The sequence below is a fragment of the Alosa sapidissima genome, chromosome 10, assembly GCF_018492685.1.
Source record: "Alosa sapidissima isolate fAloSap1 chromosome 10, fAloSap1.pri, whole genome shotgun sequence".
Classification (NCBI taxonomy): Eukaryota; Metazoa; Chordata; class Actinopteri; order Clupeiformes; family Clupeidae; genus Alosa; species Alosa sapidissima.
The window spans coordinates 16,111,771-16,183,859 of record NC_055966.1 but is presented as its reverse complement, the minus strand read 5'-3'; the positions used below and the strand labels follow the sequence as shown (position 1 = coordinate 16,183,859).

The 72,089-nt window shown below is 41.5% G+C and overlaps 2 protein-coding genes and 1 long non-coding RNA gene across 5 annotated transcripts; 1 reads left to right on the top strand and 2 right to left on the bottom strand.

Moving 5' to 3' along the window:
• The first annotated feature begins 30,025 nt into the window (after window positions 1-30,025).
• On the top strand, window positions 30,026-33,023 carry LOC121721408. Of its 2 annotated transcripts, none has more exons than XR_006034822.1 (4): window positions 30,026-30,353; window positions 30,521-31,261; window positions 32,174-32,361; window positions 32,754-33,023. It is a non-coding gene; the product is annotated as an uncharacterized LOC121721408 (long non-coding RNA). The 2 variants fall into 2 exon arrangements; XR_006034821.1 differs by having other exon boundaries at window positions 30,028-30,305.
• Window positions 33,024-52,072: 19,049 nt separating this feature from the next.
• Window positions 52,073-57,273, bottom strand: paqr7b (progestin and adipoQ receptor family member VII, b). Of its 2 annotated transcripts, none has more exons than XM_042108222.1 (2): window positions 57,108-57,273; window positions 52,073-56,244 (listed from the first exon to the last, which is right to left on the bottom strand). In XM_042108222.1, exon 2 carries the CDS (start codon window positions 56,199-56,201, stop codon window positions 55,140-55,142), a length of 1,062 nt encoding a protein of 353 aa, XP_041964156.1. In that variant the 5' UTR covers window positions 56,202-56,244; window positions 57,108-57,273; the 3' UTR covers window positions 52,073-55,139. The 2 variants fall into 2 exon arrangements, with proteins under 2 accessions (XP_041964156.1, XP_041964157.1); XM_042108223.1 differs by having other exon boundaries at window positions 52,073-56,238.
• Window positions 57,274-61,662: 4,389 nt separating this feature from the next.
• Window positions 61,663-65,048, bottom strand: stmn1b (stathmin 1b). Its single transcript, XM_042108265.1, has 5 exons — window positions 64,911-65,048; window positions 63,112-63,155; window positions 62,835-63,007; window positions 62,426-62,617; window positions 61,663-62,153 (listed from the first exon to the last, which is right to left on the bottom strand). Exons 2-5 carry the CDS (start codon window positions 63,125-63,127, stop codon window positions 62,097-62,099), a joined length of 438 nt encoding a protein of 145 aa, XP_041964199.1. The 5' UTR covers window positions 63,128-63,155; window positions 64,911-65,048; the 3' UTR covers window positions 61,663-62,096.
• Window positions 65,049-72,089: the final 7,041 nt, after the last annotated feature.

The window sequence follows — 72,089 nt, the reverse complement described above, 5'->3', positions numbered from 1 at the left end:
GAGTAGGCCTATAGTGTAGACTAATTATAGGCTACTGTTGAAGTAGGTCTAATCTTTTTTTTTTTTAGCTAGGGTTAGTTAAGTGGTCCTGAAACTGAAAAAGTTTGAGAAACACTGTCGTAGACCAAAGTATTAATGTTTTACTCCGCCTTGCTAGATGGCGATATACGCCCAAACACAACACATTCCCCAAACAGACTCTTCATCTTAGCCATAGCTAACATGCTAGCGAACTTTCCATATTAGCTTACTTGCTAGCAAACTTTGCATCATCAGTCTAACTAGTTAAATAGTTGACATTACATGATGAACATTTTCGTATGGACATTCTGGGGGATGTTAATTTGTATGAGAGAAGCTTCAACTTCTGGGTATGTAGCATTGTGGCATAAAGCTTAGGTAGTTAGCTTGCTAACTCTGGCAAAAATCTCCAGTGTTCTTGTTCCATGTAGTTTCGTGTTGCAGCCACAGGGTTTCAGCAACAGCACGTAGACTAGCCTACAGGAAAGCTGTTACGTATGAACTTATTCGGAATATTTTGAAAACGTAACAGCTAGATATTCTGTCTTCTCATTTTGTAGATGAAAATGAAGAGAGATTTTATCTTAGTTTTTATTTCATGCAAAACATTTTAGTCTCGTCTTTTTTCGTCAACAATAATGCATCTTAAGATAGTCTTAGTCAGTGTTTCAGGACATTACTGCCGTCTCGTCATCATCTCGTCTTAGTCATGAAAAAAAAGGTTGTTGACGAACATATTTCCTCTCGTCTCGTCTGACGAAATTAACACTACACTGTTTTAAGTGAGTTTTAAAAGTGTTATATGTAGGACACTCTCTTACTGGGAGGGGCAAGCTATCCCATAGTTTACTTCCTACTACTGACAATACGTTTTGGCCAAAAGCGGTGCGTCTGAATGGTATTACACAGTCCCCTTTCACAGAGGCCCGTGTGCTACCTCCACTTCTAAGTCTTTGGAAAAAGCCATGCAGCGGAGGGGGGCAAGATTATGCAGCACTTTGGATACCAAACAAGCATACTTGAAATGTTTAAAATGGTCAAAGCTTACAAATGTGTGTCTCTCTAAGATATCACAATGGTGAAATAAAATTGCCTTTTTATTAAAAGTTTTTATGGCTTTCTTAAATAGAGATGCAATGATTTTAAGAGTAGTTATGCTGGTAAATGACCTTTGAAATTAATTTGAATATGCACAGCTGCATATTCAGCTGCATGAATTTGAATATGCATGAGCTCCACACTTATTGAATATGTAACAATTTGCATAGACAGAAACACCATTCATATGTATGACAAATACATTGGCCCAATCTTCATCCAATCATCCTACTGCCAATGGGTAATGGCAATGCTGCTTTTAGACTGGTCTCTAACCTGAAAACTGCCTGGCTTGGTAGTACCTGCCAGGGGTATAACCCCCACCGGTATAGTCTTCAGGGTCACAGAGGCATACAGTACACGCCTCCCCATACACGCCTCCCCACGACAAGATAGCAACAATAGGGGAGGGGTTTTTTGTGTGTTTTATTTGTTTTATTTTTATTTTTACATTATTTTTACGTATTTTTACTGTGTCTGTTTCCAGTGTCTGAGGCCAACCTTCTCCACGTAAAAATAATATATAGAATTGTATAAGAATGCAGCCCAGAAGTGGTGCCAATCATTTGTAAATCTACCAGCTCAAAATGTAATCTCACCACATAACTAATGACTAAGATGGGATGGCTATTCTTACTTTCTTCTGATGTTATCTGTGGGGGAATGTCATTAGGTAAGACTTTTTAGAAAGCAACTGGAGGCAAGATTGTGCAATCAATTCTTAAAGGAACACGCCACCCAATGTCAGTAGTAATATATGTTCTTACCTTAACTTTCACGAGTTGAGTCATACCTCTCCCGTGTCGGTACGTGCACTCAAACGCTCTGGTGTGCGGCGCGAATGTGTTAGCATGTTGCTATGCTAGCGAGCTCAGACTTAGCCAGACGTAGAAGTAATCAAAAACATCCACATTTTCCAGACTTAAATACAGTTGCACGAGTAGTTGATAAAAATGTCTACGGTCACACAACATGAAACGTGGCGATTTTCCAAGCGAATAAACAGGACAACTACAATGTGTGGCGCAATAGCACTTGGGAGTACTTTGACCTAGCGTAGTAATATTAATTAACACCTAATTGTAGATCCTATCCACTACAGAGTTTAGAATCCATGCTTGATCGAACCCTCAGCCTCCCCCTCCCCTCTGAGCGAGAGAGAGGCACACACACTAGAGATGCGCTGATGGGCTATTATTTCAACCGTAACTGCATAGCAAAACTTATCATCCATCAGCACCAAAGTTTTTTGACCAATTTTCAAAACCGCACCCGCCCACCATCCGCTGGTTGTTTTAATGTATATGGGTGATGGAGCGCTGCTGACGTGAGGCTAGAAAGCTCTTGCCTGTTCTAGAAAGACTGATCCAATGCAGCAAATATATTAAAAGGCTAAAGTCCTACATTGGCTATGTTGTAGCTTATCCCCAGAATATCAGCAGCAAACTCAGTCTCTGTCTCGCAAAACAGTCTCCAAATAAAACGCACATCGGCATGTTGCCTATTCTGCCAGCTTGTGCCAATATATCGTCCAAAATGTAACGTCCAATGATTGCATTGCATTCTCCACATTTTTAGCTAAATTTTCATGTACCACATCAGCATTTTTGTTCAGTGAATCTTTTGTAAATTGCTTTACAATAGGTCTTTACAATAAGTCTTTTTGTGGCAAGTGACCCAGGTAAGTGTGGCAAGAGACTTCAAATGTATCGTGTTTATGCATAGGTTAACTTATTGAATGGACATGAATGTGTTAGTTATTTGGCCCCTGTTTTTACAGTGCATGAGAATGTTCTGTTATTCCTAAGCTGTTCTGTTCTTTCTAGGCTTCTTCTTCTTTCACTGATCACTTTTGGTTTTTGCTATTCAACTTGAACCGTTTCACGTAGAAACTTTATTCAAACTTTGTAACATATTCTATAGGACAAAGCTGCTATGTTATGTATGTATTTTTCATCCTTGTAACTTTTTTTCTACTTGTGTTTTTTCTACTTGCCATAAGGCAATTAGGCCTAGTGTTGAGCTCATTTGCATATTTTAAAATTGATTTTTCCAAGAAATTTGCACAACAAAAATGTTACTTTTCATGTATACTTTCACTGTGTGAGATTTGATTGTGATAGGAGTAAAGGAAAAAATAAGCCCATTAGGGTGTTGCAATTGATTTCTCCCTGTCCTTCCTTAATTTGCTGTTCATTCAATCAGAGGCCTCCCTATTGCTATTTAAGCTCAGCCTGTTTTGTGACCTACATGTATGTCAAATCGTAGACTTGAAGCCTGATGTTAAGTTCTGTGCCTAGCCTGTCTGTGTTTACCAGTGCTTTTGTCTGTTTTTGGAACCTTTTCCCTAGATCTTCTGTGAGTTGCCTTTGGACTTTATTTGACTGGATCTTTTGTGCTTTTTGTCTGTTTCTGGAACCTTTTTCCTAGATCTTCTGTGAGTTGCCTTTGAACTTTAATGTTCACCTGTTATTCACCTGTTAACCCAACCATCATTTGTGGTTTTTGCTACTGACTCTGCATCTTCGATAAAACCTGCTTGATTGCATTTGGTCTGCGTTTGGGTCTTGGTCTGCGTTTGGGTCTTGGTCGGCAATCCGTAACAACAACAACAGTGTTGTGATGTTGTACAATCAATAGCAAATATCAGAGCTATTGGAATGTTATATTATGATTTGGGATTGGATGACATCTGCATCAGATAATACTGACATTCTACCCAAACACCATGACTGTCTTCATGTTGATTGTAGGACATTTACATATTTTTGGACGTGTCGATGACAATACATTGACAGCACATCTTAAATGTACAGAAATCCTCCATGAGAGTGTCCGCTATGAGGTGCACTCCAGCTGAAGCATTACTGAAGTAGTCCCACAGCTGCTCTCTCTATCACCTACCTCAGGTTCCTCAGAGTCATTTTTTCTCATCTGTCTAAAAAGGTAGACTTCGTAATAGCGGTGAACTCCCACACATGCTAGTGGGCTGCAGCAATAGTCAAAAAGAAGACTGCAATCGACCAAAAACAACTGACTCTCTGACTGCCCACGTATGGCTTAATGATTTAAGGGACAGCAGCACGCAACACATCACACTCCCACCAACTTCTCCACCAGTGTTACGCAATCAGAGTCTGGCCAGTGCCAATACCCAGATCGTTCATCACAAAGCAGGGTTTGGCGGCCCAGCCAATCTTAGCCCTGAAGATATTGGCTTACAGGGCACGGCTGCTGGCTATGACTATTTCTGCAGGAGAATAGATCCGTTGAGCCAGAGTTAGCCATCCATCTCTCCAACCCCACCCTCCCACACACATACACCCACCCACCCAGACACACACACACACACACACACACACATACTCTACAACCACCCCTCTCCCTCCGTGGTCAATTCAGGATTTTTGCTGGATGACCTGGCATGACAAACCAGGGCTGGTAATGAGAGATAGGAGATAAATAACACTGATACATTAGTCATCACCAGCCTGATATGTGGATGTGACCTGCAGTCAGAGAAAGCATTCATCTGGAGGCACTTAGAGAACTGGGAGCAATGAGGGGAGAGAGAGAGAGAGTGAGAGAGAGAGAGTGTGTGTGTGTGAGAGAGAGAGAGAAAGAGACTGACACAATACCATTGGAAAGAAAAGAAAGAAGAGGTGAAAGAGAAAGAAAGAGGGACAGATTAATGGAGAGATGCTCATACAGAGAGAGAGAGAGGGGGGGAGGGAAACATAGAGCAGATAAAAGGAAAAAGGAGCAAAAGAAAATATGTGGAGAGAGGCAAATAAAATAGCGAGCAGACAGATAACAGAGAGAGAGAGAGAGAGAGAGAGAGGGAGGGAGAGAGAGAAGGGGGGAACTCAGGGAAACACTAGAGAAAAAAGAAGGCTCTCTTTCTTGGCATTCTACTCTCTTATCTCATCTTAAAAATTGCTTTGTGTTGCTGCTGCCACTAATAAGATAAATGCCTGAGCGAGGCCTGGTCTTGCGCGGCTCCCACTGATGCTGGATGGATATGCTAATGTCCCATTGTTTTAAGCTTGCCGCTCCTTGTAAATTACTGCACGGGATTTGTGCACAGACTCTCTGTGAGTGCACACTGGCACTGGATCGATTTGTCATAATGAAAGCCTCTGATAGGAGGAATTTATGGTGTTTCTTTATTTATTTAAAAGAAAGCAAAGGCTCTGAGGAATTGGAATTTGATTGAATGGCTCGGCATGGCACTTCGCCTGCGTGGCATAGTTTTTCCTCTAAATTAAGTTTTCCTTTGAAAAATGAATGCTTTTAAGCACAGAACAGTTTATTTTGTTGTATTTTATTTCATTTTCTTTGTTTTCCCACAACCTACTCCCCCTCCCTTTGTTGACATGGAAAACAGCACCTTCCAGGTATTGACCAAACCAGTTTTGCTCAAAGTTATCTTAAAAGCAGTGTACATGCTATGTAGCAAACTGCATTGTCCATGTCACCACTTTATTAGACAATAGAACGGATTAATACGAGCAGCACCACTTCCTTAAGTCTGGAGGATTCGGTAGGCTCCGGAGAGGTTAACCTTGAGACAGCTGCAGGTGAGCAAAACCCCACAGTCCTTTTTATTATGGGCCACAGCCATGCCTTTAACCCCAGCAACACCTGTAAACCTCATGGTCAGTTAGAATTTATTGACCCGGCCGGATCAGCTGACCTTTTTTTTATATATTGTAACCACCACTGGGGGAGCTTTCTAACATAAATCTGAGACCAGTGGGAACCAGGAAAGTATGGAGGCCTTCTAATACATTGTCTTAATGAGTTATTATTTTGTCACTATATGTCACATATTCAGACAGTGAATTAGGAGTCTATAAAAGAAAGTATGGAGGCCAATGAGGCATTTTTCTTTGTTTGAGTCGACCCCAATCCCCATACCCATTTATGGGAATCAAAGAGAGAACAAAAGAAAACTAATAATGCAATGGGATGGTATGAATGTTCTGGAAAATATTTCAGCGTTTTCTCATAAAAAAAATATGTAGGTGCCTTTGGGAGTCCGATGCTAGAAAAAGCAGTAGCCATTGTATGGAACACCTTGCAAGGTAAAAGGGAATTCAGATTCTATTATGGTCTTATAAAATGTGATGTGAAATTTCACCTTCTTATCTCAAAACAACAGAACTAGCTATCTGGAATACACCTGCATTGTGGAATCCACCAACATGAATTGGGACCGTGGGATTGCAGACATTGAAGTGCCTAGACAGACGTTAATGTCATTTTCACAGAGAGCCACATGTTATTTTTCCATTTCTCTACCTTTGTGAAACACAAATCTGTGTCCCTCTCCCCAAGCTGTCTGGAGTTCTGCGTCTAATCTGTTGTCTGTGGCCCAGCCAGGCACATCTGCGGAAAACAGACCATGTATCATATTCATCAACACATCATATATTTTTCTACCTCTATCTTGTTGATACTTTGTACTACAAATGTGTAACAGAAGCAGCACAATTCCAAAAAACCCTCTCCCTGGAGGTCCCTAATTTTGGGCTAATCACCTTTAATGAGCTTTGCTGGGCAATGTGTAGAAGCGAGTCCTGGGAGAGGGCAGATAATGAGAGCTGACAGAAACGCTGAGCCCAGGCATGTCGTACACAGCCATTAAAGACGGCTCAGTGTTGGCTGGGGGGGTGGGGGGGGGGCATTGAAAATGTGAACAGGAATTTGGAGCTGCTATTTGATCAGCAGGATGATGTTTCTGAACATTTCCCTCTAATGATGTTATTATTATAGAAAGCACAGCTCCTTAAACCACTCACGTAGGCAGCCCTGTGTGGTTCAACGAATGGTCTTTAATGTAAAGAAACTGCTTTCAATGTCTGAAACTGTGTGTGTGTGTGTGTGTGTGTGTGTGTGTGTGTGTGTGTGTGTGTGTGAGAGAGAGAGAGAGAGAGAGAGAGGCAGGGGGCCCCAGTCCAAATGAAACCAGCCCCCAACTGTCAAACTGCTGTGTGATATGATAAGTATCATAAGGCAACATTTACACTGAGAACATGTCTACCACCATTTTTTGCAGTCACCTAGTTCACACCCCCACCATTGTTGACAGCTGAAAAATCTCACTACGGTAAAAAGAAAAGCTATTTTTCATCCCCAGCAACTGTGGACTGAGATAACTGTGTACTTTCAGTTGACGATAAAAAAGTAAGACATTCTCATTAAGTCTTCTCATTAAGTGTTTGTTGTGTTTGAGTGGTCACTGCCTAGAAAGCTGGCAGCTCGCAGGTGTTACACCCCCTTGCTTTTCATAATTGCTCCTTACAGTCCTCTGATTGTTCAGTGTGTTCGTTGAGAAGTTAAGAAAAAGGTATGTTTCATACAGAGTCCTGCCCCTGGCATTACAGAATCGTGGACTGTGCCTCTAAAGGAAACAGTCAGTCTGATGTTGCTCAGTCAGGATGGTACTCTTACTTCACAGGAATGTGTATTGGTATATCAGGTATTGATATGCGTCTGTAAAGGGACTGAGCAGTAGGCTTTCTGAGTGTGCTCTGAGTTTATTCAGGTTTTCTGGAGAAGAATTCCGAATGCTTCTGCGCAAAGTGATGTATACTCTCTCTCTGCTTGAGAGGGAGCTTTTGGTCTGTGTGTGTGTGTGTGTGTGTGTGTGTGAGTGTGTGTGTGTGTGTGTGTGTGTGTGTGTGTGTGTGTGTGTGTGTGTTACCAACTACTGCTGAAGTAGCAGAGGGACTGATTTAAGTGTTTAAAAGACAGATGGTAATCTCGGTGCTTCTCTTTGTCACACAAACACACACAGAAAGACATACTGTACACACACGTACACACACACGCACACGCACACAGAACCACACTCACACACACACACACACAGAACCACACTAACACACATAGAACCACACTAACACACACACACACACACAGAACCACACTCACACACACACACACACACACACACACAGAACCACACTCACACACACACACACACAGAACCACACTCACACACACAGACAAGTAAACACTCACACTCCTCCTCACTCTCTTCTCTCTCTTCTTCCCGACCACTCCCTACCTGCTCTCTAGGCAGTTTAAGATAAGTAGCATGCTAGCGATTTGTCTCTGTCCCGCTAGCTGCCTCATTATTTCTGCCTGGATATTAGAAAACAGCTAAACCAATGCTGCCTGTCAAGAGGTGCATTTATCAACAGTTAATGGCATCTTCCTCTGACATGCCAAAATAAGAGCCTGGAGAGGAATGTTAGGAGCTTGCCACAGAGAAGAGCAGGCAGGAAATGTCAAGGGCATTTTTAAATCCATAAAGCAACCGCATCAGTCAGGGAAAACGACAATTTAGTCCAAAATTCATTTAAGTTAACCTCAAGAAGAAAATAATAGTTGCCTCTGCCAAGAAACCTGTCAGGGTCTAGGAGCCAAAGGATAGATAAATGGTGCTTGTGTCAGTGGAATTCCTGTGTTTTTAAAGAAAAAATCCACTGTCTGGTATGTGAAAAGCATATGTTGTCTCTTTTCAGATGGTCATATGGTGCTCCATTTATTGCTCATGTCGTCAATGTTCCATTGTCCTAAATCTCTGGATCCTTTGGACCGATCCAAACCAGGTCACCCCGTTTGGATAAACAGCTCTTGGCCGCAGTATTTTCCGGAACAAATCCAATCTGGAACCAAAAAGAGGCCGGGGCCGAGGAGCATAAAATGATGCCATTTGTAAGACATGTTGGATGAGCCTCCTTTCCAAAACTGCCACTTTAGCTTCCTCAGGGTCTAAGTCTGTGACATGACTCTCTTTCTTAGATTTCACCAGATATAAACGTAACAACAACTTGAATAGTATTTTATCAAGGTACCCAAAGTGCTTTACAGTGAAGGAGGAACCTCACTAACCACAACCAATGTGTAGCACCCACCTGGGTGATGCACAGCAGCCATTACTCGCCAGAACACTCACCACACACCAGCCAATTACACTGGGGGATGATAAGGGGGCCAGATTGGATGAGCCAGGTTGGGACAGTCTCTGAGCCCTAATTTAAATAATGGGCAAAGTACAAAGTCTAAAGTCTAACTTAAGCTAATTTAATAACGAGGCATAATCTATTTACTAATTGCACATGCACAAGATCGCACAAACATTAATGGGCCAGCTTAGTGCTCCCACACACCATACAACTGCTTTAGTTGAAGACACTGTGCTCTTTAAATGAACTTGCACTTTGCCCATTTTTTAAATGAGGGCCTTTTACAGTCTTTATGTAGTGTCTTGTTTTTGAATGTCTTGTTTAATATATCCCATAGGTTGGGTGATATTAAAGGTGTATTATTATTATTATTCATTATTATTATACGGCTCTTCACAATGCAAGTAGAATGCTCCATTGACTTGAATGGGATTTCCGAAAGTTCTAGCGGTCATTATTTCTTGGGAAAGGACCTCTGAAAACAAGAATGACCGCTGTCAATGGCAACGGAGTTTGTGCTTGGAACTTCATTTAAAAGTGAAAGCAGACGGTTGATCAGCTGTGTTCTAAAGAATGTTTGATTCAAGTTCAGCGTGTGTTGCGAACTATTTGTTTCTCAGCAAAAGCCACGACGAAACGGCAACAAATAAGTGTAAAGAGACATATCATGGAGTTTATTTTTTCGTTTTGGCAAGTAGCCGTATAATAAGCGGGATAATGTATAGAACGCCGGGCATTATGGGAAAATAAGTCCCTTCAGGGCGAAACAAGACCCGCGTCGGGGTCCGGTTCGCCCTGTCGGGACTTATTTTCCCTATAATGACCGGCGTTCTATACATTATCCCTTACTTATTATACGCCTCTTAAGGCAAGTAGAACGCTTCATTGACTTGAATGGGATTTCCAAAAGTTCTAGCGGTCATTATTTCTTGGGAAAGGACCTCTGAAAAAAATAATGACCGCTATCAATGGCAACGGAATTTGTGCTTCTAATTCAGGTATTTCATATCACTACGCAAAGACTGGAACTTCATTCAAAAGTGAAAGCAGACGGTTGATCAGACGGTTGAAAGCAGACGGTTGATTCAAGTTCAGCGTGTGTTGTTGCAAACTATTTGTTTCAGCAAATGCCACGATGAACGGTAACTAGGCTATGTAGGCTAAAGTCATATTGTGGGGAGTTTATTATTTCGTTTTGGCAAGTAGCCGTGTAATAAGCGGGATAATCGGGCGGAACAAGACCCCTTTGCTGCGCGTCGGGGTCTGGTTCGCCCTGTCGGGACTTATTTTCCCTATAATGAGCGTTCTATACATTATCCCTTACTTAATTCGGGTCAGTGGTGGGTTGTTGTTCCCTCCATAAGCATATACTCATATATGACACATCAGTCACATCATATCCAGCCAGAAGGAGGACAGTGTGACAGTGGTTTCAGAACAGCTTCATTTAAACCATGACACTTTAAGCAGATTAGGATACCACAGGCGTCTTCCTGAAGCTGAGAGGTATAAGCTAGCTATGTGATTATCCTACCCCATCCTTATGCAGGCAAACTATGACTGCATTTTGTATGATGTTCAGAGTGTGGGCTTTGCAGAGGGGAGGGGGAGGGGTCTCTGGTGATGGATTTGCCTGTCTGGGAATGTTTTTATTTATTTATTTATTTCCTTGTCAAAATCTGTAAGCCACAAAACACAAATGCAGAGAATATGTGTGATAGGGTATTTCTGCTTCAGAGCTGAACTTGCACAAGGGGGAAGAGAAAGAGAGTGAGATAGAGAGAGAGACAGAGAGAGAAAAAGAGAGAGAGACCCACTTCTCTCCCTGAGGCAGTGTTGGACTAATTGCTTTCCTTTTGAAGACCCACACAGACCCCTTTGCACATTTCACTGACATACTTTGTGGTGTAGTATGTTTTTGAGTTTCATCTGTGCCATCGAAGTCTGTGTGCATGTCTGCTGGGCTTTGGAGAGCAGCCCTATAGAGCCTGCTCTCACTGCCAGTCAGCATGCTCTAATGAGATAGTGCTTGCCTTTCAGTCCTCGGTTGGAAAATAACATAGACAAGTTTGGAAAGGCCTCCTACTGGAGAGCTAAATGAGAGGAGTGCAGCCGTAGAGGAAGTACGCAGGTCCTATCCATTTGTTAGTGTTCATGGGATATTACTGTAATGAATGAAGTAATGCATACATCTTGATTGCACGTGAATGCATGTACCCTCACCATAAAGGGTTGCCAACATTTTGAATAGAAGATTCTTGAATGTTGAATACTTTTTTGGTGGCGCCACACTAGTTGCTAGACACCTGCTCCATTAGTGGCATACCAAAGAAGAAGCGCCTGCCACTTTACACAAATGAAAATGAGAATGCAAATGCGAAATTACCACATTCCATCAAAATGAATGAAGGTGATGCCAAAAGTAGTTGCCTGATAAAAAACATCCTTTAAAAAAAAATGTTTTTTTGTTTGTTGTTAATTTGTAAATTGTTGCCTATTGTTGTTTTATGTCAAGGTTAGGATGACCTTAGCAAGGAAGAGGAAGAACTGTTCGAGAGAGTTTATTTTACTACATAGTTCAGTTCAGAAGGTCAGCAGGGAACACTGAACTACAAGAGGAGGTGAAGAAGGGAAAAGACTGGAGTTGTGATGAAGCAAACACTTTATCCTGAATGTCACGCTGTGGAGGGAAACTGCGTTTCGGTCCCAGTGGAGCACAGGGCTGAACCAGGCTCTAAGCTCTTTAGCAGTTCTGTTTTTCGGTATACTGCTGAGCACTATACTGTATAACACAAAAAGCACCAGAGCGCCACACTACCCCACAATCTCACCAGCTCAGGAACAAGAAACGCTCAGCAATGGTCTGACATTACTCTTCACAAATATCTCAAATAGATACAGTAGTTAGTAGTTAGTGAGTTACAGTAGTTACAAAGTGAGTTTGTACTTGATTTAAAGGTTTAGCTCTCCTTCAATGGAAGATCTCTTAATGGAAAGCCCACTCTGCCATTGTATGTATATTAAGAGTACTACTTAAGACTACATTTTTAGTTACTCCAGTGTTAGTAAAGTGATTCGTAGTGCAAAATGACCCGTTGCCAATTTCATTGGAGGAAATAGCACTAAAATCTGGATAGATAATTCACAATTCACAATGCTAAAACGCATTTTTTGAAATCTTCCACCCTTTTTTGAAAATTGTAAACACAAAACACAATTCTCAAACTACATTCACAAAACCTCTGAGAGTTATTGCAAAATCAAACAATTGCCTCAAAACAGTGTTACCTGTGCTCAAAATCGAACCATCTTGCAACCGTAAACTCATTTCTAAAGCATTTCTATTTTTGAGTCTCACATAAGATTACAATAAGATAATAAAGAACACAGTTCCTGACTTGAAAGAGTAATTCAAATGGTGCATGTACGTACCAATTTTTGCAAGACTGACATTTTGAAAAATGATTTACCTGACCGTACACTAATCAATGTGTTTGCTGACTGGTACACAAGGTGGTTTTGTATGTAAAAGGATGTAGTGGCACACTAATCAATGTGTTTGCTGACTGGTACACAAGGTGGTTTTGTATTTAAAAGGATGCAGTGGCACACTAATCAATGTGTTTGTTGACTGGTACAGGAGGTGTTAATTATGTAAAAGGATGCAGCGCATCATTATCAGCTGAGAGTGTAGCCATCTCTTTGGCAACAACCAAGTCTCAACCCTCAGTCTCAGCACAGGCTCGATACGCTTCCCAGGCAGCTGGAGCATGCTGCCTCGTCACCTAGCTTCTGATTAGGCCACCCACAAGGCCAGCAGCAAGATATGTGCAGTACTGGAGCCAACTCCGCTCAGCTCAGACGGCGATTAGCCATGAGGAAGTGCGGGAGTGTGGCACGCGGAGAGAGAAGAAAAAATGGAAAACGTGAGCGCTGGGGTTTCTTGCGCTCTTCTTTTGTTTGGTAAAAAAAAAGGGAGAAAAGGATGTGCCTGTTGAAGCGTGCCATGAAAAATACTTCCATATTCCTCACCCACTCCCTCTTCCTCTCAGTTATATGCCGAGCACCACGCCACCTTTCTACTCCACCACCATCACCTCCTCTCTGCTGCTCCACTTGCCAAAGCCATTTGCTAGAGACGCACCGGACCCCTCTACTCCCACCCTACCTCCCCAAGAAGCTCCTGTCAGGGGTTTGAGGACCTCTGCCATGAGACACCTCTCTCCTTTTCAGATGGAGAAATTACACTAATACAAACACTCACACAGATATACAGATATATACACATGCACAGGAATGTGATATATACACACAAGCACAGACACCTGCTGCGAGACACTTCTTTGCTTTTCAGCCTAAACAACACCCCCACCCCCACCGTATCCATATGCCTGGTGTGTGTGTGTGTGTGTGTGTATGTGTGTGTGTGTGGTAGAGGAGCGTCTGTCTGGCCTGGCAGGCATAAATGGTGCTGTGAGCCGCCGTTGGAGACTGAGCAGTGGGATGAGGAACAGATGTTCATTCTGCCACTCACTCCAAGGAAGGAAGTCTCTGCTTCTCTGCTTCTTCATCAGGTTTGATTTGTTGTTGGAGCAAGTATTTGATATCAAAGCATTAGTGAGATGAATTTGCTGATTGACTGTTTTTGTTTGGTTTGCCTGGTGTGTGTGTGTGTGTGTCTGTGTGTGTGTGTGTGTGTGTGCTACTGGCTGATAGTAAAAAATATCAATAGCAAACAGATCTAACAGTGGACACAGCCATTACATTTCAAATAACATGCTTGTGATATAGACTCCAGGGTCATCAAGCAGAGTCAAACAGCTGAGAACTGACATTGATCCCTTTCATCCTCACATCTGACTTCATACTTTCTATTCTCTTTTTTATCTGTTCAGTGCCTAAATGTTGCACTTCTTCAGAGGGAGGCCAATGTAGCAAAACATTATTCACAGTACTTTTTTTCAGAAGTGCATTTAAGCCAGGCTGACACATGGATAATTGGTACTGTTATCCCTCTCCCAAGCATGATAAAATTAAAATAAAAAAACCTTTGCCATTGCAATATCAATGTGAGCAAAGAAGCAAAGTTTCAGGTAAGAGTGTTGTTTTGTAAGGTGTTTTGGTTGGTCAGGTACAATGATGCTTTTCGGTTGGGGCCAAAAATGTGTGCTTTGGTTGGTTTGTTTGTTTTTCAATCAATCTGTTGTGACCTTTAGCAGCATGCTTAAAGGTATAGCCCCAGAGCATTTAAAACTATTATTGCCCCAACCATATAAACTGCACTTAATTATAAATTCAGTTTGAATTCCCAGGTGTTATCATCAGTGGACCCTAACTCCTTATCACTCCCTAGCAGTCTTCTCCATAAATATTTACCAGGGAAACTCGCTCAGGCTGAGGAATACAAATTCAAAGAGACCTCTAAGCAGCAGAGAGGAGAGTGTGTGTGTGTGTGTGTGTGTGTGTGTGTGTGTCTTGCCACTGAGTTTAGGATTAACACGAATCAAATTAACACCATAGGCAAGTTTCCACTTGTTCTGCAATCAGACTCCCCGTGTTTCAGTTGAATGTACAAACAGCTATGGGACTGCACACATTATTTTATTGGGTTTTGTTTTGCTGTATCATTTTTTATTATTTTGAGAGATGTAGACACAAATAGTTTCGTTTTTTTTTAAGTGACTACTTTTAAGTAAAATAGTTTTCGCACACAATGGTGATGAAAGAAAAAAAGGGCATGGAGAAGAAAAATAAACTACTTCAAAAAGAACTGGCATGACATCAGTACAGTAAAGTGCAGTACAAGGTTGTAGTGTTGCTGGGGTTTTTTATTTTTATTTTATTTATTTTTTTGTTTAAAACACCCACACATGGATCTCGAATAAAGAACCTTTCCTATTGTGTGGACATTTCAGTAGAGACAACTTACAGAGTGAGGAAGAGGATGAAGGCACTGAGTGAGGGTGATGATGAAGACTGTCAGTGCACAAGTACTGAAATGAACTCCGATGTTATCAGTTTGCCTAGGCTTCCCATGATTACTGTAATATTGAAACATTGTTGTAATCGTGACAGAAAATGGAGGGTTCAATGACATTATAACTAGCATAAAGCTATTGATATAGCTACCTGCTCTCCATCAGGCCAAATCACATCCCTGTGTGACGTCATATGAAAACAAGCTATGGACTCCAGAGATTCACTGCTCATTGAACAAAAAATGAATCGATGTTTCATTCCATTTCAAAAACATTTTTAGTATTAGTCACCTGAAACATTTGACACCTGTCATAAACCTAACAGTTTTTCAACATAAATTCTGTTTCCCTGTCAGGAGTTCTGTTACCCTTCAATTATCTTGTTTTGCATAGTGGTGATATTTGTTTTTCTAATTTTTATGAACCCCACTTTCACCAACATGACTATGGATCTCCACCTCTGCCAATAAGCAGAATAAAATATCAAACATGAGCCGCATTAGATGGGCAGATGAGACCAACACCCAAGACCTCACTCCCATCCAGGTTTTGGCACCAATGTAACCTGCAAGACTGCTTCACTGAAATGACAGCAGAGTAATCCTGCCACACCTGCATTAATATTGATATAATATCAGTCTATTATATCCAGGACCAATAAAATACCCTCATTTTAGAGGAAGTCTCTGTCCCAACTAATGCTTAGTTGCTTGGCATACCTGAGCAACCACAGTTTCCTCCTACTGATCAATATGCTCTCCCATAAATACGAGCCGGGGAAGAACGAAGGCCCAAATCTGAGGTCTGAAGACAGTGGGCCGATCCTTATCAGCGATTGGCCATGATTTAAAAGTGAATGACAACGCCTCACCCCGAGACCTATCCATCAGGCTGTGTCCATGCACTGAGCCTCTGGCAATTGCTTCTGTCTATTCCGTGTTTTCCTACAGACAATTCCATTTAGATGTTGTCAAGATAGCCTCACCTTACATCTCCTGTTTTGTTTCCAGAAGGTAGGGAGAGAAAGGCCATCCTCTTCTTTTTATGGAAATCACATGCTTTGACACACAAGTTCAAGACAGAAGTGAAGACGAATATAGATCTCTCTCTATCTCACTACTTTTCTTAATGTTTATGTGTATTAAGTATATGCACAATATATACTTTGTGTGTGTGTGTGTGTGTGTGTGTGTGGTGGGGTTGTTACCGTAATAATGTAGCTGATATTGCTTTAATGCTTGTGTTGTGGTGTTTTTGTATGTTTGTGTTTGAATGAGTGTGTGTGTGTGTGTGTGTTTTGTGTGTTTGTCTCAGTGAGTTTGTGTGTGTGTTGGGTTAGTTAATAATGTATCTGATTGTTTTAATAGTGTTTAAGGAGTAAGACGGTGAGGAGGTCAGGCTGAGTGCTTCAAGGGAATGACTATAATCACCCAATTTGCATGCAATCAGGCTGGTAATTGAGGCAGCCATACCTTACCTGCAAAATGGTAATGGCAGCGCTAAATAATGAAGAATATCGTTCCGCTTGTCACACTGTTCATTTGCTTAGGTTTGTGAATAATGTTGTGGGGAAAGCCTCTTGGCAAGCACTGCACATGTGGGACAAAGTCAACTGTGCTGGGATCAAACTCTCTGTATTCGGAGTAGAGCATCTGTGCAGCCAGTGGAGTAATCTCTTGAAATCAGAAAAGAAATGCCACTGAACTGTTACATCACACTTTTTTTAACCTGTACATCATCTTTTCCATTTCAGTAGATCTTTCAATCATCAAAGATCTTCAGTATAGTTTGCTTGCCTGCAGTCATGGCTTAAATGTCTGGCCTTTTGGCACTCTACTTTATTAGAGAACTAAAGGACTATTATCACATAAATAAGAAATTATTACATAAATAAAAAGATTCTGTGGACTTTACTGTGGACTTTTACTTTGTTGAGAAAAAACTCAAAATGGCTTCCAGACATCTCCAGAATGATTCCAGAATAAAATGTTATTCTGCCACATTACAGAATACTTGCTTTGGAATCTGGAACACACCTTTATACTTTCAGTAGTAAGGTCATTTGATTTCATACAGTTAACTGTATACCCGAGTCATCATCAATTGCTTAAACAAAACATTTATTTGATATTAGGGCTGCAATTTTGAGATACAATTGCATTTGCTATTGCTCGCCCTATAATGAACTAGTTTCAGGCAGTCCAACAGCATCTTGGCAAAAGGTACTACAGTATCATCTTGATAGGTATAATATATATAGGTATAATATGCATATTTTGGGGACTCTAGAGCTCCCCATAGAGTCACGATTTATATTTTACTGTGCCCTTGTAAATAGCCTACTTCTCATGGCTTGCCCCCCCATACACAATTAAAATGCTTTTGCTGTGGATGCAAATAATTAACAACAGGCAAAGAGCTATATCGACAAGGTAATGTTTCAGGTCGGCAATTCTTGAAGTTGCATTGTGCTTTCTCTCGGTAGCGACCCGCTCTGGCTATGTTCTATGGCTATGCTAGGTGAATGATTCCCCTATTACAAGTTTGTTTACCATCAAATTGGCTTCGTAGAGGTTGTATTAATGTAAAAATCTTGCATAGTGTACCTTTACAGGTATCCAGCATAGTTTCAGGTATTTTGGTGACTCCAGACCTCCTCCTAGAATTGTAAAATATTTATATTTTACCTTGCCATTGTAAATACTTATTAGGACTTGGTTCCTATCCCCTGGACACTGTTCATGTTCATTTGTTTTGGATCTAGCAACAGGCAAAGACAATATCCAAAGAGCTATCTACTTAAGTAATGTTTCACGGTTTTCATTAGATGTCTCCGGCTTGCCGTCAGCCAAATTGCAAGGCTGGTTTTCTGCCTGCGGGACACTGCCAGCTATGTATGCTAGGTGCATGACCTATTACACGTTCGTTTACCATCAAAATGGCTTCAAAGCTGTTAAGGTAAAAGACTTGCATAGTGCTGCTTTGATTTAAATCATGTCTCGAGTACAGCATTACAGCTTGAAAACAAATTAGTCTGTTCCTTTTTCCTCCATCGCACATTTATTGTTTCAGTATTGACCCACTCCGTCTCAAACTAATCAGCTTCAATGAAGTAGACTAATGAATGATTATCAGAATAATTGCACTATAAGTGATCAGGCAAAGCACGCCTCAATATTTTCATCAGGCCTTTTATATGCAGATGCCTTGACATACTAAACTATAGAGCCAGATCCTGTTGAAAATATGACGAAGGCATGATATTGACTGCCAAAATGCAAAATGCAAGTCATTTCTCAGTAATTAACTAAGCAGAGCCTATTGGTTGCAGTACTGATACTCATCATATCTTCTTGTCAAAGTCGACTCTGTCATGTCCCAGAGAGACAGGTTTTTGGTGGAGTCTCTCCATGACCATGTCCCCCATGGTTTTGTATCAGAGAGGGAGGGATAACCCAGCCAATATGTACATGGGTTCTACATGGGCTACATGGGTACCAGGTGGGCATGGGCTAGAGGTGGGCATTTTTCAAGGGGCTTACCTTGGGTTTCTTACCAGGTGATGAAACTTGCAGCAGTACAGACAAGGTAGACCAGTCTCCGTGCCATCACTTCCACTAGCCATTTTTTTTTAATTGCAGCGTTTTCTCTCACTCTCCTCATTGGTCTGTCTCTCTCTCGCTCCTCCAGCCCTCAGCACTCTCGTCGTTGCCTGCTACGCGGTGTTGCTATGCCTACCCCGCTCTGCTGCAATTCATCACGGGTAACGTTGTGCGGAAGCCAGTATGCTATTCAACTATTCTCAGCCGGACACTACGTTGCCCGCAATGCATTGCGCACACAATGTCAAAACCATTTCTGTCTGGTGATACATGATTTAAGCGGCACCAGCGAGAATACAGGAGGGAGGAACTTTCTCTCGTTGCGTTTCAAAAGAGAAAACAGATGTCACTCAGTTTTCAATGGAAAACAAATTCCAACGTTCATTTACAGTGATGTCTGCCGTTCATGACACATAATGTGAACTAATTCACGTTCAAGTTCTTTATTAAAAAATGTGTTGCGTTCAGTTCAACGTTCACGAAAAAATGAGCGTGTTCAATGAACGCGTTCTTTTGAACTCGTTCACGCACAACACTGTCGGGTTGGATATGCTGTGTTGGACGTCGTGCCAGGCTGAGTTGCGGACCGAAACTCCGTGGAACCTGTTGCAGATATCAAACCTGCTACTCCGACAGAGAGTGACTTTTTCCCCTTTTTGAGGACTTACTTCTTTCCTTATATTCTCTTTTTCTCCGTTTGTGGATTTACCATTTTTATTGTAATCTCTTCTCCATTTGTGGATTTACTATTTTCCTATTTTGTGGATTTACTCTTTTTCCATTTTCTACAACATTGTAACCTGCAAGTGGATATTACGCCGCATTTTGTTAACATCACCAAAGTGCTGAAAAGTAAAGAACTCATTTAACCTTGGCATCCAATTCTTCAAGCAGTATTTTTGCCTTTTCTTGGTTTTCCTATGAATTCCAGCAGGAGGGTAAGATAACTTGACTCTTCTGTGGTTATTCATCTGCTCTGTCTAAGACTTGGGTTAGTTGGACTTTAGTACTGCTGGATGGTAACAAAATCTCCATCCTTATAAAACCTGAGCAAGAAGTAGCCTATAACCTGTGTCTCTAGAAAAACTCTAGGGTCAAACATCTTTGCACGTTAGCCAACTGTTCGAGACCTAGGCGTAGTCGCTCCTTACTGTATTTCATAAACACCTCAATAAATCCACCACGGAAGCCCGATCAACTTCCAAGGGGGATATTTAAAAATAGGAGTAATAGGTTATCTGCGCCGCAGAGGGAAGACGTGCTACTTCGCTCGACAGTAGGTCCCTGCTACCTACAATAACCTCTAGGGAGTATCGTGGGTCTTAACTGCCTAGGCCTGGGGTTACGTCTGACAAACGGCTGACGTTGACTAGGTTCTGGGGGTTACCTGCAGGGGGCAACACAACCCACGTGGGCAATAAATATGGGTCCTAGATGGGTAATTCATGTGAACCCAATATATGGTCTCAGAATGGGCAACACAAATGGGGCCCAGTCGTATTTGATGTTTGGGTTAGACATGGGCAAACTGGGATAAACCCATGTGGGCTCCCTAGGTTGGTGTCATGTGAGTCATTAATGGGAAATCAACAATTGGGTTCAGACTGGGAAACACATATGGGGCCAATTAGGGTTAGCCACTCGGGTTGGATATGGGCAAACGTGGACAATATCACTTGGGCAGTTCATTTGGGCCCTACATGGGTAATTAATGTGAAACCAATATATGGGCTAAGTATGGGCATCACATATGGGCCCAGTGGTATGTTATGTTTGGGTAAAACATGGGCAAACTGGGATAAACCTATGTGGGCTCCCCATGTTGGTGCCATGCGGGTCATTAATGGGAAATCAACAATTGGGTTCAGACTGGGCAACACATATGGGGCCCATTAGGGTTCACGGCTCAGGTTCGATATGGGCAAAACCGGACAATATCACATGGGCAGTCCATTTGGGCCCTACATGGGTAATTAATGTGAAACCAATATGTGGGCTCAGAATCGGCAACACATACGGAGTCCATTAGGGTTAACTACTCGGGTTGGATATGAGAGAACCTCGACAAACCCACGTGGGCAATAAATATGGGTCCTAGATGGGTAATTCATGTGATCCTAATATATGGTCTCAGAATGGGCAACACAAATGGGGCCCAGTTGTATTTAATGTTTGGGTTAGACATGGGCAAACTGGGATAAATCCATGTGGGCTCCCAATATGAGTCCTACTATGGTCTGTAATGGGAATCACATATATGGGCTCAGAATGGGCAACACATATGGGCCCCATCGGTATTTAATGTTTAGGTTAGATATGGGCAAACCGGGATGAACCCATGTGGGCTCCCAATGTTGGTGCCAGGTGGGTCATTATTGAGAAATCAACAATTGGGTTCCGGCTGGGCAACAAATATGGGCCCCATTAGGGTTAGCCACTCTGGTTGGATATGGGCAAACCTGAACAATATCACGTGGGCAATTAATTTGGGCCCTACATGGAAAATTAATGTGAAACCAATATATGGGCTCAGAATGGGCAAAACATACGGATCCCATATGGGTTAACCACTCCGGTTGGATATGGGAAACCTGGACAAACCCACGTGGTTAATCCATATAGGTCCTAAATGGGTAATTAATATGAAACCAATATATGGGCTCAGAATGTGGAACACAAATGGGGCCCATTTGTGTTTAATGTTTGCTTCCGACATGGGCAAACTTGGACAAACCCTTGTGGGCTTCCCACGCCGGTGCCATGTGGGTCATTAATGAGAAATCAACAATTGGGTTCAGGCTGGGCAACACATATGATGCCCATTAGGGTTAGCTACTTGGGTTGGATATGGGCAAACCTGGATAAACCCATGTGGGCAATCCATATGGGTCTCAAATGGGTAATTAATGTGAAACCAATATATGGGCTCAGAATGGGCAACACATATGGGGCCCATTTCTATTTAATGTTTGGGTTAGACATGGGCAAACTGGGATAAACCCATGTGGGCTTCCGATGTTGGTGCCATGTGGGTCATTAATGGGAAATCAGCAATTGGGTTCAGACTGGGCAACACATATGGCCCATTAGGGTTAGCCACTCGGGTTGGATATGGGCAAACCTGAACAAACCCACGTGGGCAATCCATATAGGTCCTAAACGGGTAATTAATGTGAAATGCATAGGCTCAGAATGGGCAACACTTATGAGGCCAATTTGAATTTACCACCCAGGTCGGACATGGGCAAACCCATACAATGTTTTCTTTGGCTTCAATTTCTGCTTGGTTGAGCCTCAGATAGAAAAAAGAAAACAAGCATGGAGTATATGGGCAGAGTGATTTGGACTACAGGAAATAATTATATGAAGTTCTATTGATTTGAATAGGATTTTCCAGCCTTTTATGGTGAAATATTCTTTAAATAATGAAGGCTGAAATCCGTTTTGTGTTGGGATCCATTTCGCCCTTTCAGGACATATTTTCTGGATAATGACCGGAATTATGTCATTATCCCTTACTCAATACATGTGGTCAACACAATAGGCCCATGTAGGTGTACCATTGCAGTTTAAAATGGGCATATACCCAGGCAAATTCATATGGATTGACTACAAGGGTGTTAAGTAGGTCACAAATGGACAATAGTTCTGGCAATGAGCAATGTGCAATGTTTAGCGTCATTGGGACAGGGTCTTTAAAAGAATTGCACAAAGTGCAATGTATACAAAATCTGAAGTGCGGAAAGTTTACATCGAGGTTGGTTATCTGATTTTACTGGCCAATGCAGATTTTTACCTGCATTTGGCCAGTTGTGGGTGCTAATTTTAATACTTTTTTTAACCCTGCATAGTGCACACTCTACAAGCCAGGGCTGACTTGGTGAACTGATGGTGCTGTACACCCACTGCACTCTTTTCATGCTGGTCTATAAACATTCAATTCATTTCATGAACAATCTGTTGTTCAGAGAGCAATTGCCTTTCCTACTTGTGAAATGGCCTTCCATTACATGTAAGGGAAAGCAGGCTCTGTAGAGATATTTTTAATCTAGAAAACATTGTGCAGTTCAGAGATTGGGGGTGCTTCAAAGGGTCTCACAGCAAGCCACACAATATTTGACACCAGGTAGGCCTTGTGCACCTCTCCATTTCCCTCTTCAACCTTGGTCTACAGAGCACCAATACAGTGTGACCATAAATACAGACGAGTTAGACTTAAAATGGTTATATCATTGAATCGAACATTCAACTGTAGTAACAGCACCTAACGCTGGAGCAATTTGAACTGCTCATTATAGCACTGCCCTGGTCTAAAACAGAGGTTCTCAACCTTTTTTTGCTCTGTGACCCAAATTTAAACATAGCCTACCACTTGTGAACCGTTTCAGAACTTCACGCAACACAAATTTGAGTTCCGACCCAGAGGTTGAGAAACACTGGTCTAAAAAATGCTAATCAAAGAGGTCACATCACAGTTCACACGCGGCCAACATCAAGACCTCTTAGCCTACCTGGACCAAGCCCACCCTGTTAAAGGCCTGTCTTCCTACCATCTGTTCAACATCATCTACTGGAAGTTGATGTGGCTGCCCAACTCCAGGACTACATGTCCAACCATGAGCTCTTTGAACCTGTCCAATCTAGTTTCAGAGCCCAGTATCACCATCTATCCCCTCATTGCTGATGACAAACACCGTCCTCATCCTGTAGGTTTTAACAGTTTCCTATTTCTCAGTCACAGTCTCTGTAAATCGCGGACCCATGGAGACAGGGCCTTCCAAAACAACCTATGTCACAACTGCCTCTCCATACCCGCTGTGTCCCCAAAGACCACTTAAACACAGCCTATTATTATTATTATTTTTATTATTATTATTATTATTATCAAACTACTACAACTAGCATATCTAAAAATTTAGTTGACCACTGATTCCATACTACATGCAGAATGCACAGAGTTCTAGCACATAGGCCTACATGTATAAACCTAGATTTTAGAAAATCTAGATTTATAGTGTAATTAGCTTTATTTTTATTTATTTTTCATTGACAAATGTGCAGGCTGTTCACCTGTGAACTATCATAGTTATTTTATTCAATCATGTTTCGGGGTGGGCTCTGCTTTGAATGTCGACGTCAACCAACGTATCAGTTGACGTTATCAACCTTATCATAGTGATATGCACGGGAGATTGACTTGTTCCATAGATATATATACTGACAGTACTTGGACTTGTTCTACCTGCTTACTTCTCCTAACGTTCATCGTCGAAAGTTTCTATATGTAAGTACAATTGTGATTTATTAATACGTTGTGTAAAAAGTATTAGCTTATGTAGGCCTACAACATTTTCGACTGTGTTCTGATAATTTAAATTACACAATTTGCTATTATGAACTCTTGCTAGCCTTACTAGGTCTACTTCATGAGCTATTATCATCAGATTAGATAGATTGAGCTTAGGCTACTTGCTGCAACATTCTTCTTCTAAGTAACAATTGTATGTGTGGCAGAATACACTCAAGAGCCTTCTAAATTACATTTCGTTTCATGAGCAAGATTTAATTGAACTATGCATGCCCGTCCAAGTGTGCCGGTAGCGTGTGGATGCACGTAGTATGTGCATGCCCAGCAAGGGTGCAACACCAGAGAATGTCTAATAGGAAGAGAATTGGCACTGTCTGGTTACTTCCGGTTTCTGGACTGGTTGCAGTTCCTCCTCAGATTCCACTTGAGGGCGCTCGCAGGCGAGTGCAGAATGCATGGAGGTCTATGGAGCTTTACCCCTCAATATCCACTTTTCTCTGGATATCATTTTTTGAGTAGTAATTTGAATGTTGCATTCGCTAGGAGAGGCAAAGAAAATACACACTGTTGATTGTTATATTTTTTGAAGTCACATTAGTCTTCTAAAAAGCCTTTCAAATATGTCAATGACGTCATTCATTAGCACAATGCTAGCGTGATATGGGCAACAACGACCCAACCTGTAAGAAATGAAAAGGACATAAGTACTCGTTCATTCAACTTTAGATCTAAAACCTATATTGAACTTGCATAAACTACAATAAAATCTAAGATTCTTCCACGACAAGCAGGTGAAAGAGATACATTTAGCTGTCTAGCTCCATAGACCCCCATTCAACCTGCACTCGCCCGCGATCACCCCCAGTGGAATTCTAATGGAACTGCAACCAATGTCGATACAATGAGGCTTAATAGGAAGTGCCAAGGCTCTCCGTAGACGGGCTCTGGCCACACATACTTTTTGACACACGCTGATTGTAATATTAGGCTACTAATATTACAATCTTAGGCTTCCGTAACAGTCGACGAGCCTATCCCACGCCGCACTAGTTGGGGAAAAGAACTAGGCTATAACTTCATGGAGAAACGCCTCAGAAAACAACTCGAATTTGAATAAGTTATTTTAAATTGCTTTGATAGTGTTATTGCTAAAGAATGTGTTGAAAGTAGGCTAGTGGAAGGCTAGCCAGAGAAATGGAGGTAACGAATGTTGTACTCTTATCTGGCCCCCTTACGTTTTGATAGAGTTGGCGGATCTAGCAGTAACCTTTAGGCAAGGCAGGCAGACAAGATGCATTAGTCATGTACATGGAAATATTTGTACACACTTATGCACATTCCCTCACAGCGCATTCAAGACTAAAATCAAACGAAACTACACGATTTCAGCTTTCCAATGGCGCCTCTTGCTCGTCACTCTGAACGGTTCGCGATAAAATTTACTTTGAATTTACATGCAATTTAATCATTCACTATATCAGCCTACATTGCAGCTCTGCATCCATCTGCACGCCAACAAATTCTGTTGGACTAAACAGCAGACCTTTAGCCTGACGAGCCAGACCCACATTAAAATGTAGGGTCTGGAAACTCACCGTTCGCAGTGCTCAGTCCGAGGGGCGGGATAATCAGTTGTCTTTCAAATTCCCTCTGCATGCAATAGGACATCGGCAGCGCTATGAGTCCCATGCGTTTCCCACCAGCAGAGCTAGTTGGCTAGTTCAAACGTTTGCCAACTTAATAAAAGCTTAACTCGTGTCACACTGTTTGCTAGCAGCAACATCCATGTTATTTGTTTTCAAGTAGCAGGGAATTCAAGCCAAACTGTTGCAACTCTGCCATCAATCATTATGTTAAGCCCACCTAAAGACTATACACGATTTCATTGGCCTAATTAAGTTTCGATTTCTGGAGCTCACAAGCCAACGGAGAGTTGCTAGACTAGCCCTGGCAGCAAATGTAATTTGCTTCCGCTAGAGGCGCGTCTAGATTTCTAGGCTAGCAGACCTTATCAAATGCACATAAAAAAACTTGCTCTGTAGGCTACAATAGTGTTCTTGAACAAAGCTGTAGCCTAACATATATAGGCTACATTCTTCATGCAATGGTCCAGTTAAATTTATGAACTACTCATTATAATGAATATTAAACATATTTGCTAGGTTAGTTATCCCATCATTTTATAGGCCTATATATTATGATCCACGACTTTAGCCTATTGCTAAATTCCAGATATTGACCATATCAAAATATTATATTATTAGGGTATTATTAAATTAATTCAATTAAATCTTGCACTTCAAATGAAATGCAATTAAGAAAGCTCTTGAGTCTATTCTGCCACACTAGAATATCTATGTATTAACACCTTAATTATTTTAAGCCCCCGATGTAAATTTTTGGGTTACTGTCACTCAAAGCTAACAATAATTAGGTTGACATGATTGTGTATACACTTGAAATATCTGAGGTAGCCTTATCAGTTTCATCAAATATTTTGGTGGGGTTCCCATTGCAGTGAAATAGTTCCTGTTGTTGATGAGTACATATTGTGAATGTGGATAATGAATGCCTAGTGATATTTTGTAATGTTAATAGTTGCATTTGGTGCTTAAAGTCTATTAGGAGGTGCATATGCTCAATTGAGAGGTGGATGAACTCTTTTCCTGAAATTCCAGAGATAGGCCTAGGTGAACTGCATTTACTTGTGTTTAGCCTCGACTACAGCCCTGGCTTTTCTGGCTCGTCTGATATAATTTCAAACTGCCCACTTCAAACTGGTTGCCTAGAACCCAAAAACACAAACTCTCTTTTATTTCTGGTGGAGTTAATTTATACTTTAATTTTACTACACTTGTCTCTTTCGATAATTTTAAACTGTTTCATCATTGGTCTTTGATTATGGCTTTTATTTTTGTTGTTTGACCAAATTCGGGATCAACTGTCCAAAGATTTTGTATGCTTTTCCTACCATGTCAGACTAATAAATTAAATCTGATATTTGATAAAAAATGAAAACCCTAACCTAAATGTAATCTAAACACATCTTGTCTGCATTTGGCCCAGACATAAAAAATAACTTGTATTGTAGTTGCATTTGAACTTGTATTGTAGTTAAAACTGCTATTTTTATTCAAACCAAAAATCTTAAATACTTTCCCTACTATTGCCCAGTACACAATTATTCCTGAAAGTGTACTTCTTAATTGAAAAATAAATAATGATTTTCTAGTTGATGATATAGCATGCAGTATTTGTTGAAAGAAAATGAATGTGCTGCCGAACTTCCATCTTTTGTTTCTTCTCCCCTTTCCTATAGGCTACTGTTTAATCTCCAGATCATACTGGTAAGCGTTTGTGTCCCTCCCAAGTAAGTAAGTGTCAATTTCATTTAAGTAGTTATCTAGGATTGTCAGAGAATGTTCACATTCAAAACATTGGCAAGTGTTCCTTTTAATCGCTAGACAAGCCTCTCGTTGGTTGCCAGATTGAGATTTCAATGTGATAAGTCACCCTCAATACAGTATCTGATCTACATACAGTGCATACGGAAAGTATTCACAGCGCTACACTTTTTCCACATTTTGTTATGTTTCAGACTCATCTTAAAATTGATTAAATTATTTATTTTTTCTCATCAATCTACACACAATACTCCAACACCCCATCAAAAAGCTAGTGTTTTAGTGTTTTGTAAATGTATAAAAAAAATGAAAGACTGAAATATACCACTCACATAAGTATTCAACCCTTTTGTTATGACACTTTCCATTAAGCTCTGGTGCATCCTACTTCTATCAGTGGTCCTTGAGATGCTTCTACAACTTGATTTGAGTCCACCTATGCCTACATGAATTCACTGGACATTATTAGGAGAGGCACACATGTCTTTATATACTGTAAAGTCTCACAGTTGATGGTGAGAATCCTGCCGACGTATCCTCCCCTGCTGGCTGCCGCTCACATTTAACAATTTAACAATAAGTAGCCTAAAACTAGTCAGAGGTTATTATGGCCCATCCAGTTTCACTTCACGTGTTATATATTGTATTGATGTAGCCTATTTAAAACATTAACTTTCTTCTCAGTGTTTCCTCTTCATTTAGCGGTGCCACTGCTTCAGAATTAGGGTAGACGCTAAATATTGTCCGGAAGCATAGTAGGCTAAATGCCCTCTGCTGGCTGCTGAAAATTGCAGTTTAACAATAAACAGCAATTCTAATCCGAGGTACCTGTCTAGTTTTATTCCATAAATATATTGTTTTTTTATAGACGTTAGTGGCATGCGCCATCAAGAGCTTCCATGTGCTACGCATGTTTGTCAACATCGCAAAAACTAAAATTTTCACACAACTTGGTGGAAAGGTGTAGCACAGGCTAAGCAAAACCCATTCATTTCTGAAGCTGATTGTATTGAAAGTATTTCCCATATCGTAGCCTATTAGCTCGCTCGCAACAACAGCAAAATGAAACTGGAGAGTGGATGTGTCCGTGAAGACACCGCTGTTACATTAGATGCACACTTAATCGCGAATCGACAGTAAAAATGCAACGACTGGTAGTAACAAAGGTAAATGGCAAAACTTCAAAAACATTTTGTATGCACTCGCGGTGATGGCCTAGGCTTCATGTGAATTGCGGACTATAAAGTAAAGGAGATTTGCACCAAATGTTTCTACAACATGTTGGCACAAAGCTTCATTTCTGTCATAAACGAAGTAAGCTAAGCGTTTCTCTATTGTCAATGTGAACTACAAGTATGTTCAAGCGTTGGGTCAATGATGTGACGTATAGTCTTGTCCAAGTATTAGAATTTATTTGAAGCTATTTCAATCCACATGTGTAATGCCTCAATTTAATCTACAAAACCTGTGTAATTTAAACATATTTTCAGTACATTAAAGGAAAATTCCGGTTTTTAGCACATAAGGCCCTTTTCTGGTTTGTTTTGGATGAACTAGAGTGGTGGACACCGAAATTTTGACGATTGGTCCTGTCTCGACTTTTCTGACTCGTTTTGAATCGCCTTTGACTTCTCAGGATGGCAATGGGCATACTGTAGTAGACTACTCAAACATGTCCTAAAACAACCCTTAACGTTCGTTTTCAAAACTGTGCACCTCACCGAGTGGTTAGTGGTGTTCCTTGATGTTCCAAAACAACACTGTAAAAAATGAATCCTGGTGCCACGGAAATTACACCAAAAAAATGAAGTATGACTTAATTTCTTGAAGCAGTCGCCTTAAAAAAATAACTATTATGTGTTTCCCCAAATAAATCAACTACATTTGCGAGAAAAAAAATCAGAGAAAATGCTCCCTAAAAGAATTGTGGGAAGTTGCACAATTTCTCGCTGATAAATGTGCAGCCTTTTCCTCAAATATTTTAAACATCTGAAAAACATCCTTCAGTTGAGATTTTGAAAAGAATGCCTCGAAGACGGACGCCATTGAAGTTCAGCATGGAATAGTAAAAGGTAAAGTAATTTGTTCCTGCTACTTGTGAAAGCTAGGATGAAAACTACTACAAATATACAATTAAGTAATGTCACATCACAGGTATATATTTTCATACCAACGTGTTTGACCTACTAGGAAATATTGGTGAAGTTAGCTTAACAGTAGCAAGGTTGCTAGCTGTACCTAGATGGTTGGTAAACTAACCAGCAAGCTAACCTTAACTTCGGTAGGTTATATTATAACCTTATTAATTTGAAATGGCCAAGTTTATAATCATTTGTAATACTTGGGACACTCTAAACTATGGCGTTCCATTAGTGCCAAAAATAATGCCTATGTCGACTAAATATTGCTTTTGTCAACTACTTATGTCCACTGAAGATGTCTATGCAACATTCACTTTACGACAGACGTGACAAAACGGCCTTGTTCATGTCATTGCTCACCTTACAAAACGACACCCCCTAGTGTTGACTGTGATATTGTGCCATGACTCTGTTGTTGCACATGTCGTCAAGTATGTCGAAACAAAACAATAGGTGCACACAAATGGCATACAAAAGGGCATACAAACTAGGCCGTGCCATGTTCTGTTACATGCATTTTGTCCTGTGTTCAACGAATTAAATTCCATGTTTTTACAGGTTTAGTAATCAGAGATGAGAGTAATGGGGCACTAATGCCATCTAAAGGTGAAAGTGGGTAGCGCTTCGGATACTTACGTCTTTGTCTGATGATGTCATATGCCTTGGACTCAACGAACGTTATCGTTACACACTGGATCGGAAAGTTATGGTGATCTGCACTGGTTTCAAACCTCTTTAAGTTAAGCTTCAAGTTGGCTTTTGAAAGCATCGTTGGTACGTGTGAATGAAATGCTATGTTTACGAGATTATTAGAAATATAATGTAATTAATGTCACTTATTTAATGTTAACTTGTAAACGAATTAGCACACCGCCGAAGGGTATTTAGTCACGTTAGTGCTAGCCTTCTGGCGAACCTAACTAGCAGCTAGGGTAATTTTCTGTAGCCAGCTTATTTAATAGGATAAATGTTGTGTTTTCATTTCTCAGTTTTAGCCTACTTCATCAACACCATGAAAAGTGTACTTGAACTTGTGGTCTGCGTGATTTGTTGAACTAGAAGACCATGGAAAAATGGCGGAGATATTCCCAAGTCACTTCTGATTGTGCTGAGAGCTCAACAGTGCCAAACTTTGACAAATTGACATTCGCCAGTTGGCCTCATTCAATTCCATTGCTGTCTGCCTAATAATGTCAGTGGTAAGTACAGTACCACGACGGGAGTGGTAAGTACAGTAAGTACGACGTTGTTTAATTAGATTGGTTATCAATGGGATTTTAAGTTTATAATGATATTTGCCGAAGCGTTACCTAACGTTAGCGAGACAGCTCACTGACATTAGTGTTAACGTTAAACATGCTATGAGCTAGGACACCAACGTGATTTTGATCAAATACGTTTCATTCAGCATGGTAACTATATTCAGATGTGCTGGTTATCAACGAGTTTGCTATTACTGTTATGCAGATGAACAGTGGAGTAAATTAATGTGCTACATTTGCTTTGAACCTGATATAGCTAGATAGGAGTTTTTGCTCCAACTGCTTTCAGATAATTTATTTCCCTGTAAATTTGCACTTCTAAAGTCTCACCAGTGCAGGTTTGTGTTCTTGATGTAATGTTGATGGAATAATTTGTATTGCTGTATCTGCCAAATAATTTCTTAAATGCATATGAGCTTTGCAGATGCCGAGAGAGGCTGAAGTGACGAGGACATTGCCTATCATTAGGTCAGTAATCTTTATAAGAAGGATAAAATGTCCTTTTTACCTTTTGTGGATATATGTCCTTTTTACCTTGTATGGTTCTGTAGCACCAGTGCTAACAACGAAAGAGTTAACGTACAGCCCTGCCACCCATTACAAAATGAGGTATATTTAAATGATAATGGCATGGTAAATCTGCGGCTGTTATTGAATCATTACGTAGCAAGCAAAGCCCCATTTCAGGCAGGGAGCTACAGTGATATTCCAGGGACTTTGTCCTTAACAGGATGTGCCATTGACAGTCACAGAGGGGAACTCACAGGTTTGCTAACACCTACCTCATTAGTATTATAAATGTTACGCTGAAGTTCTAATTGTTAGTAGTGAAATCACCTAACATTTTTCAATATTTCCATCACCATGTGTAGCTAACACCCATGGCTATGATATTCAGAGCTCACATCAGACTTAATTTGGTGATAATTTCATCAAGACATTGAGAAAACACCACATGTAAAGCAGATACCTCACCGGGTTGATGGATGGTTATTGGAGTGATGTAGTGGTGGTTGGCATGAAGATTAGGCTGCTGGGGGCTCCCTGAAGCTGGAACGGACAGGCCAAGTACATCTTCCCTGCCTCACTGCTTTGAACCTTGCTCCCAAGGTGCCAATCGTCCGTTCTCTTTTCCTTCCTTGGTGCCTTATTTGATTTTGCTTCTAATGTATGTGCTGAAAATGTCTTTTTTAGGTCATAGCATGAAAGAAGTGTGTCGTCATTGCCATTTCCTGTTACAGCATGCTGGCATTACTCACAAAGTCAATTGCTGTTGACCCTCTTAACAATGTATCCAATCTTCAGGCCACGAAAAAGATGGAAGGTGTCCCAATACAAGTTTATGGCTTTCTCTAACTCATTCTCTTTCAATCTGCTTAGGGCAATTACGACAAGGTCGAACCGGTGGTCTACTTCCTCAAGGAACCATGATGTTTTCAGGGAGGACTGTGGCCGTTTCTCCTCCTCAACCAGGTTTTTCAGGAGAGCACTGGTCACTCTACTAAAGACGTGCATGGCAGGTTGGACACTGAAATGGGAGTGGGTTGGCGGTCATGAAGGATAAATGGGTATGTACGGTTGTTCCTGTGTTAATGGCCGTTCGCATCAGGAACGATAACTATAATGATAAGTGTCCTCACTGATCAATTAAGAAAAGTCTCTCCTTGAATATGATAGCTAAAATTTGATGGATTTTGGTTGGCTGTCAGCTTTGTATTGTTCTCAACATCGTTTGGAAAGTGATCCCCAACAACATCTTTCTTCATGTTATCGTTACAGTTTATGTGTGGATGTAAGGTGGTCGGCCGTGTGTGGTGGGTCTTGCTGGAGATGGCCTCTTGCTTTGGTTTATGGTTATGACTTAATGTGGCAGCTGTAAATGTGTTGTTCCAGGTATAAACTGAATGTTACCCGCTCTGTTCTCCCTCCATTCTCCACTGTGCCTGTTCTGCTTACCTAGGACCAAGGATGCTGAGGACGAGAAAGGTGTGCGGTAGGATGAACAGCCTTCAGCTTCAACATCACCCCTAACACTCCTGGCTCCATCAAACGTGCTGCATCCTCCTTAGCTTGTCCCTGTTATAGGTGTGCAGAGTTTATAGACAGCTACCCATCCTTTCCACATTGTGTATTTTCTGTTGTTCACACACACACTTCAGACATTAGGAACTGAAATCTTTTTTGAAAATATAAATGAGTGTCAAACCTCCTTTCTATGTTGCAGTCCCACCACACCTTCTTTCTGGTATTTTTGTTGTTTTTCCCCCTGGTTTTTTTTGTTAACACACACTTGTTTCACACATTGAAAAATGAATAAAATATGTAAAATATGAGTTGCAACTGTTTTATTGAAACGGTTGATTGCCTATTGAGTTGCAAGTGTGTTATGGAAACAGTGGGTGTGTATTGATAGAACTTATTTTTAACATTTAAGCTGTAATTGATCATTTGTATATTTATTTGACACATGATTATGGCTGAGTCTTACAATTTTATCAATGCTGTGGTGGGAACTTTTATTTTATCAAAATAACTGAATAGGACACTAACAGAAATGCCTGAACACTAGATCTGTAGGCCACAGCATGCTGACATATCTGAGACGATGTTGTAAATATTGGGTATCTAAATTTGCAAGTAATAAAGCTGTTGCCCGGTAAGGCTAACACTCTTGACAACCACAAACAGCAGTGTTTCTCAAAGTGTGGTCCAGGAACCACAGGTGGTACGCGAGCAGACCTGGTAAAATATAATATAGATGAGTTGTTTGCAATATTGAACTAACTATGTAAGCTATGCCAGTTTAAATCATATGAATCCTCTGACACAATAAGCAAGGTGCAAAGACGATAAGCAAGGTGGTTCAGTGAGTAAACTATTGTATAATATACTGTTGAAGTAGGTCTACTCTTTTTTTAGCTAGGTGGTCCGTGAGGTTTTTTTTTTTTTGTGTGAAGTGAAACAAGCAGTGGGGGGACGTTTTTAATGCGACCGCCCCTAGAGGAACTAAAGGTGAACTGCAACCAATTTCGATAGAATTTCGGCAGTTCGAGCTCTGTCTGGGCTGAAGTTGGCCGAGAGTGCCTGGTGCTGAGCCGCGATTGGTTTATCCACGTTTGGGGTGAACAGCAGAATGAAATGACACAGCAGACGACACAACATTAAACCCAAATTAAAACCAAACGACAGAGAGGACGACACACACAACAGCAGAATCAAACGACAAAGCAGACAACATGCACAACATTAAAAACAAACGACAGAGAGGACGACACACAACAGCAGAATCAAACGACAGAGCAGACGACATGCACAACATTAAAAACAAACGACAGCGAGGACGACATGCACAGCAGCTGATTCAAACAACACAGAAGACGACATAGAAGACGACATGCACAACAGCAGAATCAAATGACACAGCTGACGACATGCACAACAGCTGATCCAAACGACACAGAAGACAACATGCACAACAGCTGAATCAAACGACACAGCAGACGACAGGCACAACAGCTGATCCAAACTACACAGAAGACGACATGCACAACAGCTGAATCAAACGACACAGAAGACGACATGCACAACAGCTGAATCAAACGACACATAAGACGACATGCACAACAGCTGATTCAAACAACACAGAAGACAACATGCACAACAGCTGATCCAAACGACACAGAAGACGACATGCACAACAGCAGAATCAAACAACAGGCCTGTCGACATACTTGACGACGTGTGCAACAACAGAGTCATGGCACAATATCACAGTCAACACTAGGGGGTGTCGTTTTGTAAGGTGAGCAATGACATGAACAAGGCCGTTTTGTCACGTCTGTCGTAAAGTGAATGTTGCATAGACATCTTCAGTGGACATAAGTAGTTGACAAAAGCAATATTTAGTCGACATAGGCATTATTTATGGCACTAATGGAACGCCATACTAAACTGACATTAATATAATATTGGAGTCGACGACGTCTTAATCTTTCTGTAACGAATTTGAAAAGACGGTTGGAATTTTAATAGCCACTGAGGGAATAGCTAACATGCTAACGTAGCTGGTTAACATTAGTTAGCCAGGACTCCACTGTTCTAAGCGATCTAGTGGTGCCAAAGGCTTGTCTGGCACTAAGGGATCTGTTGACTGACTAATTAAAGCAGTCTGTCAACTAATTGACGTTTGATTGAACTGAACACTATTTGCTTTTAATTCGGGTTATATATTTTGCTTGTAGCTAACGTTAGCTGAGACCACCAGGGCATTCTATTAGGCATTTGTAGCATACAGTACACATGGTGTAAGGTAACTGTTAGTGTTGTCGGTTAAGGTTAGGTGCATTGTCCATTCTCAGCAATAGTATGCCACTGATATTATTTTATTTGGGTGATTTAGCGATTATGTTAACATATTTGAACACATACACACTTCTGTCTGTCTGCGGTTAAAACATTTGGTAGCCTACATGGTAAATGATTTCAGAATGAATTTTGGAAGTCCTTTGCTAGTTAGTTGATACTGCTGATAGTCAATTGTGGTTCTTGTGTTTATATAATTATGGATTTTGTTTGTTTTAACAGGGTTGGCAAAATGCTCATCAAGGTCCAGTACCGTGGACTAAAAAAGTACCTCAAACTGCAGCCTGGTTTTTCTTATGAAAGTTTTATTGAAGAAGGTGAGGTTTTATGTGAGATTAGCTAGTGTTCATGCAGTATTTGAATGAAATAAATTTGAAATCAATGTTTGCATGCATCTGATATCAGATCACTTGGCCAGTGGGTAAGGTAAAAAAAAGATTTTGTTACCCTTTAGTTGAATTAAATTAACTAAAATTGGAAACTGAATTTCTTAAACTCTTAAAGCAACCCTTTAAAGGGACACCAGGCAATGTTTTCGTGTTAATTACTCATCTTCGTAAGTCGGTATATGGTTAAATGACTCATTACAGGGCGAATGAAGACTCTCTCGCCCGCCCCTACTGCCTGTAGGAAGAATATCCCGCTTGCAAGTTCAGTGTATCGTACCCGGCGACCGAAGCAGTTTCAGTTTCCATCCTGCATCCACAGCACAGAGGGAGGCTAACGAAACGCTAGCGATTGTTGCAAACGTGTGTATAATGGCAGAGCCGGCGAAGAAGCAGCGAAAACCCTTGACGGAAGATGCAAAGAAAAGGAAAAGAGCTTCAGACCGAGCGAGGGGGAGTTTCGTTGAGAAAAAGCATCAGGCTTGCCTGGTGTCCCTTTAAGATTCCAATTTTGTGTTTTTGCAGAATTTGTGCCAGCAGGTTCTTCTACTCTAAATTCTTCACTTTTCTGAAGTGATATGGAGAGGTCCTCTTCAAACAAGGGACATCAATCTACTGGTGCAGGAGAGAACACCTCTGCCATAGGGGATGCAGCAGAAAAGGCCAAATGGGTGAGCATTTAAAAGTAAAGTCTCACTAGGAGAAATCCTTGTCTGTCCTCCAAATGCGTAAGCCTGGCTTCGTGTTCCGGTAGTGTCAAATCAACGGGCACGTTCAATCTTGCAGCACTACACAGATCTGGCTGAACGTAAGGCATGTTTTTTAGATTCAGCCAGATCTGCTTGCAGATCCAGTGCTGCCAGATCGAACGCGCCCGCTCATTTGACGTTAACGAACATGAATCTAGGCAATTTTCTTCCTTCAGATACAGGTCTTGATATAATCTCCCTGTACACTTTCAAAAGTTTATAATACTTTAGAAAAACAAATGTACCTCCGCGCTACTGCGGGTCCTAGGTTGTATGTACTCTTGAGTTACACTTTAATACCTCTCCTGTGTTTTTAGAGGGTGCAGGTAAGTTTTCTCTTTACAAGTGTATCACCGTTATTGTTTCTCTTTTACCCATAGATGGTCCAGGAGGTTCTGGAGAAGAGTTCAGGGGGAGAGGAAACAATGGAGGAGTATAAGAGATTGAGCACCTTGACACACTGCACAAGACTGCATCATATCCTGGTCAGCCACATTGTTGAAATGCATGGGTATGTTTTGTTTTGTAATGTGAAAAAACAAAGTAGAAGCATTATTGTGCACATATAGCCTCTCACACAACTTGCCTGCAGCGTGACAAGAAAAACCTAAATTTGGTAGTAGAATTGTTGTGTAAAAACAATTTTGAACTGATGTTTGTCCTTCTTTACACTTCTCTCATCTTCTCAAAGGAACTCTGGATCTCATTCATCACCATTGGGTCCTTGGTTACCTGTCTGACCAAGGCCCCTTTGTCCGGGATTACTCAGTTTGGCTGAGCGGCCAGACACCATACTGCTTTTTTGCGGAGAGTTGGAGGATTTTGTGTAGATGTTGATGAAGATGATATGTTGGTTATATCTCTGTCAGTCATCTGAATATTTTTAAATGCCCAAGCTATTATTTTTTTTCTCAACGTCAGGTTTAATTTACACTGAATAAATGCTGTTAAATGAAATACTGATTCTCTAATTGTGTGTATATACACCACATCCTTTAAAATGTATGGTAATAGACTTATTTAAAACATGCATAACTGCTCAAAATAAGTGAGGCAACTATATTACACGTGATTTTATCATGCGAAATTAACCAAAAAAAATCAGGGAAATTTCCTTGATTTATTTTGAATATGCTTAATTGCATTGAGATATTTTACACATTTTTTTTTGTATACATGAATAATTTAAGTAAATTTCCATGATTTGTTAAAGTCTATATTCTTAAAAATAATAGGGTTATATTTTTCCTTGATATTTTCACGTGTAATAAGTTGCCTCATTTTTTTCATGCATTCCTACTGTGTCATTTTTTACAGTGAAGTAGCGTAGCGAAATACAGTTTCTGTCGTGTTTTATTTGGCATTTTGTAAAATCCCATTGATTTCTGTTGGAAGTGTCATGAGCTCTCTCTCTGCCTGGTAACACACGCTGATTGAAGTCTGATGACCTCCACCTGTTCCTGCTCTGCTCTGCCTCACCCTCGTTACCTACCAGCTGCACTGCATTCACCACTCATCATGCCCTGTATATAAAGCCTTGCTTTTCAGTCCACACTTGTCAGATCGTCTGCAACCAGCACCAGTTACCTGCCTGTTTTGGAAAACGCCTCTGACTCTTTGCCTGTGATCCCAGACCCGCTCGACTACTTCTGTGTTCTCCAGCCCCGGTAATCTTGACCTGCCTTCCGTCCCTCTTCTACGAATACCGCCTAGTCCTTGACTGTACTGCTGCTTCGTTTCAATTGCTGTTGTGTGGGTGTTTCCCCCAGGACTTCCCGGATCATCCAGCTCCTGCCATCGCTGTTCGGCTACTGGGGGAACACACACACGCAGACTCTTGGAACTCCTGTACCCCCCCCCGGAACCCCTGAAACCCCCTTAACCCCCAACCCTTAAATAAACTTTTGAACGTGACGCTTTTGTGGTCCTCGTCCTGTTTGGTGTCTGACAGGAAGACTCATTGCACGTTGATAGCTGCGCCACCGTCTATGCTTCAGGTTCAAATACTGAGCGCGGTTGTGAATAGTTCCACAATAGCAAATAAGACGGCTGGAAATCATACATTGCGCCGACATATTTGCTTTTAATAATAAACGAACACCACTAACCACTCGGTGAGTTGCACAGTTTTGAAAACGAACGTTAAGGGTTGTTTTAGGACATGTTTGAGTAGCCTACTACAGTATGCCCATTGCCAGCCACCCTGAGAAGTCAAAGGCGATTCAAAACGAGTCAGAAAAGTCGAGACAGGACCAATCGTCAAAATTTCGGTGTCCACCACTCTAGTTCATCCAAAACAAACCAGAAAAGGTCCTTAAAGTGCTAAAAACCGGAATTTTCCTTTAAATATTACCCTCAAAATACCAGGTGGTCCAAGCAAAAAGTACTGATTACAAACAGTAAAAATATTGACTTAGAAGTGCGGCAACACTACATTGGCAACTGGCTCATGAACTAAATAATTTTGCAATTAGTAGTCAGTAGAAAGCATCTGAATTGAATTGATCTAATACAATTTGATGGGCTTGTTGCTTTTTGAAATGCATCCTTAAAAAAAATTAAACATGGAATTGTGTGAAATGTATATTTGAGTATGTTGATTTCCTGTCTGATAATGACAAAAACAGACTCATATCCAAGCATTTAATCTTAAATATCATTTTATTTTACAGAGGCCCTCAAGAAGAACCCCCTTACCAGCACTACAAATCAGAGGAGGCTGAACGGTCATTAGGGAAATGGTTTACTGGGGCAAGGGACAGGGGAGGGCAGCCAGAGTGGCAAAGTGATTTAATTCAATTCAATTTAGGTATTGCTGTTTGTAACCAGTTCTTGTTGTTCTCTGTGTTGATGTTCTCTGTGTTGTAATGTATTAAATGATTATTATTAAATGCAAAAAAAAGAAAACTAGGCTGCTTTTTCTGCTGTTTGGTGGGACCATAGAGCCATAGCCCCCTGGAAGTGACTAATATTATTTTCTAGTGAATTACAAATGGGTCTGGTTTTGGATTGGTATTTATAGTGTATGTTGTAAACATTGGGATTTTAATTATATTTTATTGTAAATGTTGGAGCCATATGACATTGAAGATGGGACCAAGATCTTGTATGCATTGCCCAGCTTTGCCCTACTTAATAACTATAATGTTGCATGCAACCCATTTGGCCACTGTGTAGAACCTAGACAGAATATTAAGGCACGGACGGGTCTGGCATTTATTGCCCAGTTTGGAGCCACATAAAACCCATTGTAATCCTGCCTGAAGCCCATGTGGACAAATGGCATTAGGCCACTGTAGAACCTGCGATTCATCCCTCCCCCATTATTTAAATCATGTAGAACCCAGGTAGAATTTAAGGCTGGAGCCCCAGATGGGTCCATTGTTTGTTGCCCATTTGGTACCCACATAAAACCCAGTGTAATCCTGCATGGAACCCATGTGGGTAAATTACATGGGGCCACTTTGAAACCCGTGGACAATCCCACCAAAAACCCATATTTCAACCCATGTAGAACCCAGGTAGAATTTAAGGCTGGGGTCCAGATGGGTCCAGTGTATGTTGCCTAGTTGGGACCCAAATAAAACCCAGTGTAATCCTGCATGGAGCCCATGTGGGCAAATGACATGGGGCCACTTTGGAACCCGCGGACAATCCCACCAAAAACCCATATTTCAACCCATGTAGTACCCGGATAGAATTTATGGCTGGGGTCCAGATGGGTCCAGTGTATGTTGCCCAGTTGGGACCCAAATAAAACCCAGTGTAATCCTGCATGGAGCCCATGTGGGTAAATTACATGGGGCCACTATGGAACCCGCGGACAGTTGGCTGGGAAGTGTGGAAGATTAAAGTGTCTCTTGTGCGCTCTTGTCTGGCGCATGCTCTCTCTGCAGGTGGGTAATTGAATGGCGTGTAAGATGAGGTGGAGAAAGGAGAGATGGGCATACGAGAGACGCATGTGGAGGGCGCGAGGGAATGCAGGAGGGAGGGGAGGGAAGACAGAGCGGAGGCAACAAATATGTGCGACGTCTTCCCGTGCCATCTGGAGTGCTTTTGAAGAGCGGTCTCAAACCAGAACAGCGTGAGCCTGCGACTGAAGCGGAGAGTGGTGGTGGTGGAGGTGGAGGTGGTGGTGGAGGAGTCTGTGTGTGAGTGAAGGAGTGTGGGGAGGAACGTACGTGACCACATAAACACATGTGACGAATCTGGAGTGCACGTGACCACTCCCTGTCAGGTGACAGTTTTCAGAAAAAGCTCAGAATCTCTCTCTCTCTCTCTCTCTCTCTCTCTCTCTCTTTCTCTAACACACACAAGCACACACACACAGACACACACACATTCTGTGAGTGAGCTGTGAGCTCAGTTAAGCACTGAGTTCTGGTTAACCATCTGTGCTTTAGTGTGAACACAAGCTGCAGCTTGAACTCACCTCCTCAGAGACAGATCTCCACACATCTCAAATTCTGATTAGAATTGAGTCTGGTTACGTCAAGCTATTGTGACATACTTCCTTGTTAATGTATATGGCATCAAAACACTATGCAATGCAGGGGAGACAACAGAAAAGGACATTTTAAGTTTAAAACTAACTCTTAGACAACTCCTAACTTTTAATATTTGTTTTTAAGTCTTGATCTTAAGATGTTGCTTTCACTGAATTACAGCATTATAAAGAACAGCTGTTAGAGTGATGGTCATTATTCAAAATCAGCCTATACTGCAATACATATTGTATCGTGGTCTCTGTATCGTGATGTGTATCATAATCCTGGGGTTGTAGCAGGCAATCTCCAGTCCTGTCTTGTACTGAGCTACATCAAAAAGTTTCTGTTACTTTATAACCTACAAGCAATATTGTAAAATACCAACCATCAGAGCATGTGTCATACAGGCTCATAGATTTGTGATTAGACCACTGCAACGTCTTGTTCTGTATGACATCTAGCCCTAGTCTAATTTCCAACAAATGGAAATTCACTACACTGCTGGCTTCCAAAAAATACGACACATTCGAATACCATGCCATCATGGCTAATCCAATGGAAGATAATAATGGGATGTTGGATGATGACATACATTTACTGAGGAAGGTCAGCCTCATTGTCCCTTGTCCTATTTTCAAAGTTAAATGCAGACATGGGGAGCTGAGGGTTAGCCAAAGATGCAAAGGACAGAAGGTTTGGAGCCATTATTTCTCAGCTGTTTGCAAGGTTGACAAGGCAGTGGCTTCCAGATTGTGTGTGTGTGTCCGTGAGTGTGTTTGTGTATGTTTGTGTGTGTGTGTGTGTGTCCGTAAGTGTGTGTGTGTGTGTGTGTGTGTGTCCACGCCCCTGCCATCAGTTTACCCTTTTCCTTGTCCCTGTATCTGCCCGATGATGAATGACCATGTAGCAGCGTGTAGAGGGCTGATTAGGAACAGTGGTGCCACAGGCATAGATGAGCAACGGTGGCCTTTGAACCGTGGGACCGAGGGGTGGGCCGTGGTGTTTCAAAGCTGGGGAAAAGTGCTTATGTTGTTAGACGCTCTTTGACTAATTGTCTGAACAATGTGCCATACGTTTTCATTATAATTGTCATTTATTTACTCTCTTTTGTTCCATTATTTTCCAACTCTCTCTCACACACACACACACACACACACACACACATGGAAAATCTCTCTCTCTTTCTCTTAGCATCTTCATTCTTCATTCCTCAGCTCAAAGAGTTTAACACAGTCTGTGAAGCTGTCACCATAGATCCTTCATTAAAACGAATGGGTTTGACTCACGATGTGCGCTGTGCAAAAGACCCTCGGATTAAGCACACCCCAGCAAGCACGGGGTCTTGCAAACAGTTATTAGTCCCCTGTCAACATGCCTCACGATAGCGATCCCTCCCAATTAACCTGCGGCTGGCCTCGCCAGGGGAAGGTGATTATAGAGAGTTCTAGACAAATGAAAATGACCTCACCTGAGCGAGCGTCCTGCCCGGAGCCCCACCTGGCCTTTTCTAATGACACACATTGCCTCACCAGTCACCTATCGCCACCCACACAGCACAATTACCTTCACTGAGGGTATGTAAGAACCTTCACTAAGGGCATAGGTGAGGAAAGACGTGTCTCTATTGATTTCTCTATATATTTTTGCCTTCCCAAGGCTAAGCTAAATGTTGTCTGTCATATCATGCAAAATAGCTGGGTGGGACAGGCAGTTGATCAAGAACTGAGGATATATATCACAGCATTATATCATTGTAAATTGCACAGGAAATATTTGTAGGTCAAGTTCAAACGCATTATGATGCAGCTTTGTTAAAGGTTATGTGTTTGAGTTGCAAACCTGCACACCTGTCATTGTAGATGATGGACTACCATGGAGCAAGTCACAGATCAGTGAAGCGAAAGGTCACACATAACTTTCATTAACAAGGCCGCAATGTTAGCATTTATTTGGAGAGGGATCGATCCTCCCAGCCTTTGAACACATAACACAATATCCATCACTCAAAATGTGTCTGGTATACCTGAGCTATCCCAAAAAGTGACATGTGTCAGTAGGCATGATCTGTCATACTGCACCAGCCTTGCCTCCTTTCTAAGCAGATTTCCTCAGTTGAAATGGGATGTGATCTTGTTGATTGTGGTTTATTCCTTGAGTTCTCTGGCAAGATTGTTTTGGTGTAAGGCTTTTCTCTTACCCTGTCAGTAGTGCCGGGTGATCCTTCCCTCTTTTGGTACAAATGGCAGAGTCTGTGGATAAAGATTAGCTAAGCTGCATTGTTGTGGAACCTCAATATGAAACTGCTTATCCATACAATGCCCCTTTGTACAGCACAGAAAACTAATGCAGCTGTTTCAGTGCAAGTTCATGCATGGTGACTTTTGAGGCAAACACACAGAAACGGTGGCTAAATAAGTGTCAAACAGTGATTCATCATGAAACAGAGAGTTGACAGCCATGCCCCCACCACCTCCATGTTGACAGCCATGCCCCCTCCCCCTCCATGCCCCCCACCTGCTTTCATTTCCCTCTTGTCTCTGGTGAAAAACCCTTTGCTCCCTCAAAGCCTGATGGATCCTGGATCCGAATCGCTGTCCGTTTTAACAATGTGCTTTTGATTTCCTCCTCTCATTATTTCTTTTTAACTAAAAACATGTGAAATACAGATCTGTGCTTTAGCCTTTATGACTCAAATACTTAACAGCACATGCTCACCTAGCCCTCCAGCACTCCAGCCAATAATCAAAAGCCTGTCCTGGCCTGATCAACACCACCCTGCACCCACCCACCCCCACCTCTATGCCCATCCGTCAGCCTAATGAGCCCATCCAGGTCCTCTATACCACCGCAACTCTGTGATCTCAACTCAAATACACCCACTCCACTGGTCATTATAGTCTCTAAATGCCTGTAATGCTTAAATTGATCCTCAAACGGCGTAGATGGTGGAATGCAATATATCCTGTCTCCTGCCATCGATCGTGTCCTGTTTTTAAATTGCTGCAAATGGCGAGGGGCTGGTAACGTCAGGGGCACACAAGTGACTGCTTTCGATCACTGCAGTCTCTCAAGCATTTCAGTTCTTATGGGTTTCTTGATTGTCTGTTAGTTTGTTTGTTCTTCTTCAAAGAGAGGGATTTGCATAATGGTTTTCCTGCGGAATGCAGGATTGAGTCAGGTTCTTAATGATTTATCTATTCACTTGTTTGCTTGAAACTTCATGTCTTTGTATTGTTACTATACACAGTTGGGAAAAAAACACTTCTATTTTAGTGTTGAAAAGGTTATTCTGCACATGGCCATTTTAACACACAGATGTTTCCTTTGAGGTTGCACACTGGATCTTTTTAAAAACCCACTCACATTCATAAGCCTCTAAGGCAACCGTAATAAATATTAGTCATCTCAGCTCAAATGTTTGCAAATGCTTGCTGTGTGCCCAAGGCTTTGAAAATCCAGAGCAAATCATTATTTCATGTAGATAGACTGGGATTCACTACACTGGTTTAAGGAATAAGACCGAAACAGGACTATTTTGAGTGATGTATATATATATATATAGATAGATAGATAGATTAGAACCTACAACAGACCAGTATTCATTACCGTAGTGCATTGCTGATTAGAAACACTGAGGAGATGGCCATATTTTGTGTGGTTGTAAGTTAGTGTTTGTGCCTCTGAAATGTGTGTGTGTGTGTCTGGTGTCTGTCTGTGAGTGAGTGAGTGAGTCATTGTTTTGGGCCTTTTATATATAATAATACATGGGCTATACATAACCTGTTCCTTATCTGTCTCTCTCTCTCTCTCTCTCTCTCTCTCTCTCTCTCTCTCTCTTTCTCTCCCCCTCTCTCTCTTACTCACAAATTTGTGTACCTGTGTGTATATATATTGTTAAATACTGTGTGTGTGTGTGTGTGTCTGTGTGTGAGAGAGAGAGAGCAAGAGAGAGAGAGAGAGAACATGTTTCATTGCAAGTTGCCTCTAGATCCACCAGCTCTCATCATCCTTTTTTTCATCCTGCAGTGAAATGAATATGTGTTCCGTTCCGCATATGGCCAAATCACAATGGACAAGGAGACGGGAGAGAGGAACCTGAGGAGGGGAGCAACCGTGAGGAGATGAGCAGAGGAGATGCTATGAAACGATGGAGTGGATGGAACAGGGAGAGAGCGACTGTCAGGCTCAAAGGAATGGGCCGATTTAATAACCCCCGAACAAAGCAGATCCCTCCAGCAAGCCCAATCTTTAATTACATCGCATGATCGGAGACGAGCTGCGCGATATTAGCTCGCCAACCTTGATACAAATCATTGTCTGACAGAGCAATTGGAACATTTAAAGAGGGATCAGGGAAATGTGGGTAGGAGCTGGAGAGCTGGAAACGAGAGGAGGTCGTTGGATGGGGTGTCCTGGTGTGTGTGTGTGTGTGGGGGGGTGTAGGGTGAAGAGGGAAAGGTAAGGGGGGTGTTTGAGGCTATTGAGTTGGAAATGGATGGAGACAAGAGGGGGAATGGATAGTTAAGGGACAGGAAGCAGCCATGGAGGTGATTATTGTGATCTCGTTCATGTGATTTAAGGCCCCTCCGACCGGATAATAAAATGCGGGGAATTCATCAGCGCGCTGGCGCGAGGCAGGAGGCGAGCCACACTGCAACTTTCAGGGAATTCTAATCAGAGGTCTCAGGAATTTATACCCCCTCTGCACCCCCGCACCCACCACCAAACGCTCCCACAGGATGCAGATTTTTATCATATTACCACACTGTTAATTTGCTTTGTGCTTTTCAGTGTGTGTGTGTGTGTGTGTGTGTGTGTGTTGGATGGTACAGTAAGTACTCTTCAAAATCCATGTCTGATACAGATTCACAATCATGACCCCCTCCTTCTCTCTCTCTGCCTCTCTCTCTCAAACACCACCATCTTTCTCAACATCCCTATATTGCATATACAAACACGTTGACTGAGTGACAACCTGTGTTTAAAGCTCTCCATGCAGCTGGTGATTTAATGGGGAATATGTCACTCTGAGTGTCCCAGTAGGCACATATGCGTTAGAGGCATTATCAGTGGTATAATTATGTTTCATCACCATTCACTGAACAGCTGCCCATGGGATCATATTCATTTGTTTGTCTATTTCATTAATACTTTGTGGTTTTGATCCTCACCACAGAGCTTCACTGAGGTTCCTGTCCGTCATTGTTATAGGCCTGTCCCCTATTTCCGCTCTCTCTTACGTGTATGTGTCACTTAATATTAATTATTTTTAAAAACATTGTTGTTTTAGAATTTTCGAACAAAAGGGGCTGTAGTTAGTGCTTTTACAATACTAAGTTATTTATACTAAGTTTGTCCTTTCCAGTCTCACCAGAACAGCCTCACCACAAACATCTCCAGCTCAACCAATAGACAAGAGCGCATCCCTGTGGTCCGGGGATGTGTGGGTCGGGGGTGTGTGTGGGCCAGAGGTGTGTGTGGGCAGGGAAGGGTGGTGGTGGTAGTGGGAGATCAGGCTGGAGCTATCCCCATCACACATTGTATTCCTAGGAGCATATGTGTTACACACATATGCTGCCCGCCCTGAGTGTAGGCTGTAGGGTGACTGGTCGTGGCACCTATATCAAGTCATCCGGGTCTTTGGAGACTCATGCAGAGGCCTGATTGCTGGATGACGTCATTTGACTGTCATTCTTTTCACCAGAATCTTTGTTCTCTTCAAATCTGTGCATGTACCAAGTCCATAACAAGTCCTACACGTAAAGACGTATGTTGATTTCTTTTTTAGACTGACACATGACGGAGTGAGTTTCCCATTTCCCCATTATAATTTATAGAAATACTACAATAGTAAAACAAAAATGTGCACTGTTCTTTGAAGGAGAAATAGGAAGACGATGGAAAAGACATTGCAATAAATTAATAAAAAAGGAGGTTAGCTAAAGGAATAAGTAATGAGCTAAAAAGCTAGATTTTATTCTGGTCATTTTCACATCACCAAAAAAGAGCCGCTCTGTCAGTAAGCCTGGTCTGAGAGGACACAGCCTCCTTTCCACTGACCAGCAGAATCAGAATCAGCTTTATTGGCCAGGTTTGCGTAAACAAACAAGGAATTTGACTCCAGTTAATCTTTGCTCTCAAAGTACAACACACTTAACATGTAAGAATAAAAATAAAAACCATAGAAAGAGTAAAAGAATAAAAACAGAACAGTATTGTAAGAATAGAATGCAGGGCAGTAGAATATGGCTATGTTAAATATCTTACTGTAAACCTCAGCTCCATCTGACCCCAGCTTTCACTGTGGCTGACCTTATTCAACTCAGTAGATCACCTGAAAAGACGTGGGCGCTTTAAGGAATACTTACATACAGTGGCAAGCTGTCCTTTTGTTGGGTTAGGCACAATATATGCATATGTTTCGTTTTCTGACACCATCTTCTGTTCAACTCTTTGCTCTCACATGTAAAATGCACGAGTGGAAGACAGAAAGCAATGCAGAGAGATAATAAGGAGATAGATAAAGGCAGACTGAGAGAGAGGGGGGGGGGGAGATAAAACCGGGAGATCTATAAAGGCAGACAGACAGAGGGACAAAGTGAGAGAGAGAGAGAGAGAGAGAGAGAAAGAAAGAGAGAGAGAGGCACAGAGAAAACGGGGAGATCTATAAAGGCAGACAGTAAGGTGGAAATGAATAATAAAAGGTTGGACCTGAATTGCAGCTGCAATCACATCCAGACAAAGAAGCCATTCTGCTAGCATGGGCTCTGCTGGAGTGCCAGACTGAAAAATAAAAATTGGAAATCACTGAAAGTAGTCACCTTCAGCATAAAGCACTGTATGTTCCCCTTGCTGTGCAGACTAGCATAAGAGCTTCATCTGAAGAATAGGATAACCTTGTGTCCTATAGACTGACACGTTAAAAGTGTGTTCCCCAGTTCCACTTTCTGACAAATTCAGCTAATTGCATTTCACAGTGAGCGGTCAGTTCAGTATGTAAGCTCAGAAAAACTATGTTGTGTACACATTCCTGGCCCAGTAAATGGGAAACAAATGTGTGGATTGGACGGAGTCATAAACCATTCCAGCCAATCAGTTTCAGGAGGAGAGACTGGCCATTAAGCTCAAAAATCAACAAGTGAGCCACAATAAAGGACCCAACCATTAGATAGATAGATAGATAGATAGATAGATAGATAGATAGATACTTTATTGATCCCCAGGGGAAATTCAAGAAAAGCCTTAAGCCTTAGCCATAGCCATTAAGCCATTAAGCCTTAGCCCAGTAAATCTGTGGCAACATTCAGCATTTTGTATGAAGACAGTCATCAAAGCCTTTAGCATCAGTGGAAACTGCATTGTGGTTAATAGTAAATGGCTGAAACCCATTTTCATTGAAAGTATTCAAAACTCTACAATTGTGTTGATTCAAATGTGTTAGCTGCTTGTCCCTTTCTAACGTTTAACTTGTTGGAATAACTTGAGGACATATCTCAAAGATATTCTTCTTACACTCCAAATTATACCCAAAACATGGACTATAAATCCACTCTGACATATATTATCTACAAAATATAAACTGTAGAACAATGTCCTCTTCTGTGACAAGAGTGACCTCTAGTGGTGAGTTGTTTTAGTGCCCGTGCACGGAGAGATTGCAGTGGGCTTGAAGATGCTTTTGGTAGTGATGGATGGGAGTTGGCAATGCAGTTCCCAGCATTTATGTGGAATTACTGCTATTCAAGGGCTACGACAGAAACATTGGTTCAGACTTTTTAATCATCCTTATGTTATACTCTCCAAAATAATAACAAGTCTGTCACACCACTTCACCATGACCTGAGCAAATTCCTTACCTCACAAAATCATGGCCCAGGTTAGTGCTAAATCTCCACTCAGTTATATATGTCTGATATTTGGCTGATATGTTTGTCCAAAGTGACTTACATGACATAATAGTTAAAAAAAACAAAAAAAACAATAAAGTTCATAAGCCTAGGTTACGTATATAAGTAATTGTAATAATAACAGCACTATCAACAACAATAAATTAGTTTTCATAACAAAAACCATGAACATACAAATCATGACTCTATCAGATCATTAATTAAGTACAGTAAGTGCAAGGTGTACAGATGAGTCTTTGAACATTTCTTGAAAGTTCCAAAACTATTTCAAGAACATAGAACATTAGGTAACTCATTCCACTAACAAGGAACCACTGAGGGAAAGAGTCTTGACTGTGACCTCTATAGCATTAATGGATGGTCATCACAGCAGACTCTCAGTGGACCGCAGTGGCAAGAGGGGACGTAGAGCTGGATCATGGAATTGAAATAGCAAGGTGCAGATCAGGCCAGAGTGAGGGATTTGAATGTAGCTATTCAGGAATAACTCTAGCTGCTATAGAAAGCCAACAAAAAGTAACTAACAGAGGAGTCACATGTGCATTTGGCTGATTAAAGCCTGACGTGCTGCAGCATTTTGAATCATCTGTAATGGTCTCAATACACAAGCAGGTAGGCCAGCCAACAATGCATTGCAACAGATTTGGAAATAACCATGGCCTGCAGTTGTGTGTCATATTGTGAGTGAGTCATATTGTGTCAGATAAGGTCTGATCTTACTAATATTGCGTTGGTTGAACCGACATGAAAGATGTAACCCTTGTTTGATATCCTAATTACCATTAGAGTATCAACAGGCACCTTAAAAGGCTTATATTTCATTCTTTTCTGATGAAAGTTGATGAAATCCAAGTCCTAAATCTGAACCCAATTACATGACCAGTATTAGAGTGTCTCTGTCAGATGAGAGCTTGTCAAAAAAGGCTCATATTTTATTCTTTCCTGACTGTTTGATGGACTGATGATGGATTGTGTAAAGAGTGTTGAGCACTCTGGATTCATATGTATTTCTCTTTATTGAAGCTGATGAAAGTAATATGATAATGACTTGCATAGAAGTTCTGTTGTGCTTAGCAGTAGTTTGAAATACCACAACTATATTTAGCACTGACACTGACTTTAGAGACAATAACACAGAAAGTAATATAGAAGCATGGCAATACAGAAAATAACTTTTAATTTCATAGAGTAGCTGACTAAGTCATACAGTAGAAATTGTGACATTACCACTACCACTGTCAACACATGAAATGTCATACCAGCTGATAGGTTTTTCTTTTCTTAGTGTCTTGGGCTCTTTAAGTGTTCATGTGCATGCATTCGAGTCCAGACTGTAGCCTGCTGCATGTTATGCAGCCAACCATTGTTAACAGTGGCATACAGCAACTACAATGAAATACAATAGCAAAATGCAATAGCAATAGCAAAATGAAAATACAATAGCAAAATGAAAATACAATAGCAAAATGAAAATACAATAGCAAAATGCAGTAACGTGTTTGTCCACCAGAGTTGATGCAAAGAGCTATTCCCATGATGGAGTATCCGCCAGTGAGTCATACACAATGTCTTCGAAGCCTGAACAAAGGTATGGCTGCCATTAATTTTTACTGCTGCTTACTTGTATAGGCCTATAATGAAGTTTATTCAACATGTTTAGAAAGACAGCTAAATCACACTCCCTAAAGAAGCTTTGAAAGCCCAAACAAATTATGCTAATAATGAAAAGCAAGCAGTTAGAATTTTAATTTAATTCAGCTCCTTACAACAGCCTACATAGGCCTTAGGTGTGCTATATACTGTATTAGCTATATTTGCTAGGCCTTAACTCTGTCACTATGTCTTAATTCATTGCTGTGTCCCGTGGTGACATAAGGTCAGAAAATCTTGGGGTTCCAAATATTTAACATGCTGAATGCTGTGGCTTTTGTTTTCATTTGCACATTATTTCAGGCTACTTTCTACTTAATGCTGCTAATGAAAATATAGTGGAGTAAAAGTATACATTTAATTTGAAAAATAGTAGTAAAGTAAAAGTAGGATGAAACATAAAAACTCAAGTAAAGTACAGATACTCCCCATTCATACTTAAGTACTGTACTTAATTATTTCTACTTATTTACTTTACATGTCTATCTACAGGTAATTTTGACTTAAAATGACCACTACACTTAGTAGAAAAAATGTCAGTGGATGAAATGACATATAGTATTTGTTCTGCTAATGTAGACAAACGGATCAAAAGTAAGTCCTGGCATTCATACGCTCCTGCAGCCAGTAAGCCGTGTCAGGTGTTTTCCATGAAAAGCGGCGTTATTTGAGGCCTCACTCCACCACATGATTTGACTCCAGAACCTGATGCAAATGCACTGGGGCCCACAGATGTGCCAGTCAAACCAGGAGATCGTCCACTCCTCAATGAACCTCCAAGAATAAATAAAGATTGAATGAATGAATGAATGAATGAATGTATGAATGAATGAATGAATCAATCAATCAATCAATCAATCAATCAATGTACCACTGTCCTTTCCCACCCTACAGATATTACATCACATGTAGTAAGCACTGTATACAGTAAGCGGCCCAGTGAAGGAAATTTTTTCATGCATTTCACACTTGTTCAGTATGTTGTCATATTGAATAATTTTACCACTGACAACGTTATTGCTGTTACAAAATCTAGACTTGGAGAATCAAACAATAGACTGAAATAGTTCTGATGCATTAAGTAGCCTATATTATTATGCTATGCAGAGAAAGAAAAACAGCTAAACATTCATGGACCTGCTCTATCCTATTTCACTAAACAGGGAACACAGTGATTTAAAATAAATTACAATGAGCGTTTTGAATATCTGTGTTTTTGAATTTCATCTTTATCCCCCAACATTATGGACTGTTCAATAATAATAATAATAACAATAATAATAACTCCCTTCTCATACCCCTTTAAGATGCAACCACCCCATCCCCACACTGCCCCATAATTGAATATAATATGCCCTTCACCTCTAATATCTGAAATATTTAAGATATTATGTCTACTCCCCCTATGTTATTTTCAATTACATCTGATGAAGTGAAATCATTATTACGTAGTGTTATATTTAACAGCTCTTGATAATAACTCTCTCTTGTTGTATTTGCATATTGGAGTAATACAAATGTGTGAGTATTCACAGGTGAACCCAAAGCGGACTGTGAGAAGGGTGGGATTTTGTAATGTTGCGCCTTTCCTCTTCACTGGGGGAAATACTATGCCTAGGTGAGGTCACAAAGGTTCTATTTTGTTCTTATCGTATGTAGGTACACCCTAATCCATTTTGGCTGCAGTGTGATTGGTGTTCATGTGCCAAAACAAATGACTTAGACACATGAACGGGAGCACTCAGAATATCAGTGTGTTTATTTATTTAGGTAGTAGTACAAATCAACATGTCCAAACATATTGTTATGCTCCTGTAGACAAAAGGCATCTTTTCCCTCGCCGGAGGACTCTGCTCCAGGGGTGTGGCGAGCTGGCCAGTGGCATTATGGAGAGCTGAAGAGAGTAACACGGCAATGCTGATGATGTTCCACGGCTGACCACTGGCATTCTCGCACGCCAGTGTTATGTGATGTCACGGGCCAGTCCGGCAGCCAGCAGAGTATGTGGCCACAAGGTGTTAATGATGACAGAAGAGAGCGAGGGTATCCAAACCGATCTTGTCAAACGCTTTCAGAGATTTGTTGGGAGACAGAGTCCTCCTCTCTCTTTCTTTCCTTCCTTTTTGTTCTTTTCCGCCTGTCGTGACACTGCATTCAGTTCTCCTCATGCAAATTCTTCTAGGCTCCCCCACACACTCCCCAGAAGTGGGCCAGAGACCAACAAAAAAAGTATCTCTAGCACACACTCTTCATTACACCACAGTACAAAGACAACACTCTTAATGTTCACCAAAACTTGTTAACAATGCATTTCACAGCACTTAACCTTTTGATGTGTTTCAGGTGGTTGCTACTATATTACAGTATCAATGTGTTAGTGGCTCAAATTACAGTTCATATTGGAGAAGATAAAGCAGTCAACATAGTGACAGCCCTCCCTATAACATTTGGTGCTATCAAAATTAATCATACCATTCTCTTCTGGTACCACATTCAACTAAATTAGTATGAGAGTTTTTCCCCGATGATGATACAATGGTACCTAAGATGTAGTCTGGAGCTGGGGCATCCTATATCAGCCCAGGGCCAGTAAGGGAGCAGACACAACCTCTGTCTGATTTATGCAGCTCCTGTGATTGTTCAATTTACAACTGATTTTTCACCAAATAAATACAGTTATTGGTGACATCATTGCATGAGAACCCCACATTCATTTGTAACGTAATCAGTGCAAGACAGTCAATGACATCATTTTTAATGACATAACCTCAGTCAGTGACATCATCAGTGCAGATCATTCCCTCCCCAGGCCCACAGCCCGGTCAGTGACATCATCAGCCACTCAGCCAATCAGCTTGTGCGTCAATGGCTTCGTCATTGGAGTTTTACAACCCTGCAGCGCCCACAAACCAAGCAGCATGCTCCTAAGATCCATATCACAGATACAGACCTCAATCTCCTCTAACAAGCATAATGATACTATAATGCATCAGCTATCCATCAATGCCTTCTTCATCGCTAATAGGACATGCTAGAGGGTCCCCTAAACCTCGGCTGAATATGCATTAAAGGCTGCATATAACCATCACAGAGGAGTGGTGCATTGGAAGTGAGGAGGTCTATGCCTACTGCAGATAAAATACCTTTCAAAAGACATTAACATCATCCACGTGCACAAACGCAACACAGACGATCACAAAAGGAGAAGGGGCCTATATTCAACATCTTACTTAGAGAGCACCTCTTAGCCCAGTTGGAACCAGAGGCTGATACCATGAAATGACGCTATCCAGCTCTCAAAGAACACAGGTTAAAAAGGCAGTCAGCGGAACTGGCCTTTTCCATCTACTTGTGAGCTTTTATGCTCATGTGATACAAAATATGACATATTTCAAAGATGTCACAATAATAATAATAATAATAATAATAATAACAATTGGCATAAGACACTCAAAACATTCATACAGAAACAAACACACAAACACATGCATGTGCCCAGACAGGCGATCACATGAGACATCACCATGCTCAGACAGACCAGGTCAAAGTAGCAGAGGCAACCACGTAATACGCAGTCAGGCTCAGACAGACCAGGTCAGAGTAGCAGAGGCGACCACATGAGACATCACCATGCTCAGACAGACCAGGTGAGAGTAGCTGTACCAGACAACTCGAGGGACGTCAGTGACACAGAGGCGTTGGAACATCAAAAGGCAGAGGCCAAAATCTGTAGCCCTTTGGGGACAGGCCATTGTATAGTAAGCTAGAGGAAAGATGAGCATCACTAAATCCAAACACATACCAACACTTGAATAACTTGTCTGGCATGGACATACTGAATATGATTTGCTTAAACAACTTGAATTACAATGACAATGACATCATTATATCACATCACATCATCCCTGTTCTTAGGTCAACTGATGTGACACATAGCCTATATTTTGTGTACAAACATAATATTTCATATAACAATCAATATGTGTATATGTATCTGAATAATATATGAGGTAAATCTACTTTCTTTACATAAAATAAACATATTATTCATGAGGAACTGTAACAAAATCATGCACATCAAGCATTAAGAATGGTCAAAAAGTAATTTGGTACAACTATTAGAAGGCTTTCTCAGCAAAACAAATAACTCCATTCTAACTTTCTTATAAAAAATGCACCTAAAAAGCCTATTTGTCGGTGACATTTTTGAGGATGGTGCAAAAGTGGAAAAATTACAGGTTCACTTTTTGTGACTGACTTTGGCAAGCCTGTGTGAACATGACTAGTAGATCTCTAACTGCTGCAATCTGACCACTTACAAAACCCTCCAAAAATGAGTGGCTTTGTAATAGAGACCATTCACGGCAGTGTTAGACGAAAGCACACAAACTCCCACAGACCGCCATTGGGATTCTCAACGCTCAGCCATATCCCACACACCTGTAGAGGGTCTTGTAGAAGGAAACACACAGATATACAGCACAGGTAGCACTGTCTGGGCTTGACATCCTCTGCATGAGGCTATGACTGGGTTATTACAATATCGGTCAATACATGGTAACGTATGGTGTATTAGTTAAACCCATAAAATGTTAGTTCACACACAACACACAGTAGCTGAATCAAGATGCATTTTTGGCAAGCCACAGAACACGACCAAATAAAATTATGAAACAACAAAATTCACAAAAAGGTTAGTACTTTATAACAGAAATGCCACCATTTTCAAGTTTGTTTGTTTGTTTGTTTTTAACCATACGGGCAATATTGTTGTCCCTCCAGTTGTGTACCCTCCACCCCTGCCTTTAGTCTTCCTTCTCCTGTAGCTGTGCACATACTTGCTTCCGCACATAAAAGGCGGTCAGTGCGCTGCAGCACACCATGAAGATGAACATCGCCACGGCATCGTGCGCCACGTCGCTGGTGTGCAGGCGCTCGTACAGCGGCCGGCGCTCCAGGTAGTCCAGCCGCACGGCCTCGATCTGCACCAGCGTGCACAGCACCAGGCACACGTGGAAGATCTGGTGGCCCTGGCCGATGAAGTCGCAGCGGCCGCGCAGCCAGCGCTCGGGGTGCGGGTACGAGAAGAAGTAGGCGCTGACCAGGAAGAAGGCCACCTGGTAGCGGTGGAGGGAGACGGCCGCGTCCGAGCAGCCCTGCTGGTAACAGCTGTAGATGCGGTGGAACACGGGACTGATGTCCAGGCAGTAGGCCAGGCCCGAGGGTACCACCTGGAAGAGCTTGTGGGCGAATTTGGGCAGCCGTGGGCTGGCGTACTTGCCGTAGCAGCAGCCGGCGCACGAGAGCCACGCCAGGAAGGCGGACGCGGGCAGGAAGACGCCGCACACGCGCCGATGCCATGCCTCCTCGATGACGTAGTAGAAGTGCACCAGCGCACTGCCATACTGGTAGGTGGCCACGCCCACATAGTCCAGGAAGTAGAAGGTGTAGTGCGAGAGCTCGGACTTGGCGGAGAGCAGGTGCGCCACGGCGCTGAAGGTCAGGTAGGTGAAGGCGGCGAGCAGCACAACAAACATTGGCAGCGCGTGCGGGTCGCGCAGGAAGTCCACCGATTCGGACAGCTCCTGGAACTTGACGAGGACGACCAGAGCAGCCAGAAGGTGCGTCCACACGTTCACCGTCTCATTGTGGCGCTGGAACAGGGACAGGAAGTAGTAGCGCCAGCTCTGGTCGGGCAGCCGGTAACCGGTGAAGATGTCCGGTTCACGGAACACCCAGGGCACGTCGTTCAGTGTCACGGTGCATGGCAGTGTGGGGAAGGCCGACTCCAGGAACTGAGGGATTTGTCGGAGTTGCTGTGCATTGATGAACAGACGACCAATCTGCTCCATGACTACTGTCGCCATGGTGAAATGTTGATAGATGAGCAGAGCGCTCTAGAATCTATGGCTTGGAGGAGAGGTGGATAATGATTAGGTACATTAGTAGGAGGTATGAAAACGGCTCTTATCAACAATGAAGTGCAGTACAATTCAAATCGTTTGGATTTGAGCCATACATCTACAAGTAAGAAGTATAGGCTACTATACGTGCATTTTTATAAATAGGCCTGGATCAATAGGCTACATAATACTATAACAATAGACTACAGAGATGACATGGTTTACACCCTAACCTATCACGCTTTTTTGAGGGACCCAACCTATTCCATCGCCTGAACAATGAATGGGGAAGGGTTATGTAACGCGACTATCATCCTCCTGACAGCTTCATCGTCATCGGTCTGGAGTCGTTACGATGGAATAGTCCCACTCGTGAGCAGCTGATAGGATAAAATGAGTCGAGAAGGGCTCCATCATGGAGACGCCGGGCGGTAAAAGCGCGTGAATAATTTAGCGAAGGCATAAAGGCATGCGACAGAGAGACAGTGTAATCCGCACCCTCGTGTCTCTCCATGTGTAGACTAGACTACCAATAAATCGCGCTTGAATGTAAACTTATTGTTCTGGTATCACAATATAGCATGGCATACCAGAGTTGTAGATATAACTTAGATACATTTACAGTGAAATACATTGATAGACCATTTCAAGATAACGTTACCCCTTTCAGGCCGACGCCCATTATCGACGCATTCAATTCATAATCAGAAATGCGTGATTACAGAAGAGATAGGCTACAAAAGCCAATATCTAAAAAGCAAAGTTGCCTGCATTTCCGTTAAACGCCTTGGCACACGTTCTAGACAGCTAATTTGTCGCCGGTGTCGTATTGATACCAGTGCGCTTTAAACAAAAAAAAAAAAAACCCACCTGTAAAGCAATGTGCGTCCAATGATTCAGCAGTAACTCGTTGACGCTTCTTTCTGACAGATTTTCAGTGCTTTGGAAAGGTGTCGCATGATACCAGAAACCAGATTTTAAAAAGAAAGAAGAGATGTTCCGTTTTAGGGCGAGTCGCCTTGCCACTTTCAGCAGAAACGCTATGTGCAATCAGAATACTCCTCCTACAGTTGATAGGCAGGATGTTTATCCAATCATCAGCAGGTTATTGCGCACCATCCCAAGCGTCTTCCTGTCAGTGTCCAATCGTTAAAGCCGTTAGGCCCTAATTTATGACATGTTTCATCCCACGAAGAAGTCTCTAGTCTCCTCGGGTGTGCATAAGTCATTTTCACTGTTAAAAGTAAATATCACGCTACCTTTCAGGATATAGTCAGAAATACTTAATAATAGGCCTACTTAATATAGCCTAGGCCTATCCGGTTTCTCCATGCATTTTTAAAGTCAGTCAGGGATATAGAGCTAAATACCATTGGACTAGCATTATTTATTTGAGTTTATATCACATAATACATAATAATATTGCATGTAAAAATTAAGACATCCCATTAAGTGGGACATTTTGTAAAGGAAGGTTTGTAATGAAATGTCTTCATTACAGACACATTTCTGTGATGTTTCCCTGACCAGCCAAAACAATTGTCATATAGGCTACATTGTGCAGTTACAACACTGACAGGACACCTGGAATGCAACTACACCTGTATAGTCGCTTCAGAAATTTACAACAGGTGCAGCCTTTTCATTATAGACATTCTGAAGTAACAGATCTCACTTGTTCTGTTGTTATGCTCTTGCATTAGGCCTACTGGATTTCAGCACAATGTTACAAGTAGGATGACAAGTAGGATTTTGGCCCAAATCGAGAGAACATTGCATCAGGGAACGTATAAATTGTGTCAGTTTAGCCAACCTCAGTTGTCATTGCATCATTATTGTTTCCCCTGAATGTAATCCTTTTGAGGAAATAAGATGGATTAAAAACTACACATCAAAAAGCTTGACCAGTCACTTTTTTGACAGTCAGACAGACACTCAAGTCCACTTTTTTACAAAATGCAGAAAACCTCATTCCTCTCACACATAAATCAATGTTATGTGAACTGGGCCAGAAAAAAAAAGAACTTTTTGTTTCGATCAGACTGTGACTTCTGCTTCACACGGTCTGAAGTCACAGGCGTTCTGTCTTCCTACACAGAAGCTGGGAGCACAATGTGTCTTTGTTGAAGCCAATGAGCTCGCAGTGAAAATCTGACTGAAAGTCAGTCATTGTGTTTGTAGGCTGTGTAAAGTGCTGAGACTTTGTTTACTCTGTCTCTTGGGGGATAATGTCACTCTCCCATGCACAAGCAGGGATAGAAACCCATTCACGTTTAAATTCAGATTTGTGTTGTTGAAGTGACTTAAGGTATATCTACTTGTATGCTTTGTGTGCGTTGATCTGCAACTGCGTCTTCACTTCCAGTATTTTATACTTACATTACTTCCACTTACATTAGACAACATTCCTGTAAAAGCTGCTCTCAGGGTAAACAGTGGCTCTCACAGAAGAGAAAGCACAGATGAGCAGAGAAAGAGATGCAGACTGACTCAGTCACACAGGAATAGGCCTCGCATTGCATGGCCCACAAAAAGCATCACTGTTTAACTGACTGCTCCACTGATGAGCATGTGTGTGTGTGTGTGTGTGTGTGTGTGTGTGTGTGTGTGTGTGTGTGTGTGTCTGTGGTTTATACATCGGATTCACACAGACACGCCCTGCAATATGCTACAAGATTCATTACAAAGCAGAGAGAACACTGCCCCCACATACATAAATTCCATTACATACTTAATGTTTGTTACAGCAGAGGTTGTTATTATTCATTTTCAGTTAGCTTTTTCATGCAACTGTGGCTGTGAGTCTGTATTCTCCTCAATGAGCCTTTCAATTTCTCATCTTAGATCAATATATCCAAACATTTGGCAGTCAGATCACTTCAGTAATTTTTCCTTCCTGTTTTGACAATGATTGTGGGCAATAGGCTAATGCAAAATAGATAAATACATACATCAGCGCCGGCGTCAAGGGCGGGCCACCCAAACAGGCCAGTGTGCCCCTGTTGCGATATTATCAGTATGTGCAATTTGCTTTTGAGCAGGATCTTACGAGAACATTTCAAAATGAATGGAAAGACACAGTGATGATGAGATTTTGCACTCAGCTGTAGCCTAGGCCTGCTAGTGGTGAGTCTCTCTGGCGCCAACCCTGACATACATTAATATAAAATAGCAAGCACTGGTACCTCATGATCCATTTCAGTTCTTGGTTTTGTCTACACACATTGGCTGATAGTTGTTTTCCATTTCAATTGTTTCCCTCTTAGCTAAAGTGGTCAGATGTCTCTTACAGCAGTGCACCACTAGGTGGCAGTAGACATAAAAGAGTGAAAGAGTCCACTCTAGTCACTGTACATAATGTGAGCAGACCTCAAATAGCTGATATCAGATACTTCAGAGGATTTGCTGGCTGGTCTGAATTATTTCTGATAATCTCCCTGATGGCCTTAAATAAATTAGTTTAAAGCTCCAAGGAGGAATGTGCTCTCTCAGATTGCACATTCCCCTATCAGTTAAAGATCCAAGCCATTCCTTAATATTCCAAGTACCCAAAGATAGCAAATCACAAATATGTTCATGTACTATTCAGTTAAACGTTTGTAGAATATTTGGTACATGCCGGGAGTTGTATATTTCTTCTTCTGTGATAAATAGGTCCAACACCACAGTATGAGAAACATCCCCATAACATGAATTGTGCACCACCATGCTTTACTGTCTTTAGTGTACTGCGGCTTGAATTCAGTGCATGTGGGTCGTTGGACAAACTGTATGCGGCCCCCATGCACTGAATTCAAGCCACAGTATACACCAGTAAGCGAGCAAAGTCTTGGTTCCAGACTAACAAGATTGATGTTATGGAGTGGCCAGCCCAATCCCCAGACCTCATATAGAAAACTTGTGGGGTGACATCAAAAATGCTGTTTCTGAGGCAAATACTAGAAATGCAGAGGAATTGTGAAATGTAGTTCAATCGTCCTGGGCGGGAATACCTGTTCACAGGTGCCAGTAGTTGGTCGACTCAATGCAACACAGATGTGAAGCAATTCTCAGAAATAATGGTAATGCATATTGGAGTGATTCAAAGTAAAGCAAAATCTTGAGACATTTTTCAGTTTATACAGAAAAATGCAAACACTGCTATTTTTTGAACAGCCTAACATTACTTTTTCTCCACTTTCTGTAAAGGTATTACACAAACTTGATCAATTTTGGTCATGTTTTGATTTGAAATTGAATGTGCAGTGTTCCCAATGCATTGATATTATGGAATTAACAGTTAACAATTAGTGCAAACTGCACCACATACGTGTATTACCAGCAAAAGGTTGTATCTTGCTCAAAATGCTTAGTCTATGCCTCAAAAGCAAATATTTATACCAATGAAACCAACCTTATGTCATTGTTTATGAACAAGATAGTCAAACTGCTTTGTCCTGTTGTCAATATGACAATTTACCTCACTTGTACTAACGAACAATGCGCAAGGCAGCACTATTTTCCGACAGCTATTTTAAACTAAAACTACAAAGTTACACATTACGGTGTGTGGAGGGGGTTAATTGCAAAAGAGTGGATATGTCAAAATTTTTACTGTTGACACATTGTGACAGTATAAAGAAAACAAAGGCTTTTACAGCATTGTGCAAAGGAAAAATGACAAATATACAGTAAAACACCTCTTGGCTGTGCACCACTGGAAGCCAGATTTGCTGTACAAGTAAATCTATATCCTGATGTTCCTGTCAGGTCACATATGTATGCATGCTAGACAGAGTATGACAACTAGTTATGACAGCTAGTTCAATACTTTTGCATAATGACTCAAGCGATGAAATAAAGCCTATTTGTTTTATAGTGTAGGTAGGACTATTCAGCATGGAACCAATAGTGCATTTGGACCAACATGACATTAGGAATTGAATATGTAAAAAATAGACATTTGTACACAATGAAGTGCATGGATGTACTAAAGCATTTGTTTGTTCAAAACAATGAGAACTGTGTTTATGATGTGCACAAATGAGATGATATGGAGAATGAACGAGCAGTTTTGAGTATCAATTCTGATCGGAGAAATGCACCAAAGCACCTGAGAAAAACTGTAACGCTTCAAGGGTACATTCCCATCTAGAGTAAGTTTTGCTTTGTGCAATCAGTGGTTTCTTGTGGTTGCTGGCAGATTACCTGGAGAACTAGGGCAATGAATTGCTATTAAGCTTGTACAGTATAGCCACCAGGGGAATTGTGGCGTTTTAATGGCCTCCCCTCTTGTCCTTCCTTTGCCACTGTATGTTCCAAACATTTGTCCAACACCTGAAGGATCGTGAAAAGACAACTGCACTGTTACAAAAAAATTCAGCTAAGTCAATCTTTGTACAGCTGGAAAAGACATGCCACAATCAAAGAAGACCAAACACACATGTTAAGAGCATTAACGAACTGTGCAACTTTATTAAGCTCAAAGAACCGCAGTTTTGACATACGCAAGCACAGGTTATACTGCAAAATGCAAAGGACAACAGTATGTTCAAGCTGAAGCATGCTTTTTGAACAGCTAGGACCATCGCTTGTTAGAGATCAAAACCTGCAACTGGGCAGTTCTACAAGTGGGGCACAAAAATAAGTGATAATGCCATACAGAATACAAACACCTCAGTAGAAATACGAGTGCAGTGAAAGGGGGTGGGGGGGGTAATGGTACCTTATCCTGGTTAAGCAGGGAACAAAATAAACTAAATATACACACACAAACAATGCTTACAACTTAACAGAAAACAAAAAATAAATCTTTGGATACATACAAAAACCCATTATATCCCCACCTAAAAACTTGAGAAAACAGAGAAAAGAAATGACTTAATTCTCTCCTTCTTTTGTCTCCTTGTTCTTCCTGACCTCCTCTAGCTTCTTGTCCTGGAACACAGGAATGAAGGTCACTCCGGTTAGTGCAATGTCAAGAACATGCAGAGATCACGTATACCACGACAACGTTGTAGTATAGCTCAACTTAATATCATGTGTACTCATTAGACAAACTGGCAAGTCACCAAAATAATCAAGACGAGTCCTGTTTGATCAGTTTCCACCAACATACATAGAAACCAAAGCAGGACTACACCCCCTAGTGTTCCTAGTTAGCAACTACCTTTTTGGGAAGCATACCCTAGTACAACAGCAGCCATTACCTTCTCCTTGAACTTCTCATTCAACTCTGCCATCCGTGCTGCCCGGTTCTCCTTGTTGGCCTCCATCTTCTGATTGAGCTTCTCCTCTGCCATCTTGCTGAAGTTGTTGTTCTCCTCCTGAGCTTTCTGAAGCACCTCCTTCTCGTGTTCCCGCTTCTCTGCCAGCTGCTTCAGCAAGTCCGCTTCATGGTTCTGACCAGACACACACACACACACATACACCATTACTATTAGCAGCTACTAATAAGTGACAACCAACAGTACACACTTCGTACCAGTGAAAGCCCAAAAAACATTAGTCAGAGGTATAAATAAGACTGCATGTCAAGTGGATGTTTATGTGATGCATATATACATTTGTGTTCATTAGGGTGCATATACTTGGTATATATGCACATGCTGAGGCTACCTTGCGTCTCTCTTCTGCAGCATCCAGTTTCCTCTGGATCTCCTCCAGTGACAAATCTTTCTTTTTTGGGGTGGAGAGGGGGAACTCGCCCTTAGAGTCAGGGGCAGAGGGGCTCAGAATGACCTCAAAGGCCTGGCCAGAAGCACGCTTGTCCAGCTCCTTGACCTGAATGTCTACGCACAGTGACAAGTTGAACCAGATCAGACCACGCAACAAGTCATTTATCAACCAATTAGTTTGTACAAAATTTTAGTTCATAATTACAGTCCATACTCACCTCCAGAGGAAGCCATTGCTGATCAATTAGGTTTGTGGGATTACCTATGGAATTATACAAATAGAGTTCAAGCACATTTCATCACACGTTTTAATTACAAAGTGTTTGCAGCCTGATTTTAACAGCTAATGATGGCAGCCCAGGCATCCTCCGTGGTCACGGTTGTTCTGGTTCACTACTGCCCTCTTGCGACAATATTTCACAACACATTGTGCACCTGTCTTTGTTTACCATTTGGCGAGATAATGTTTGGAATAAGATCATGCTCTGCTGATTTTATATCACCAGTAGTGGAGAGGCAACGAGCAAGTCGAAGCAAATGAGCAGTTTCATAGAGTCACTGTCAAACTGGACTCAAAAATCGATCCCTTTCATCGAATATATAACAGACACCGAGCAAACTTGGTTTGCCTTTTAACAAAATCAGGCCAAGTGTAGTGTTGGAATAATGATAAAAAGACCATTGGAAAACGACAAATAGCATAACTGTTGGTGGTTCGTTTAAATGAATAAAAAAGGATTGCCATTTTAGCCTTGCTTTGGAATGGGTGTCACCGAGCAGTAGGTTACTTGCTACAATCAACTCCACAGACATTATGCAATGAATTGTAATGCATCCCCAATCAAGGTAGAAATGACACGACCTTATCAAACGAAATGACTAAAATTCTGATGTTGTAATATTATGAGACGTAGGGATGGGCAATATGCACGGACTATGACATAACGTTTCAATCGAGCGCTTAAAACAATTGACCGAAATATATTTAAAAGACATATGTCTAAAAGACACTGGTGATACAAAAAAATGACTAATCAGATTTTAAATCGAGATTTCATGATGAGATGACATTCGTGAATTAACTCACAATAGACAAAGAACCGGTGGAGGATAGAAGGCAGCATTAACAAAGACACCAGACGACATGACTAGGCTGCGCTAGCTTCAGTGACATAAGGAACATTATGGTTGCCTGATATTTTGACAGTCACCAAAGCATTTATGTGTTTAGGATGGTAGGTAGGCTAATGAGATAATTAAGCTAACATTAGTTGAAATGGCAACGCCCACCTGTCGGTTTGAACTTGTCTTCAGTTTCTAAATTCAACGTTAACGCTGCCACCCACTGCAGACAATAGACACCGAAAGGAGATCACACCCATCCCACGAATAGTTCACGTTAGGCTAACATTAACCTATGAATCTAGAAAACTTACACAACTTTAGTGTATAAATTACACTAACGTCAGAAGCTACTTTGAACATCGTAGATAACGTTCACTTAATGGATGTTGTGACGTTAACGTTTGCTGGATACATTTCGGTTTGATAACGTTTAAAGATAGTTACCCTACATAACGTTAGCGTAACGTTAAATTGACATAAATCCAAAAACTGTTAACGTTAAAATATCTCGTTTTTTTTTTTTACATTTCACGTTGGCCAGCTGTCTCCAAAACATTGAATTTAATGTGTAATCGACGGTTCACACTTATTTACCTTAAACGGTCTTGATAAAAACAAACGTTAACAGTGGTCTACACAGACACGCCCGCCCGCCATTCATGAAAGGTTATTTAGATAGCCAGCTAGCTAACGTTAATGTGCCAAATGATATGAATCCATCACTGAACCCATTGAACGCACATTCACATCCTCTTAGACCACTGCAAGTCAATAATTTGCAGATAGAAAAAGCAACTAAAATTAAAAGGGTTACTTTTCGTATACAATATCAAACTCCATAGAAGCTGGTATTTAGATCACTGTTATACCACACATCATTGCTTATCCTCACCTTCTGGATGCGAATTGACAGCAGCAGCACACAGCGCGCCGAGTTCTCTCCTCCTCGCCTCTCTCTCTCCCTCAAATTTGGCAGTTCGCGCAAAAAAGGACCAAGGACGCAACGTCATGCATATTTCTCGGGTGTGATTGGCTTGTCTTCACCAGTCCATACGTCAATTATAAGAATGCTGGGAAATATAGTTTGTGTTTAGCCTACCAGCACCTCTGTTGTCATTATGAAAGCAGATGAAAACCAAACAAAAATACGACAAACATCATAGTTATGAATTAATTCGGGAATAATCTGCACGTTGAACTTTTTACAGTTTAGTTAATCAGTTTTCTACATACCAGGACGAAGTAAGACTAGGCCTACTATTTATGTGACGACTCAAGCTATCCACTGCAAGTTTGTCACACCAAGTGCATTCAGACGTAGGTGTAGGCCTATACAGAGAAATCAGTGAATTTCTTGATTGTATACCAGGTAATGGATATTAGGCTAAGCCCCCACCCACCATGTTTTCATGTTTTCAAATAATAGATAACTTTTAATGAAGGGGACATTTGGGCAAAACAACAATGACCTTACCCATTAAAGAAGACTTGACAGAGGAGGCATGCAGGATCATGTCTGTATGTGATGTGATGTTGAAAATGAGGGTGACATCAGGCCCATCAGGTTATGTTATGGCAGGAGCCAGCTATCAAGGGACAGCACTTCACACATTGCAAGCTGGAGACATGAAAAATGTGGTGTTTTTAGCACTGTGCATTGAATTCATACAATTGCTCTAATCCTTTCCCCCCTGAAAAATTACTGACACACAATGAACTGACATCATATTTTTGATGATATGTAGAATGCATCTGTGTGACCTGTAGTGAACGTAGTGTGTTATAGCTCTTGGGCCCTAAACAGAGAAATGCATGCTGGAAATATTTTTCCAGTTAATCCTTGAATAGCCTGGTCACATTTTCATAGATGTGTCACGCATTGCTGATTCCACCAGATGTGTAAGGAGTTATTTTATTGAACATTCTGTTTGGGTCAAAAACATTGACATAGCCTACTATTAGCCTACTCTGCAGCAGCTTAAAGTGTATCATTCAGTCATTGTTGTCAAAACTCAAAGCTCATGCAGTGCTGATGCATCTCCCTCTGGAGAGTGACCTATTGTTTGGCTAGAGATAACAACTTTCAAGCCAACATTTCAGTAGCTCATCAGTGATTTAAATACATAAACATTCATGTCACTATATATCATGTAAGTAGAGGACAATCCATCATATGCAAATGCTGTCTAGTTGAAGGAAGTAATTCCAGGTGCACACACGTTTTTAGACAAAAGTAATTTTTCATCTGTACATGGGAGGTGTGAGTTGCAGGCTGTATATTCCTCGTTTGATGGGAAAGAGGCTGGTTATAGACTATGAGGCCTTCTGTGGCCTGTGACATCATAATGGCTGACATCACAGCGTTATGTAACGGATCTCCTCTCTGGGTCTTGCATGAAGCGTCTGAGCTCCTGTGAAAAACATGTGCCCACCTCATCATACGCTCACATGGTGTGCACTTGCTCCCCCATTACAGCTCTCTCTCTCTCTCTCTCTCTCTCTCTCTCTGGATGCAAGACCTCATGCATTTCCATTTGCTCTTGTGAGACCAGACTGTATTAGGTGGCCAGAATATATCAGTCGTTTGGTCAGTCTGTCTAGCCCTCTGTCCATCATCTGCCAGACTGCTTCAATATTTGAAGTTTACACTCCATGTAAGATGTTTGTTGTTTAGCCTGTTGGTACTTATTCAAAGGCTAATGTACAAAATGAACACCAGACATTTTCTAAATGTTGGAGCTAATAGCATATGCCTTAGCCACGCTATACCATTAGGGAGTTAACATGGCATAAACCCATCAGCAATCTATCTGACCTCATTTATCCTCTTTTTCCCTGCTGAGTATATATGGCTCACTGGATCCATTAGATGTGATTAATTATGAATGAACAAGGCTTTTGACATAGGAAGAGAGCATTAACAGAACCCAAACAGGGTTTTCAATGGATGCCGATACATAGCAGCGAAATCCAGAAGGGGGTAAATGAGATTAATGCAAGCAAACAACAGCCTAATGTCTGTATCGTTATGTTGCTTTGCGGAATGAATCTCACTTGTAAACAAACATATAGGAGATGACCTGAGCACACAAACAGTGACCCCTGTTGTATTTTGAACCCTCAATATGCTGGCTTATATTGGAGTGTTGCTCTCGATTTCTAGGCTGCTGGCAAGCAACTCAATGCCTCCCCCTTACCCACTCCCCAAATTGCACTCTTTCGGAGGCCCTGGAGGGATGGGTTTACCAGGACCCCTGCTGTGCCAGCAGATCTGCACTCAACTGCCCTCCAGCCGACCACTGCTCTCCTCTCACAATCCTGTTAGCAAACACTCACGGTTTGCATAATAGACATACACACTGCATCTCTTGCCTGGAACCACAGCTGAGTCTCTGTAATGGCACTGTTGCTTCTGCTTAGGTCCACATGGGAACATATATGGTTACACTGATATATACACTGCTACTATAACTTTTAACTATAGTTATATAAGTTATATAACTATAACTTTTTTTTTAGTTAAGGGTGAATTCAAGAGTTTAAGTTTGAGATGCAAATATCAGTTTAGCTTGTGGTTTCAGACAGGCTCATTGTATATGCCCTGCTGTCAAAAAACATTAACCCGATTAAGTGATAAAACAAGATAGAAAAAAAAGACAGAAAGAAAAAAATAATTCTGACACTCTCGGACATTCTGTCCTTTTATTAGTTTGCATCCTCAGTATTGTCCTGTGGAAAAATACCAGCGTCTCCTTGGGGGAAGTGATGAAAAGGGCGACCGTTGCTCCGCTGCAAGAGCTGTAATCCTGGCAGCCACCTCACTCCCACTGCACAATGGAGAATCAGATATCAGCTGCCTGGGCTTCTCAGGCCGCCAACACTAGGACAAAAGATCCGATTATAACGGCCTGGCAGCAAAAATAAATAAATATATAGAGAGTACACTGAAAAAACGGCCAGTGGGTCATGAGGATTGGGGATTGTTCGGTTAGATCTATCTCTTCATCTGGCGTCCGAAAGGCATGATTTCACTCAGACATTCCACTGCTTCTCCATGGACAACCCGATACACCGGTGATCCATTAGAAGATGGATGACTGAGAGTTTGAGGACAGAACAAGGGGCAAAATATAAATTAGGTTGTTCGGGGTTGTTCTTCTGCACAGTCTTTGTGGGTTGTTGTGACTAACTGCACTATGAAAGGTCTTTGAATGTTTTATCATTAAAGGGGAAATCTGCATGTGTTTGTTCAGGGGAGTTCCCTGTCATATTTGCAGAGTCAGTGTTTGTGAGAAGGTGTTGGAATGTGTTACTAGGTCCAGCCAGTAGTTGTTGCTGTTATGTATGTGTGTGTGTGTGTGTGTGTGTGTGTGTGTGTGTGTGTGAGTGTGTGTGTGTGTGTGTGTGTGTGTGTGTGTGTGTGTGTTTGCCTGTGTGAATATGTGCATGCCTCAGTGTGTGTGTGTGTGTGTGTCTGTGTGTGTTTGCCTGTGTGAATATGTGCATCCCTTTCTGTGTGTGTTAGAGAGAGAAAAACAGAAAGATAAACAGAGAGAGAGAGAGAGAGAGATACCCCTAGGGTTGACAAGCTCAAACAAGGACTCACTGACAGGCCAGTTAGACATTGCTTGCCCGCATTTCACTTACCACTGCCTTTAAATAAAACATCGTCATTATGTAAGCTTTCCCCCTTTAAAACTGAGCTCTACATCTCCATGTGAATCCCTGCCTCCCCCTTTCCCCACACAGTCTCCCAGTCCGTCTTTGTTTGAGCCTGCCTCTCTCTCTCTCTCTCTCTCTCTCTCTTATTTCCTTGAGCCTTGAAATTTCAACCATTTCTGCCAAAGCACCGATTAATAAAATCCGGCTAACAGAGCTAAAAATGGCAAAGCAAACGTGAACGTGCCAGTGGATGTTCTCCCCTGTCACACTCGCTCCTACTCACACTGTCTGCCCAGCGCTGTGGGAGACAGCCAGCCATGTTGGCACGTTCAGAGGCATGTGCAGCATGTCTGCATGTCTGCACCCACCTCGCCACCCCTCCCTGCGCCATCGCGGACTCAGCCATGCCAGCATTCCCCTTGGCACTCTCATTCATTTTTCTGATTGGATCCGATCGATGTGCAATCATGAACGTCGCTGTGTAATCAGGAGTGTGGCTGCACCAGCGTGTTGAACTAGATCCTCTGTTCATCCGTGGTGTGCCCCATGCAGAACATTAGGAATATTCAGCTGAGCGCTGTCCTTCTTTAACAAGGGCACTACAGTTTCAACCCCTCAAGGCTAACACTGTAACTCTGCAAAACGCAGGCAAAAGCCTGAGCCCACTGAAAAGGTCAGCTTTCATTGGAACATGCTTCTGGGTCCCTATAGCTTTTATATTGTTTTTATTTCACTAGCACAACGCAATGCACTGTGTCACATCAATGCAATACAGTGTGATCAAATGTTCTATGCGGAATACAGAATGGTTACAGTTCTTATAGTTGCAGAAGGCTGGCTGGGAATCTTGTCTCTGTCTAGGGGTATGGATTTGTTTTATTTTCATCCATGAGACAGGCATCGGATTATGTGCATGCTCATCTTCCCACGCCTCTCTGAGCCCCCCCTCGTCCCCCCCCCCCCCACCCTCCACCAGCCTCCCCTCATTCTGCTGTAGAGCTGTGAATGCATTCTCGTGCAGTCCCTGCAAATCAGCTTTCAAGGCCTCTGTACTTGTCACTGCTGCCAACGAACATTAACCTCGACTGCTGCCTGCTGAATAGGCTTGAGAGGGTAACAGTGCCGTCTCTGTTTGTTGGAAAAGGCGAGACGTCACCTTGCAATGGCAAAGCATTTTTCAAGGACTGGGTCTATCTTTTTTAAGGATTGGTTACCCTAGTAACTTGTTGCTTAGCAACCACATCAGTGCAATTGGCATTGCTTTTCAGTGTCTGGCCAACAGGATGCAGGGAAGGTGGTAAAATGACAATAGGGTGGGGCAACGTACACATTCACTTTTTGGGAAGGTAAGGTGGACTCATATCACCCCTACACCCTCTGCTTGCACCCTCCCTCCCACCCTTCATCACTGCCATGTTTGGTTTCCATGACAAAATGTGCTGTGAAGGCAGGGCTCTGGTCTGACTGTGTCACGTTCAAAAAGCCATTTGTCAGTTACTGCATCATACAGCCACTGACCTCTCTTGAAATGATCTAATTCAGAACGGTTCATTCATACACATCTACACACATCTATGAGTAAGTACTGTATGGTGATCAAAGGCAAGATGGGTAATGATTTTAAGTTGATTATCTCAGATTTCTCAAACATGGTTTTTAAAACAGCAGAAATCAATCCGTGTTCTGTTTCCTTGAATATTCTGTTTTACAGAGCACTCCAAAACTCAGGTCTTCCAGACCAATCTCCAAATGGCCCTACTTATGTGTGTCTGATACCTTCATTTTTAGGAACTGTTCTGGTAACTAAAGGCTATAATAGCCACTCATGAATCACTCAGTTGATATGGACACGAGCCCATTGAAATCATACAGCTGAAATCAATAGGACTACACCACTGCCTCTTATAGAAGTTCAAATACTGGCCAAGCAAAACTAGGTCTTTGAACAATAGCAAGCAGTCATGAAAGGCCAACCAGAGGAAGAAACTCTCCATTATTTTGAGGGTACTTCCTGGATACAGAGATAGCCTGATGCTTTTGGCACATGTTCATTCACTTCCTCCACTGCGTCTATGTAGACATAATACACAAACTTTTGGCATATGTTCGTTCACTTCTTCCACTGTGTCTATGTGGACATAATGCCTCTTAGCTCAAGTTAATTTCCCAGTTGGTGGAGGACAGTGACATTCTGCAGTGACCATGGTTGCAGGACGTTGAAGTGGCACAGATGGACAGCTGTTTCAGAGAGTTGGTACCCATATTACAAACCCAGCCTCTTATCACAGCAGGCAAGCATGGCGATCCAGACTCTGGCCGACACACTGCAATTATTAGACAGCAAAAAATAAGGGAAGCCAGAGGGTTAAGCCCCAGGCAAAGGGCTATTTGTGTCATTACTCTTCTATTAAAGTTTATTCAGTAAAATAAACGCTGGGAAAATTATAGTTTTTGTGAGAATTAAAACAAAGAACAATGGGTTAATAATGCTTATAGTTGTCCTATTTCATGTCCATGACAAAAATGACACCGGTTTTGAAAAGGTATAGTCATGTAGTTTTTCAGCTATTAAAAAAAGATGGCACTTTGTCTGTGAAACATGCAAACTATACATCATGGACAGATTAACATTACCCATGCAATCTTAAAAGGAACCCCGACTAGTACGATATGTTGGCCTCATAAGATTAATGTTGGCGTCAGCTGTAAAAAAAGTGGTATAAAAACATTCTAAATGTTTTAGTTTTTATTGAAAAAATGTAGAAAACCAGTTAACTCGTAGGCTGTTACCGGTATGTACGTCGTAATGCTTTCTGGGTAGTGTGTGACGTGATTATGAACTGGTTAGGTCTTCTCGAGATCCAATACCGTCGAGATCGAGTACCGGGTTCCTCCTGATTTACGGTGCGTTCGGGTTCAAACTGAAAAGGCTGAATGGCAGACGTGTTCATCTCGCTGTAGCCTATGCTTACTGTCAAGACCTAGCCAGTTCAACCTAACTCACTACCCAGACAGCATTAAGACATAGGCTACATAGCCATGGCAGCCTACGAGTGAACATGTTTTCTACATTTTTTTTATAAAAACTAAAACATTTGGAGTGTTTTATAGCACCTTTTATAGCTGTGCAACAATGTGCAATCAAGGGAGGAGTCCAGTATTGTCACTTGAGGCCCTTCCTTTTAGTGAAGTCATACCAGTCTGAGTTATAGCACAATCTACTATTACGGCTCCACCTGGTGTCTTTAATAGGACATTACCTCACTGGCTTTTTATTTGATAAAGGATAAGGTTTGATTGATTATTCATAAAGAAAAAGCTTTCTTTTATTACTTTAAAACCGATTGACAAAGGAAAGGAAAATTTGTCTGCTGATTAACTCTGGCACATAGGCCTAATCGTCTGAACT

Excerpts from the sequence above, each read along its gene's own strand:
- paqr7b (XM_042108222.1), bottom strand. The coding sequence starts at position 56,201 with ATGGCGACAGTAGTCATGGAGCAGATTGGTCGTCTGTTCATCAATGCA.
- stmn1b (XM_042108265.1), bottom strand. Across the intron at positions 62,618-62,834 it reads CTGCAGAAGAGAGACGCAAG|AACCATGAAGCGGACTTGCT; the intron begins GTAGCCTCAGCA and ends GTGTCTGGTCAG. Across the intron at positions 62,154-62,425 it reads ATGAGAAGTTCAAGGAGAAG|GACAAGAAGCTAGAGGAGGT; the intron begins GTAATGGCTGCT and ends CCTGTGTTCCAG.